This window comes from Primulina tabacum, chromosome 4 (genome assembly GCF_025594145.1).
Source record: "Primulina tabacum isolate GXHZ01 chromosome 4, ASM2559414v2, whole genome shotgun sequence".
NCBI lineage: Eukaryota > Viridiplantae > Streptophyta > Magnoliopsida > Lamiales > Gesneriaceae > Primulina > Primulina tabacum.
In genome coordinates, this window is record NC_134553.1 from 36211418 (window position 1) to 36283506 (window position 72089).

Genomic DNA, 72089 nt, shown 5'->3' on the forward strand with positions numbered 1-72089 from the left:
GAAACATTCGGCACAACAAGACGATTATTCACATACAAAATACCATTTTGAACCTGATATTCTGATCGATGTCCAGCTCTGACCATAGCAATCGAATTTTGTACGTTCTGATCACCTTTCTGTGCCTCTTTGATTTTCAATATCAATGCCGGTTCAGCTCGAATCGCACATAATCTCAGAGGCTGACGATCTGTTTCAAAAGCTAATCCAGACAAACAGCAGTCTTCAATCAAATTCGAAACACCCATAGTCGATAAGGATAGAGAACATACCTTTCGACTTAGTGCATCAGCTGCTGCATTGGACTTTCCTGGATAGTATTTAATCTCACAATCAAAGTCCTTCAATAAATCCAGCCATCTTCGCTGTCTCATATTCAACTCTGATTGTGAAAACAAATACTTCAAGCTCTTGTGATCAGAATATATCTCAAATTTCTCACCGTACAGATAATGTCGCCATATCTTTAATGCAAAGACGATGACTACCAATTCAAGATCATGAATTGGATAACGAGATTCATGGGGTTTCAGCTGTCTCGAGGCATAAGCAATCACATGCCCCCGCTGCATCAAAACACAACCCAATCCACGGTGAGATGCATCACAATAAACAACAAAATCACCAGTACCTGACGGGATAGTCAACACCGGAGCACTGGTCAACCTCTTCTTCAGCTCTACAAAGCTGGACTCACACTCCTCAGACCAAACAAATGAAGCATTCTTCTGAGTCAAATGTGTAATCAGTTTGGCAATACTCGAAAAATCTTTGATAAATCGACGATAATATCCTGCCAAACCCATAAAACTACGAATCTCTGGTACAGATGTCGGTCTCGGCCAAGAAATCACTGCCTCAACCTTACTGGGATCAACGGATATCCCGTCTCCGGATATAATATGTCCCAGAAATACCACCTGTTTCAACCAGAACTCGCATTTCGACAGTTTAGCATACAGTTTCTCCGCCCTCAAAGTTCTTAACACAGTTCTTAAATTCTCAGCATGCTCCATCACATTCTTTGAATAGATCAAAATATCATTGATGAAAATAATCACAAAATCATCGAGATATTTCTGAAAGACACGGTTCATTAATCCCATAAATACCGCTGGTGCATTCGTCAAACCAAATGGCACGACAATAAATTCATAGTGTCCATACCTGGTTCTGAATGCTGTCTTTGAGATATCAGAATCCTTAACTCTGAGTTGATGGTATCCAGATCTCAAATCGATCTTGGAATACACCGAAGAACCCTGCAACTGATCAAACAGATCATCAATGCGAGGCAATGGGTATTTATTCTTTACCGTTGCCTTGTTCGGTTGCCGGTAGTCGATACAGAGCCTCATTGAACCGTCTTTCTTTCTCACGAACAATACTGGAGTGCCCCAAGGAGAAACACTCGGTCTGATATATCCCTTGGTCAGTAAATCCTCCAGCTGTTCTTTCAATTCTCTCAATTCGATCGGTGCCATCCTGTACGGAGCCCTCGAAATCGGAACTGTTCCTGGCATCAACTCAATGCTGAAGTCTATCTCTCGAATCGGAGGCAATCCAGGAATCTCATCTGGAAAGACATCAGCAAAGTCACACACCACTGGCAAGTCTGCCAATGATGGGCTCGACTTCAGTAAATCAACTGAATATACCAGGAATCCATCCGCTCCTTTCTGCAATAATCGAGTCATATTTATCGCAGATATCAAAGGAATTCTAGCTCGAGAACCCTTACCGTAAAATTTCCACTCCTCAGCCATCTCAGGTCTGAATCTCACTATCTTGTGGAAAAAATCAATTGTAGCTCGGTACTTGGTCAACGTATCGATACCGATAATACAATCAAAATCAGATAAACCAAGCACAATACAGTCTAACTCAATCGTATGCCCATCGTACTGCAGTATACAAGATTTCACAGTCTTCACCGATATCAAACTTGTCCCTAACGGGGAAGAGACGGACACTACCGCAGACAATGACTCAATGCAAACCTATCAGATATAAATGTATGTGATGCACCAGTATCTATCAATACATATGCAGGATAACCAGAAATAAAACAGTTACCTGCAACTACATCGTCAAGTGCATCCTGTGCCTGCTCCTCAGTCAATGCAAACACTCGGGCCTGCTGTCTCGGAGGCTGGCTCACTGTCTGGCTTCCTCCCGGCCTCTGCTGTGACTGAGTAGGCGGTGCTGGTTGAAAAGAATGAACAGCAGATGGTCGTCTCCCTGTCTGAGCTACTGATCTAGATGACTCTGCTGCCTGTGATCCCTGGGCACTTCTCTGTGGACACACTCGAGCAAAGTGTCCCTGTTGTTTGCAGATACGGCAGCTGCCAAACACTCCTCGGCACTGCTCAGTGGGATGCTTCCCTCCACAAGTATTGCAAATAGGTCTAGTATAGCTCTGGCTCTGTCGAGGACTCCCAGAGCTAGAAGAACTGCTTCCGGATTTCTTGAACTGCTTCCCTCTAGCCTTCAAGAAATCCTTCTTCTTGCTACTGCTGCTGCCACCTTCAAATCGAGGAGGTGGTTGTTGTGATCCCGGTGCTGGAAGCACAAACGAAGCTCCTCTCTGTCTCATCAGACCGGCTTCGGCTCCTTTGGCTCTGTTCAAGGCGTCGGTAAAGTTATTCGGTCTCCCAGTGTTTACCAACGTAAATATTTCCGGATTCAGGCCGTTAATAAATTGGTCAGCAACGGCCTCATCATGTTCAGCCACGTGTGGAGCAAACCGCAACAGTGAAGAGAACTTGGCCACATATTCCTCAATGTTTAGCTGGCCCTGTCTCAAGTTTGCGAACTCGGCTCCCTTGTCCTTCCTATAAGACACTGGAAAGAACCTCTGATAAAATTCAGTTCTAAACACATTCCAGGTAATGGTCGTACCTCGGTGTTCCAATGCCCTCTTCGTTGTGATCCACCAGTTCTTAGCAACGTCGTGTAACTGGTGTCCTATCAATTTCACTCTCCTCTCATCCGTATATTCCAAGGATTCGAACATCATCTCAATATCATCCAGCCAACTCTCACACTCCACGGAATTTTCCGTACCCTTCAAAGTCGGTGGATGAAATGACTGAAACATTTTCAGCAACGTCTCCATTGGAGTGGCTGTAACGTCCATTGGAGGATTTGAAGTACTACCCTGTTCAGGTACTCTTCTCGGAGGCATATCAGATAATTAAATGGATTAGTAACCCAAGTACAACAGATCAGTTTCAATCTTCTTCGGATCATCTTACAGCTGATCCATTCCAGATAATACACAATACCATATCAAAATCAGATATTTCAGGTAAACATGTATTATAAAGCAGTAAATCATGCTAGCAATCAAAAGCAGGAAAGAAAACTCAATCTACCCCGCTCACTAGCTTCTATCTCATTCTAAAGGATCTATCGCTCTGATACCACCTGTTGTGGGGACCCGGACGCTAATCAATTCTTAATCGTCATCAGGATCAATTTACTAATCAAGTAATTAGGGTCATAAATTTTTTTTTTTCTTTTTAATGCGGAATATAGTGAAATCAAACTAATATACAACTCAGTATAAAATAAAGTACAAGTCCTGTACCATCTACACAGCAGTAAAAACTAAGGTTCAACATCTAAATATCAAGTGTCACAACCCTATATACATCAAAGTCCGAAGTCTCCACTCTATCACGATCTCTCCTCATCTTCTGGACCCTGATCCTGTCCCACCTGTTGTCATGTACACATACAAACAAGACAACAGCCGGATAACTCCAATGAGAATAAAATCCCATTATAAATCAACGAACATGCAATCATATAAACGGTATAAAAACATGTAACAAATATCAGTAATATGTATCAAAATCAGAAACATAATCAATATCAAACTGTCGACAATGCTCGTGACTCCACGACTCATACTAGACTCAATCCTAGTCTAGGGATCCCGGTTTCCAGATGTGGTATTCCTATATCGACCAACAGTAATAGAAAAGACTCCAGTTCTATCCACGTCGATATAGCCAAACATCTAGTGTCCTGACCTAACCGTCATGGACTGTGGCTCTATCGCCAATATCCTATCTTGTGACATCGTGCAATGTGCCCGTGGCGATCCCACCACTATCAGGCACTTCTGTCACAAGATTACTCGTCTAATACCTGCTATCTATAATTCAAGAGAACAAGTATATCAATCAAATCAATGCAAATATCAATGCAATAAAATAAAGTATGTGCTTTAGGGAAACTCAAGTCTAAACCGACTCAAGTCGATCTCCCAATACCACATTGAATTATACCTTTCGTTTGTGGTCCCGGTCTGACGCAATCTCAGTTCTGAACTCAAGACTATCTCTGTAAATCTGAAACGACATGTCGAGAATCATAATATCAATATTCTATTCTCAATTCAACACTGAATCTGATTAATCTGGATTTAATTCAAATCATCGGCATAACAGTACAATCCCGATATCCCGGTTAATACAACATCACCAGATAATAATTCCCTCAATTCATAATCAATACCAATACAATCTGATATCATATCTCAGTCCATTAACTTCAGAAAATCACAACAATTCCATAATCAGTCCGTTTCTTAATCTGACTTCGATTCTATGATGTCTAACATGTCAAGAACATCATATATGAATTCCATTCAATTCTGACAATATCATAATTTCAAGACATGTCAAAACGTAGTAAAACTTACGTCCAGTTGTAGCATGCGTTGATAGGAACACTGTATCGAAGTCAAATTCAAAATCTTACGGACGGATCGAAATATAAAGGCGTAAGGATTTTCTGTGAACTTTCTCGAGCTTCTTTCTTTCTTTCTTTATCATGAATTCTGAAGGATTTGTATATATATATATCCAATTGCATGTAATGATACGTGTCATCATTTTCCACAACTTTCAGGCGGCGCTCGGGCGGTCGAGAATTACCGCTCGGGCGCTTGCTCGGCGCTTGGGCGGTTAAAACTTACCGCCCGGGCGCGGGAGGTTCTGTCCTCCACAATCATCACTGGCGCTCGAGGCGGTCAAAAACTAACGCCCGGGCGCCACATCTTCCGTCCGCAGCATATTTTGTTGAACATTGGCGCTCGAGCGGTCAAAAACTACCGCTCGGGCGCCAGACACTCTGTCCACAAGTTGTGTAATTCATATTCTTGGCCCAATTTGGTCTCGTAATGGCCCGGCTATAATCACATTAGTTCATAATCAATAATCTCAGATTAATAGAATCAAAATCTCGGGCATTACAGCCTGTCAATCTAGTGCGGAAAATAAAGTCCATCGGTAGTGTACTTGTAACATCTCGCTCATTTTTAAAAGTGCGGAATATTTTTTTTTAAAGCTCGCGCTTTTCGAAAGAACATTTAAAATAATCGTAATTATCTGACCGTAAAAATAATACAGTTTAAATTAACCATACTCGTCCCAAAATCATGCGTAAACATAAACGAGTATAAATCTTAAAATCATCGACGTATGAAAATATTATCTCCTCTCAATCTCATAAATCGTAATCCAGAAAACATGTGGTCCTCGGGTCGTGTCGCCGCACCAGGTCTGCCTACTCAGAGTTCGGCACCTCCAGTCTCCTCATCATTAATCTCACCTGCATCACATACGCCTAGTGAGTCTAAAGACTCAACACACCTGCACCGTTAATAACAAGTACATATACATAGCACACAGCAGTGAAAAATATCATACTCAACATATCTTTCATGAACTTAAAAGCATAATGTAAACGTGTTGTGTAAAATCATGTCGTATGCGTAACTGTGACCTGTCAAAACATGGTAATAGCATGTATCATCGTATCAGCATATACATGTTAAAATCTTAATTTGAATTCCGTTCATTAGCTGTGACTTTCGTATCATCATATCATCATGTCAGTCGATGGATCCATCTACGTGTAACCACAGTACTGGGCGGCGGGGACACCAGCGACACTCTCACCCGTCAACTGGGCCTTGGCCTACCATATCATCATATCATGTCAATGGAAATACGATCGTCGGGCTCCCTCTGGGGCCTTCTCCCGTAAACGGGCTCCCTCTTGGGCCTTCTTCCGTAAACGGGCTCCCTCTTGGGCATTTTCCCTCACGATATCTCCAATCATATCATCATGTCATCGTGTCATCGTATTAGTCACAACTAAATCACTTCCTTCAAAACGTGTCATCATATTCATCACTTAATAAAATCATGCATATACGTAATTTTTCCTTTAAACCAAGCATGCACCGTATTTATTATAATTGCGTAAAAATCGTAAACATGATGCATAAACATTTAAAACATGATAAAATGTGCTCAGGGCGCTGCCAGGACCAACATCTCACCCCGGGTGCAAAATGACCATTTTGCCCCTGTAAACCCAAAAATTACCGTTTTCTCCCTAGACGTAAAATTTCACGTTTTTGATATTTTCTTAATTCCATTTACTATAACATGTCTCAAATAATTATTTAAGCCTACATGAATTTTTCCATATTTTTATTTGGCTTAAATCGACGACTTTTAAATTAATCTTTAACTATAACCTAGCTATTAATGCGTTTTAATCTCGAATTAAACCAAACCTTAGCATACAATTCCCAAATTAAAAACTTAGACTTCTAATAATAATTTGAGCTTAAATATAATTTTCCATAATTTTATTAAGCTTAAATCTAGGCATTTCAATTAATTCTTTAATTTAACGTTTCGTGCGGCGATTAAATCCCGGATAAAAACAAAACTCATTATTTTGATCCGAAACTTACCAAACTCCTTAAAACATCCCAAAACATATTTATAATCATTCCTAGACATAAACTCGAGCTCATTTCATTACTTAAGTGAATTGTTCTAAAACTTGGACCGGGTTCTTTTTTTTTTTTTTAACCCGAATCGTCTCGAAACTTAACCGAATTAATCGCAACTTTTTACCACACTTACCAAACATCTAAAAGACCTTAAATTCAATAAGACTCGACTTCTAAACCCCTTGGCCATATCCAGAAAGTTGCTGGAACAAATTTCTTTTTATTATTTTTTTTTTCCTTGCCTTTCCCCACCAAGGCCCTACGTGCAACCACTCCCATAATTTAGCTTCTAGCCTACCACTGAAGGGATAAACTGCTGATATATCTCCCTTAAATCACCCGAAGACCCATTTCTGAACCTCTTAAACCCACTCACTCGGCCCCATGCACGAAGCATCTCTCCCTCGATCGGGAATCACCATTAACGCACACCACGCTCCATCGGCCACAAGTCTCGTTTCAGCAATGGTCTGGCCTTACTAGGCCGTGGATCAGACCCACCAGGGTCTGGTCCATGGCTTGGTTCGGCCTTAGCACAGCCGGTTCGATCACAGCCGCCGATCTCCTTGCCAACAATCCAAAGCATCAAGGAATTCACTCTTCTCCCTCCCAACGCAACAAGGTCACGACTCCAGCTTAAAACCTTTCTTTTTCTGTGCTAACAGCCCCTCATCACATATTACAGCAGTCCCCTTGCAACATTTCAGAGAAAACATGAGTAGTGAACAAAAGATGCATGTGTTTGGACAAAAACCGAGGGATCTCCATGATATGCTTTGGATCGTGAATTCCACAATCAAATAAACATAATACAGCATGTATATAACGTGTATGATGCAGCAATAAAAGTACATGGCGTGCCTGGTAATTATTTCGCAAGGAAACCGAAGAACGGGCGTCGGGAATTAAGCCGGAGAATTTTATTTTGCAAGAACAAGTGCTAGCCGAGACCTTGCTGGAGAAAGAAGCTGAAAACGAGAGGATACTAATGGGGGAATGAGGTGTGTCGGCTGGTTCAATTATTTGGGTATAGGGTAGGTGTAGGTTTCGTTTAGGGTATTAATTAAATAATAGATAATGAGTCTTAAATTATCGATTAAAGTTTTAAAAAGCTAATTAAATTCAATAAACTTAAAATTAGGCCCATTAAATCCAAACACACTCCCGAAAAATATTTCGTGTTGGAAAGTTTTTGAAAATATTAGGCGAGTCCTCAAAAAGTCCTCCGATTCGATAAAATTTACGCATCGTTAAAAATTAAAATCATGCGGGTAAAAATACTCAATAAATCCCAATTCTTGAAAAATATATTTAAAACCACCTTATAATAATTAATAAAAATTAATCGTGTAATAAAAATAATTTTCTTTAAAATTTCCCGGTCTCCGTTCCTCGTTCGAGAGCGAAATGCAACTTAAAAACCTTAATGCATGAACTTATAAAATGTATGGAATAAATTCTACCATGCATGAATTATGCATAAAATGCATAAAAATAATTAAACACAATCTAATAAAATAAAAATATATTTTATGCTTTAAAAGAATTTAATAATTTGCATGCATGTGGTTCACGTGGACTTTCCGATTTTGGGACGTTACATTACTGCTCGACTCGATCCACTCAAGCGAGAGCGCCTCCATCAATATAATCATCACTTGCAACATTCAAACCTAGCGAGTCTAATTACTCAGCACGTTCTAAATGTGAATAACAAGTAATACATACAGACATATGTATTAAAATCATACTTTTATTTAAAATAATTTTTGAACATAAATGAACCATTTAAAATAATTTTCAGCATAAATAAATCATAAAACATAAAATCGTAAAATTGTAAAACTTTGCATCATTTATCATTTTGGGTGAAGTTTGATCCTTGAAAGTGACTAGCTTTTATCCTCTGGTCGACTGATCAGTCTTCAGCTCCACATGGCCCATGGGGGCGGGCACTAGGCTCTGCCGTGGAAATACGATCGTCAGGCTCCCTTTGGGGCCTTTTCCCGTAAACAGGCTCCCTCTGGGCCTTTTCCCTCACGACATCCCCACAAAATTGTATGTTCACCGTTCCTTCTTAAAACAGATCTCTCACATATCCTCGATCTTTTGTTACAGTCAATTCACATCCCTCAAAATATTTTTTCTTTTCTTTTAAAAGCATAAAATATCACAACTTATAAAAATAAAATTTTTACAGTAAAAATTGCACAGCTTTACCTTAAATCATAAAATATCATATTTTCATCAAATCATCATTTTAAACATTTAACATGCGTTATGACCCTTCGGGACGCTACCAAGCTTTTACGTATTACCCAAGTGTAAAATGACTGTTTTGCCCCTAACGTAAAATTTATCGGTTTTGAATTTTTCTTATTTTTTATGACATGGGCTTCTCCCAAATGATTATTTAAGCTTAAATTTAATTTTCCATAATTTTATTCAGCTAAAATTTGAGGCTTTTCATTTAATTCTTTAATTACTAATTAGTGAGACATTTAATTCCCGAATAAATTCAACCTTTAATATTTTCTTCCCAAACTTTAAACATAGACTTTTTATTACCTAAACTACCCTTGTGAGCCCTGAACAACCCCCGTGGACCCATGGTTCGAATTTATTCATTAATGTTCGCAATATTTACTCTTAACCAAGACCACCGAGCCATCTCCCTATTTTGTCGAGCCACAGTCGAGCCAGACCCTAGCCAACCCATCCAGGTACCCTACTGACCAGCCCTGACCCTTGGACCCAGCCCCTAACTCACGCAAACCCTCTTGGAAAAAGACCCGAAGCTGCACTCTTTCCATTCTACATGCCTAGGACTCCTAGTCACTCTAGGACCCTCCTGCTCGAGCCACCATCAATCCCACCTGACCCTCACCAACCCTGGACCACGCTCAGACCCAACCAAACCCAGACCAAGCCCTGAACCAGCGCCACGAGCCACCTGCACAAGAAACAGCAGCCACGCGCATCTTGTTGCTCCCTCACGCTGTGGTCGAGCCATCAGCGAACCCCCCTGCACCAACCCATGACCCGACCCTTGACCATCCTCCCTAGACCTTAGTGGACCAACCCGGAGCTGCCCAGCCCCATTCATGAGTCCCTGCAGTCGAGTGAGCCCCCTACGTGATCCAAGGAAGTGTCCTAGCCTTACGGGACTCTTCCTTGGTTGCTACCCAAGAGTCTGCTAGGACTCTTCCTAACCCTGACCCACGTCCAACACAAGCCCCAACCCAAGCCTTGGCCAAGCCGCGAGCCACCATGTACAAAGCCGAGCCACTTTCCCAAGTAAATTGCTAGGAAAACCCAAGGTCCCTCTCCTTGCTTTCCCTTCGATTTCCAGCCCTCATTTTATTACTTTTACGACTCTTTTCCGTCCCTTAAACACATATTATTTGCAGCGTGTCTGTTGGATTCATAACATTTTTCATATAAGCATAAAATAGTCAAAATTTTGAAAATAATCTTCTACCGTAAAAATAGTCAAACACCTATATTTTTCATGCATAAACCATTAAATCATGCATATTATGATTTGAGTGTTGCGAAAAAGGGTTTAGAAAATGTGACTTTGCGTTTAAAACGCTCGAATAAACCATCGCCAGCGTGGGGCGCGAAGAAGAACGAATGGGCGACAAGGAATCCTTGATTTTCTTTCTTCCAAATTCTAGAAATTATGTTTTGTGCTAGCGTGTGAAATTCGGCTGATTATCATGCTTGGGAAGCCTATGTAACATATTTATAGATTTTATTTTGCATGATAATGGGCTTTGGTTTTGGGTCTCCAAGTATAAGAGTAATTGGATCTACTCAATTTAATTAAATCGTGCTCAATAACTCTTATTTAATTGAAACATATATTTTTATAAAATTTTGTTCCAAAAATAATATTTTTGATTTTTTAAAAACTCTTTGCTTGCCCAAAACCGGCTTCCCGGATAAAATCGAGCTCGACTCGTAAAATAATTCGAACTCTACTATTTTTAGAAAAAATTAAATCATTTTTAATCATATTAAGTAGTCTTGAAAAAATTTAGTGAAAAATAAATATTCTTGTCTCGGTCGTCTCTGATCTTCTTTCCACAGCCTATTATCGAATATTCGGGTATAATCCTTCAATTTCATGAAATCATGTCATATAATCATTTAATGATGCTATCCGACCTTTAATCATTTAATAAATATCATGCAAGCATTTAAAATTAATTAAATAAAACAATTAATCAAATTAAATAATTTGCATGCATGTGATTTACGTAGGTTTGATTTTTCGGACGTTACATTTTGTATACTCGGCGACATGGGGAACAACTTTATTTTTATACTCAAGTCCAAAAATAATGCGCGAGTGAGAAGCTAAAGTTTCAACATTAACCATTTTCATAAAAAAAACCAAAGGTTTTTTATTTTAATTCTCTCCAAAAATTCTCAAACTTGTAAAATAAGTCAGGAATCACCCCAAAAATGTCTGGCCACTGGAAATTTTCAATTCCAATTGATCCAGTTGGCGCATGTAGTACACACACCAGTTTATCAGCACGTGGCCGAGCTCTAGACACTGGCGCGGTCGGAATTTTTATTGGAGGTGTGTCTTGACGACTTCTACATATTTTTTGCACAAAATTTTTCCTAAATCACAAACGATTTCCCCCAAATCACGTGTTTTTGAAATGGTTTTCAAGTGTTTTTGTCGATGCTAAATACTTCTTCTGGTGTCTGTTTGGGTGATTGGCCGACATGAATGTGGAGTAGACAACACTGTCATCCATTTGTGTATAGACTTTCAATATAAAACTGTTGTAAAAATATGAAATATAAAGAGTTGAACATGCTACTTTTTGTTGATTTTTTAGGCTATTTCTATTAGGTGTTCTTCAACTTTGTTGAATTTTTCTGCGAATTTGGGTTTTGATTTTTAGACACTTCCTTACAGAATGTTTTCTGGGTATGAAAGGAGTGGTAAGTTTTTTTTTACAAGGATTGAGGTTTCTCATGAATTCTCTTATATATTTCTCCAAATCTCCCTCTTCCAAGTTAACTTTTTCATACTCCTAACACGAATGATGACTTTGGAGTGTACAAATATGTTAGGATCGGTTAATATAGATGATGTGTTTAGAAGGGGGTTGAATAAACACTTCGGTTTTTTAAATTTTTTCAGATATGAATCAGTTCTTTAAGGAACTGGTTCTGAAATCTTGTGTGTCAATATCGATCAGTTAACTAATAGTAGTTGTGCGGAAACAAAGTGAAGGATGGATTGAATATTTTGGCTAAGTGTTGGAATTTATGAGTTTTAAAGTTTGACAAACAAATTCGTAAAAGAACTGAAGAACCAAACTGAACAGACGCAACTGAGAGATAGTAACTGAAAGAACCTTATTGGACTTAAATGGATTAAGAACTGAAGTCACTAGACTAAAGTTCTTATAAGAATAAATAAGTCTTAAAACTGATTATTCGAAGATCATTAACCAATTGAAGATCAAAACTGAAGACTTCGAAAAAACTGAACTGAAATAACCTATCTCAACTGAAGTGTTCAAACTGAGAAGACATCAGTTAGAACTGATGTAGTCTTGCTGAACTAATCAGTCGACCAGTTTGACTCATGATCAGTTAGCACGTCATCAGCTGCATTTTGAAATACTCACCAGACAAACTGATAATCCGTACCAAAGCAGAATAGATGAAACATAACAGTCTGATACATCGTACCTGTGTCAGAATAAAGTCGTCTACATGGACTAGAAGGCGATTCAACGGATATTAATCAGTAAATGCATTCAATGTGGCCATTGGAATAAAAAACTATTTATAGCTGATGCGTTCAGTTTAAGAAAGGTTACGAGAAGAAACGAAATACCAACAGAACAACTATCAGTTATCTGTGATTTACCTTCAATTTTATTCAGTTTACAAATCGCACGATTTATCTCTTATTTCATTGTTGCATTCGTAGCACTCAGGCTACTTATTAGAGCTATTCAGTTATCAAACTGATAAGTAAACAGATAAACTAAGAGTTTTAGTTTGGTATTTAATAAGTTCAACTGAAGTGGGTTATTACAAATCTTTGTGTTCAATCAAAGTCTTTTAGTGAAATCTTATTCTTGAGAAAGAAGGGGTGATGTAGGAGTAGTTGAAAACTCCGAACATCCATAAAATTCTTTGTGTTCATCATTTTATTCATTATGTTTCCAATATCTTATCCCAACATATTCAATCTATTGTTCAGTTTATTTCCGCGCTACAATCATTATTCAACTAATTGATATAACCACACAAGATTTCTGAATCAGTTCCTTAAATAACTGATTTATATTCGAAAAAGATTACATAAATCGAAGTGTTTATTCAACCCCCTTTTAAACACATCATTAACCTTAACCGATCATAACAAGCGATATCAGAGTGGATAAAATCTTGTCTTGAATATTCCATATGCCCAAACTGATAACCATGTCTTCATTCAACAAAATCCTTATGTTTTTCGGAGAGGAGTTTGATGATTGGAAAATCAGAAAGCATGCTCATTTAGTTGCACATGACGATGATATGAAAATTATGAAAGTAAACATAGCTGTTGCTTTAACTGACGGAGCACCTCATTATATCAAAAAACCACGCAATAGGACCACAGAAGATAAAAGAAAGGCAAACTTAGACAATGTTGCCAATGACATTCTATACAAGACGTTGGATAAAAACACTTTCAGCAAGATCAAAATGTGTAAATCAGCTCAAGAAATTTGGGAGAAGCTGATTCAATTGTGTGAAAGTAACGAGCAGACTAAGGAGAACAAACTTTTAGTTGCCATTCAGAAGTTCGATAACATCAAGATGAAAGTTGGAGAATCAATGAATGAATTCGTTGAAAGAGTGAGCTACATCGTAAATGAACTGAATGAACAAGGAAATGTGTATTCAAACAATGAGATTGCTCTAAAATTAATGTGTGACCTTCCCAAAGAATGAGATATCAAAACTATGGTCATGAGAGAATCAAAAGAACTTAACAAGCAGATTTAAAAGCCTATGAATTCGAGATGCAAACAAGTGAGGGAGAACCAATAGTCCCATCAATTACAACTACAATGAGCACGCTGAAACTGGAGCCAACAGTTTCAATTGAGAAGATAGTTGAACAACTCAGCAATATTTCAATGTCATTGTTCGTAAGGAAAGTCGGAAAATTCATGAGAAATAATCAAGGTTCCTGTCAAAGAAACTATCACAGGAATGAATCAAAAGATGAACCAAATGCGTGCTTTAACTACAAAAAGATTGGTCACTTTATTGCTGATTGTACAAAATCGAAAAAGGACAACAAGAGATCAGTTGAAAAGGGTAAGAAGCCCTTTGAACATAGGAGAAGATCCAAGGATGAGAAAAAAGTCATCCAGAAAAAAGCACTAACCCTGGTAGCTGAAGAGAACAAGTCAAAATGGGCTGAAACACGTGGCCTTCAAGCATCCGAAATACGCCGGGTGACAACAAAGCATCAGAAACCGAGATCTCAAGCAGCTCCAGCAATGAAGACAAGGTGAAATACCTCATGACTAATGATGCAGAGTTGGAATCTAGCAGTGATCAGGTATTTGACTTTAACTCTAATAATTTTACATGAGAAGAACCCATTTTCATACTGCACGATATGGTCAATAAGTACCTCAAGCTGGCTATCTCCTTTGAGGAAGCTTAGGCTAGAAAATTGATCCTTCAAATGACATAACTTATAGTTTAAAATCAGTTGAAAGTTTAAATATCAAAGAGGAGATTGCTAAGATAATAGCTGAAAAGGATGAAAGTCAATCTTTGATTCAGAAGTTGAGATCAGAAAACTCTAGACTGATTGAAGTGATTCAAGCTTGGAATAAGTCATAGTCAAGTTGACTGAAATTCAAGTGTCACATAAACCAGTTGGGGACAAAACTGGTTTGGTCAATAGCCAAGATGAACCCTCAACTTGCGGTACCATACCAAAGCTGAATATGAGCAAAGGGAAGCATATTCACTTTGTTAAATTAGTCATGGTACATAAACAACCTGGGTTCAGTAAGCCGGTTGAGCAGCCAACTGAAAAAATATGAACAAGACAAAACAGAACCGGTTATAGCCCTAAAATTTCAAGTGATTCAAGCAACTGGTCGTCCAAGCAGTCCAGTTATAGCAAACAAAACTCAGTGAAAGGCTATTACAATTGCAAGACTGTTCAAAAATGCTACCGGCTAAACAACAAGGTTAACAGAGCACAAACACGTTGTATCATCTTCACACCAGACACCTTTCACACACAAGTTAGGTAAAGTTATCTGGAACACAGCAACTGGTAGATCAGTTCGACTGATCCAAGTCTTGATTCCCAAAAGACTAATTAGTTCATGACCCAAATAGATTTGGGTACCAAATTTATTTATTATTTGTGATTGCATAGTACATGTAAACTGACCAAAGATTCGGTCTAGTACTTGGACAGTGGATGTTCAAGAGACATGACTGGAGATGTGGATTTAATATCACAACTGGTCAAGTATTCAGGTCCCAAAATCAGTTTTGGAGACGCTTAACAAAGTAGAACCGTGGGTAAGGGTAAGCTTATCCATGGTAACTTTATTATTGATGATGTTCTACTTGTTAATAATTTGAAATATAACCTGATTGGCATCAGTCAATTATAAGTATTCAGTTGAATTCAATAGACATACATGCACTTTCAAAAATGCAACTGGTGATATCATAATGACATGATATAGATGTGGTAACACATATCAAGTGAGTTAGAGCAATCAACCAAATGAACCAGTTTGCTTTGTCGCTTCAAATCAAACCATCCAAGAACTGGTTATGACATAAAAGGTTGAAACACTTAAATTTCAAAGTCATTGTGCAACTGAGAAAACACGAACTAGTAATTGGTTTGCCGAAGATTGAGTTTTTAAAAGATAAAATTTGTTCAGCTTGGGAAGCAAGTGAGATCATTTTTCAAAAACAAATGAAGTAAATCTTCTACCTGATGCATATGGACTTGTTTGGTCCAATATCAGTCATGAGCTTAGGAGGAATGAAATACACCTTAGTGATTGTTGATGACTTCTCAATATTTACTTGGATAATTTTTTTCAAATCAAAAGATCAAACTACTTCACAACTGATAAAACATTTCAAAATTCTTTTAAATGAGAAGTCAGTTGGGATTGACAAAATAAGATCCAATCACGGAACTGAATTTGTCAATCAAACCTTATCTCAGTTTCTTGAAAATTTGGGAATAAGACATGAGTTCTCAGCTGCAAGAACACCACAACAAAATGTTGCAACTGAATGCAGAAATCGAACTCTTAAGGATGCAACTAGAACTATGCTTGTTGATTCTGGGATTTCTCAAAGGTTTTGGGTAGAAGCAGTTAACACAATGTGTTACACTTAGAACAGATCGATTGTAAACAATTGGCATATGTCTTATCAATTAACTCATTAAAATTTAACATTCCCTCTAAATTAAGCATTAAGATAAATCAATAAGCCCTAAAATATTTCTAAATTAAGAAAACTTAGTCTTAGGTAGAGGCTTAGTGAAAATGTTCGCTGCATACTGTTCAGTTGATATGTGCTCTTGTCGAATGTCTTTTCTTAGAGCATGAACTCTCATGAAGTGATGTCTGAAATCAATATGCTTGGTTCTGGAATGAAGAACTGGATTATATATAATCAAAATTGAGATGGTGTTATCACAAAATATTGGTTATTCTTTGGCAATAACTCCACAATCTTTCAGTTATTGCTGAATCCAAGGCAGTTCAACACATCAACTTCCATCGGCTAGATAATTCAGCTTCAACTGTGGAAGTCGCAATGGATTTTTGATTCTTGCTAAACCGCGAGATCAGTCTGTCTCCTAGAAACTGACATGATCCACATTGTACTTTTGCGATCTAGCTTACATCTTGCATAATCTGTATCTGAATATCCAACTAAATTGAGAGAAGAATCTTTAACATACCATAAGCCCACATTTTGTGTGCCTTTAAGTAGTTCAATATGCGTGTGGCAGCTAAGAAATGCGATTGTTTAGGGTTAGCTTGAAACCAAGCACATAACATACAGCAAACATAATATTATGACGCCTAGCAGTTGCAATGCACTTCGGTAAGAAAAAATTAAAATTGTCCAGAATTGATACCTATAAAAATAAAATTCAATTTTAATAATATATTTTACAAAAATACATTAGAAAAAGAAAAAAATTGGTTTTAAATCCCAAACCCAAACTTATATTTATCATAACTCTCTACATCTAAAAAACTTTGCCCAAACTCCCTAAAAAGTTTAAAGTTCACAAAAATACCCTTACATATTTTAATGTTCGATTTTCCTGAGGAAAATGGTATCAGAGCCATGGTAAAATTATTTCAAACATACAAATTTATTATTATAAAGTAACTAATCGTTTGAGGAGGAGAAAATTTTCTCAAATAACATGAATCCGAACCCAGGTTCGAGATTAATTATTTACAGGATTTATTGAAGAACTCTGGAATATTTGAAATAGGAAGATCTAACCAAAGTTAGATATCAAGAAGGAACTTATCAGAGTCCTAAGGTAAACTTATGATTCAAAATAACAGGTTCCTAGAAATAGTACCAGATTCCTCTAAACTCTCCGGAGATCTTAGAGAAATTCAAAAGACTGTACAAAATTATGGCAATATATTGTATTATATACCACAAAATGTGGAGAAAATTCTTGAAAACCAGGAAGAAATTCTTGGAATATTAAAGGATATTCGAACAAGAATTCAAATTCTAGAACAACAACCAAGTTCTAGTAAAAAAAACTTCAGAAGGAAGGTTACCACTATCTTTTGGTACTGAACCCTTGTTACATCAACAAGGAAAGGCCAAAGTAGTGGCGAAACCTTTGACTGAAGAAGAAAAGATGATCAATCTAATCAAAACAGTCTCAGAAAAGAAATTAATCTGATAACAACTTTAGAAAAGATTGGTTTAGAGGATCTACAAGAGCTTGCAGAATCTTTTGCAAATATCAAGGTTGTAGATTTGAAGATGAACACAACAGGAGGTGAACCACCCTCCATAACCTAGTCTTCTTTCAGGAACCACCAAGGAAAATTGTGGGATCTCAGAATATAAATATGAGAGAATCTCAAAACGATTTTCATACTGGTGGAGAATCACACCCAGCGGGAACAAGGACAAGGAGAAATCAAATTCCCTTACACCAAACACCCTATGAGAAAAAATTGGTTTAGACCTTTACATCCTTATGGGGTTATGCTTAACCTTGATGTACTAGATTTCAAAAACAGAGAAGATCTCATAGATGACTGGACATCTGCTATGAGAATCGCTGCAGGAACACTTGATCTCAACAGAGAATGATTCATTAAACTTCTAGAAATGAGTCTTATGGGATCAGTTAAAATTTCTTGGGACATGACTTTATTAGAAACCAAAAAATCAGTCCTAGCTGGAGAATCTCTTAGTAAGATAGCTGGAAAAATGGCTACCCTATTTAAAGCACAATTTATAGGGGTAGACTATTTTAACAGTCAAGATACAGAGAAGAGGAAGAAATATATTCAAGCTCTGTATAGCCTTGAATTACATGACATATGCTTAGTGGATGAATATATAATGTTATTCACTAAATATAGATGGAATTCAGGGGTCGAATAAAATATAGCTACGCAGCTTTTCTTCGCCAAAATGCCAAGTCCCTGGAGAGAAATGCTCATAAGGGAATATGTCCCTGGCAATCCAGATACGTTGGCACGAAGAGCTTCTTTTCTCAAAGGAAAATTTACAGAATGGTGTCATATGGCAACATTACAAAAGAATTACAAATGTTTAAGGAGTATCAATAAAAGAACTCATTTGTGTTGTAAAGAAAATGATCTTCCAACAATTATTGGAAGTAAACTACAAAGGTAGAAAAGGAAGAATTTTAGATCTTATCCTTACGCCAGAAGTGGAAGAAGTTCTTGGAAATAAAGAACAGTATGGTTCAGACAGAAAGCCAGATCTTACAAATCTGGACAAATAAGTTGACCATCGAGAAGTAGGATATAATCCCAAGCATCGAATACATCTCGAAGTACAGGAAGAACACCTACAAAGAAAACTTTCAGAAGAGCTCATACTCGAGCTAGTGAAAGTTTTAAAGATTGTAATTGCTGGACATGTGGAGCAAAAGGTCATATCTCAACCAATTGTCTAGAAAATGAAAAAAGAAGAATAAAATGCTTTGATCCAACCCCGGATATAGAAGAAGCAGTTTATTACAATGATCTTATTCAGATAAACCAGTTTGAGGATTTTGCCTCAGACGAAAGTATATATGAAGAAGAGGAGATTTTAAGTCAGGAAGAATCTGATGGAACATAATCGGAATCTGACTGAAGACGAGGTCTTTCGACACGAAACACATGAAGATTTGTCTGGTTTCTTTAGTCAGACAACAGTATCTCATAACATGGTCCAGAGGATCATAAGAGAAAATCCTAGTCTTCAGATATATCAAGGATTCTCTGTAAGACAGGTAGAGAAGTTCTTAGAAAGTCTTGGCCTAAGAAACAGAAAGCATCATCGAATTTATAAAGTTTTCAGGAGGGAAATGACAATTTCTATGGAACTTACAAGAAACAGAATGGAGATGCAATTAATTCTTTCCGAAGAGATTAAGGAGGAATTACAAAAACTCAAGATAGAAGTAGCACGAACCATGTCCTGGTTCATATTGGAGCAATCCAGATTATGATAAAAGCTACTTTCAAAGAAGTAATAGATTCACCTACGATAAAAGATTGGGGAACCTTCAATATTCAGTACTGGGAACTATCTCAGGGAATATTTGCGCAGGAAAAATTGTAGGAGTAATCTATCCAAGAATAGCCTACAACCTGACAGATCAAGATTTCAGCCGAGCTTTGACATTACATCAGAATTTCAAAGAAAAAAGTCTGATGAAAGAAGGTAATAGACCATATTCTATTACCTATCAGATTTCATATGCTCTATCTAATACACATCATTCAGAATTGTTTATTAGAAATGTGTTCATTGAAATACCTGATATATTTGGAAAAGTTGCTCAGGTAATTTATCCAAAAAGAATTGAGTTTCCTTAATATAGGAAACATATATCCAAATACAAGACAAACCGATTCTACAAAGGAATCAAAGTCTTAGATTGGAATCAAGGAAACTATCTTTTCAGGGAGATATAATTACAAGTTACAAGTGGGGAAAAGCACCTCTCCAAGAAACCCAACATGAGCTAAAAAGCTTTTCCACAATAAGCAAGTTTAGATGCCCAGAAGGGTGGAAGGAAGTAGAAATAGTATTTGATATTACGAAACAGAGGAATCAATTTCCTTGTAATACCATATACTATTTAGAACAACTTATGATAGAAACTTACCAAGGAATTATCAATATCGAGGAATTGGAAGTTCATATCAAAGGAATTCCAGGGAAAGAACCAGATCGACTAGTTCTTGGACTAGAGTTTCTAGAGGAATATAAACCTTGGAAACGACTAAAATATGGAATGGAGTTTATGGCAGATGATAGGATGTGGAAAATCCAATGACCACAAGTCCATTTTCGATATACATTCCAGTGGGGATGTTACATGAACAATATAAAGCAGAATACTTTGCTGCTTATATTGATTCAAATGCTGGAATATGTACAGCAAAACGAGGAGTTTTTCCAAATAATTTGCAAGAAGAATTACCACAGATTGTTGGAAAAGATTTCTCCAGAAGAATCTTAATCTTATGTAAGGGGATTAAGATGACTGAAATCATGATCGTAGGTGCTAGAAAAAACACCTTGGTATAAGGTAAAAACACCACCGATTTATTTTCATGATACAAGTGCTGACATTTTGCTATGAAACAATTTTATACAAATTTTTAAGTCATATACGCAAGAAAATGAGACTAGACGATTAGTGTTCACAACACCTTGTGATCACAAAATAATACTCCAGAGACTCAAAGAGGCATTTTACAGAAAATTGTGAATCCAGTTTCGCAGCAAGCGTGGTGATGAAAGAAAATTTTTGAACCCAAAAATGAAGGATTCTAGACGGTTTGGAGAAACAATGCTCCAACTAAGAGCATATAAATAGCTCTAACAAGAAGATATAGAATGCCTTAAGATAGCTCTACATAAGAATGAGGTAGAGTTAGAATCTAAGGTATCATTGGAAGATGTCAAGAAAATGATCAAAGAAAATTACAATGAAGATCCATTGGCATGGTGGGACAAAAATCAACTCAAAGCTTGCTTTAAAATTAAGGAAGTCAAAGAGTATGAATTTGTCCGATGCAAACCTATCCCAATGAACATAATTAATCAAAGGGATATGCAGATTATAATCAATGAACATTTGGACCTTGGTTTGATCAAAGCAGAAATTTCACCATAAAACAGTCCAGGATTTCTTGTAAGAAATCATGGTGAAATGAATAGGAACAAACCCAGATTAGTTATTAATTATCAAGAAATTAATAAGATTTTGGAGTTTGATAGGTACTTCATACCTAGCAGAGAACATCTAATCAATTGCATACACAATGCAAATATATTCTCTAAATTCGATTGTAAGTCTGTATTTTATCAGATTAGGATGTACGAAGAAAGCAAGAAATTTACAGCTTTCTCCACTCCACAAGGACACTATATCTGGGAAGTATTACCAATGTGATTGGCTAATTCATCTCAAATATTTAAAAGGAAAATGTATAATCTCTTTAAAGATTATTTTAAATTTATGTTTGTCTATATTGATGATGTTTTAATTGCATCTAAAAATATGGAGGAACATATCAAGCATTTAGAAATCTTTTTCTAATGTTTGCAAAAAAGAAGGACTGGTTCTATCAGAAAAAAAAGCAGTTATTGCCAGAAGAAAGATTGAATTTCTCGGAATAGAAATCGATGAGTCGGGAATAATTTTGCAGGAACATATAGTAGAGAAAGTGCAAAATTTTTCAAACGAGTTAAAAGAAAAGAAACAACTTCAAAGTTTTCTAGGAGTTGTTAATTTTGATGGGTTGTTTATTAAAAATCTAGCAAAACACAGGAAAGTGTTTAGTCCATTACTGAAAAAAATGCAAAATTTATATGGACAAAAGAACACACACAGGGACTTAGTCAACGAAAGGAGATTTATAAAAATCTTCCGAAAATGGCTATTCCTCAAGATGAAGATGATCTAGTATTATATACAGATGCCAGTGACCATTGGTGGGCAGCAGTATTAACCAAGCTCACACCATTGGATCACGATCAGATACTATGGTTATTGGCACAACATGCAATCTTACTATATGATCAATGTACAGTTTTGCCATTTTCAAATAAGTACAAGTACGATCATACGGAATAGGATGGGCTGATTTAGACAATCTATCATTAATCACCCAAATCGCATCACAACCACGATTAGAACGAGGTAGATGTGTCACAAAATCCATAGCAATGTGCTCCCAGTTCCACTGCGGCACTTCAAGAATATGCAACATTCCACCAGGTCTCATTCTCTCGGCTTTAACTTGTTGAAACGTTAAACATTTAGCCACAAAATGAGAAATATATTTCTTCGTACCTTCCCACCAATAATGAACTCTCAAGGTATGATACATCTTTCGAATTCCTGGGTGAATACTGTGTCGACTACAATGTGCTTCCCGTAGTATATTTTCTTTCAAATCTATCAAATTAGGAATCACAAGTCTACCATTAAAGCGCAGACTACCATCTGAAGCAACACTAAACTTTTCTGTCTGATCTGTTCGGGACAATTCTTTTAATCTATGGATATGCGGATCGGTCTTCTGTGCTGCTTTGATGCTGGATAAAATCTGTGGCTCAACTTGAATAGATGACACTATAAAGTAGTCTCCACTGATCTGGTAAGTCCATCCTGAAGTTCCCTAGTGTTCATGAACTTTAGAGATAGTCAAAGATGTCAGCATAGCATTCTAAACTTTCCTGCTGAGAGCATATGCAACAAGATTCATTCGACATGGTTGATACTGAATCTCACAATCAAAGTCTTTAAGTAACTCCATCCATTGACGTTGTCTCATGTTCAAGTCAGGCTGTGAGAAAAGATATTTAAGACTCTTGTGATCCGAATAAATCACAAACTGCTCACCGTACATATAATGATGCCATAACTTCAATGCAAACACAATGGCAGCCAACTCTAAGTCATGAACTGGATATCGGGTCTCATGTGGCTTCAACTGACGAGAAGCATATGCAATCACTCGCCCATTTTGCATTAGAACACAACCAAGTCCATTTAGAGATGCATCTGAACAAACAACATATCCACCTGAGCCTGATGGCAAAGCCAGCACTGGAGCTGTTGTCAACTTTTCCTTCAAAGTCTGAAAACTTGACTCACATTCATCAGTCCACACAAAACGTCGATCTTTTTGCGTTAATTGGGTCATAGGCTTTGCTATATTAGAAAATCCTTCAATAAAACGCCTATAATATCCTGTCAAACCCAAGAAACTGCGAATATCGGAAATATTCGTGGGTGTTGGCCAATTGATAACAGCTTCCACTTTACTAGGATCCACTGATACTCCTTGAGCTGATATAACATGACCCAGAAATACTACTCTGTCCAGCCAGAATTCACATTTAGAAAATTTTTCATACAATTGCACTGCTCTGAGTGTCTGGAGGACCAACCTTAAATGTTCTCGATGCTCCTTTTTTTTTTGAATAAATCAGAATGTCATCTATGAAGACAAAAACAAATCTGTCTATAAATTCTCGAAAAACACGATTCATCAAATCCATAAAAACCGCTGGAGCATTAGTCATAATGCCCATAACGTGTTCGAAATGCTGTCATCGGAACATCTTCCTCTCGAACTCTATGCTGATGGTAGCTAGAACGAAGATCGATAATTGAATACACTGATGTACCCTGCAACTGATCAAACAAATCATCGATACGCGGCAAAGGATACTTGTTCTTCACAGTAGCTTTGTTCAACTGCCTGTAATCAATGCACATTCTCATCGTTCCGTCTTTATTCTTTACAAACAATACTGGAGCTCCCCAAGGTGACATACTTGGTCTAATATAGCCTTTTTTCAGTAAGTCCTGTAATTGCTCTTTGAGTTCTTTCAATTCCGCTGGAGCCAACCGGTATGGTGCTCTAGAAATAGAATTTGTCCCAGACACCAACTCAATGCTAAAATCAATCTCCCTCTGGGGTGGAAATCCAGGAATTTCATCGGGAAATACATCAGGAAATTCCTTGACAACATGAATATCTAAAACTTCAAATCTTTTTTCCTGTGTCGCATCAATTGCATAGATCATGAATCCTTCATTTCCTGTCGACAAGATTCTAAACATTTCCATTGCTGACATTAATGGAATTAGTGATTGCGAATTACTACCGTAAAAATTCCATTTACTGTCATAATATGGCCTGAATCTGACAACTCCATGGAAAAAATCAACGGTAGCTCGATAATTTGATAGAGTATCCATTCCCAGAATACTGTCGAAGTCAGACATATCTAGCTTGATCAGATTAGTTATCATAATATTATCATCGAATCTAATCACACAATTCAAAATTATCTCATGAAACATCAAACACACACCGGCAGGTGTAGAGACTGACACAGTATCTATCAACGGAGTAGTAGCAATCTCATGCTCATCAACAAATACAACAGATACAAATGAATGAGATGCTCCTATGTCTATCAGTATACGAGCATGATGATTAAAAATAAGGCAGATACCTGAAATAACTCCACCTGGTGCGTCTTGAACCTGATCCTGAGTTAATGCATGAACTCAAGCCTGTTGTGGCCCTGGAAAACGCTGTTGAACAGAACCTCTAGGCTGAGGATAGCTAGACTGCTGAAAGACTGAGTCGGAACAAAAGGTCTAGTTGCTTGTCCTCTAAAACCCTGACCAAACTGAGGTTGTTGAAATTGTTGTCTTACTGCATTCGGACATACTCTAGCATAATGTCCAACTTGCCCACAGATATTACAAGATCCATGAACTCCCGTACACCGAGTATTGAAATGCTTACCACCACAACGATCACAAAATACTCCACCTGGTGACCCAACTGAACTTCCACGCTGATTGCTAGAACTAGAAGAACTACTACGAGTCTGTTTCTTGAACTGTTTTCCTTTGGCCTTAAAGTCTTGCTGCTTTGGTTGTTGATAAGACTGCGAAGACTGATACGGCAGTAAAGGTCGGTATAGTGGTGCACCCACTGGCATCGGCACATTGCCTCTGAAACTCTGAGGAAAACATGGTTGAACTGATTATGGTTCTGTCAAAAGTAGACTTGCCTCTACATTCTTGGCTTTCTCTACAGTATCGACATAATTAACAGGCGCTCCAACTACTACTAAAGTGCAAATGGTTCGATTCAATCCTTGCATAAAATGAGATAGCTTGTTCCGATCACTTCTAGCAACATGAGGAACATAGGCAAGAAGCGCTGAAAAATGAGAGGCATACTCCACTACAGTCATGTTACCTTGAGTAAATCTATTGAATTCAGCTTCCTTGGCCGAATAATACGAAGGCGGTGAATACTCTCGAGCAAACTGAGCGCAAAATACATCCCAAGTAACTCTTTCACCTGATTCTTTCAGAGCTTCCTCAGTAGTTTCCCACCATAACTGAGCTCGGTCTTTTAATTGAAAAATAACCAACTTAAGTTGCCAATCAGGAGCGTACTCCAACATATTAAACAAACGCTTCATACTTTTTAACCATGCTACAGCTTTCTCACCATCTTCATTCCCAAAGAATCGAGGAGGACGCATGTTCTGAAATCGGGATATCACTAGTTCCATTTCACCCATTCCTCTAGTCAACTGATCTACTTCATGCTCAACGTTAACATTTCGTGCTTCACCACGAGGACGACGACCTCGTCTTCCCCATTCAGTCTTGTTAAGTCCCCTTACATTAGAAGCTTCAGATTCCTGAACAACCTCCTTTCATTTTCAACCCTTACGTCCAGGTGCCATCTACAAGACACAAGTATTTAATCAACAGGCAGAAAACAAAATAATCGGTTGATTATAAGAGCATAAACTTAACTAATATGCAATTTCTAAATTAAATGTCAAAACTTAATCAACTATACGCTCTAGTCATGCTAATACAATTAATTCAAAACATATAAACAAGTAAGAGCAAATAATCAAACACATGCACAATCATTTTATTTGTGTCTAAACTCGAGTGTCCTAGACTCTAATTCGAGCGTATCCCAGTTACGCTCTGATACCAAAATGCCAGGTCCCGTGCACTTATTTAATATTTAATTACCAAACAACAAGAATTAATTGGTGTAAACAGCGAAAACAAGTTTAAAACGTTCATTTGGGCCTACAGAAATTTCGGCATGACCTCCCCGTAAGTAGGACATCCCAAAAATCTCAAAACACAACAACATCAATATACGCTCGAAAATAACAAGAAGTTCACAATCAACCAAACAAATATCCTACAGCCGCACTGGCCAGGACTAGACACAACATTCCAAAAATAAAATCCAAACAACATTAAAACATAACCATACAACTACACAGGACATCTCCCTGGCAAATGTATCAAACCAACATAATATATATAAATATCTGGGAATTCTGACACAAACCGACTGACTACTGGGTACCACTCGCTGACGCTCCACCAGACCCGTCAAATCCCCTGGAATGACCTGCTATGGCATCAAAAACAACCACAACATAAAAGGAAAACAGGGGTCGGACCCCAGTATGACAAACCAGTAAAATCACGAAGTATATAAAAGACATGTAATAATACCAAGTAAATGTTATGATATGCAATGCATGAATGGTAACAATGGAATAACGGATACCAAATAGAGTCCAAACGAATAGCATCATCAACAGTAATAGTGGCCACCCGTGCCATGAATGCAACATCAAATCGCCGCTCGTCCATGCACGTAGCATCGGGAATGCAAGTAGATAAGTCGCTCGTCCCTAGCTGTCATCTGGGAATATGGCTAATCCTAACCCACTCGTCCCTCTGATGACTCAATATATCTCAACAGAATCAACATAAATCGCCGTCAAAGGAGTCAAGGCTCAATATGTTATGCCAACACAATTAATGCATGAATGCAACAGAATAAACATTTAAGGCAAATAAAATAATAGCAAACAACATTCACCGGATATTCTTACACACCAATATAAGAGTCATAATGATATAGGTTTGAGCGTACCTCAACTTCAACTTACAATACCACGGTAATTTCTTAAGGACTATCGAATGAACTCGTCCAACGATATAACCTACAATATAAATTCGCTATATACTTCAATATAATGCATTTTAACTGACTAAAACAATTTAAATCGGCTCGGTTAAAACTCAAATTCCAGGCAGCCTATATAACCTGATCAAAATATGGAATTTCAAGATTAATACCTCAAGAAACGAAGCTTAAACACACAAAGGTGATCTCGCAAAGATGGCTCGCTGGAAATGTCACCGGAAACACTGTTCACGATCTGAAAAACGAGCTGGAAATTAGGGGAAAAGCTTAATACTTCACTAAAACAAACTATACACCAAGAACAACCAAGAATCAAAGCTAAAACCTTACCTAGAACCGAATCGAAGCTCACGCACAGTGCTGGAAAACAGGACCGATCGAGCTTACAACCTTCCGATTCAAGGCAGGAAAAAGTTCTAAAGCTGAAAGAAGAAGAAGATTGCTAAGCTGCTGCACTATTCTCCGACCACCGGTGGCGCTGCGTGACTGAAGTAGAAAGTGGAGAGAAGCGACGGGTTGCAAGGCTGGGGAAGAGCTTTCTGGATTTAACGCTTCTGCTATCCTTTTATTTTCTCAAATGGGTTGGGTTTATATAATGGAAATGGGCTGGGCCTATTATAGTTATTGGGCCTCACAGCAGGGGATTCAAATACCCTAAGCACAAGTGTTAAGTCAGGATCATCTCCAGATGAGTCGGCTGAAATAAAAATTGAGACTCGAGATCCTTATCTCGAGTCCTCAAGTCAACCCTTCACCTCGGGGATTAAAGAGGGAAAGATCAACCTTATACCAAATATTGACAAGGATAAATCTAATGTTGGTACTAATGAAGCTACAATTTCTCCATTACATATGTTCCAACAAAATTGGGAGAAATTGAAAACAAGAGTAGGCATTAACCTAGCTACTATCAGGGTTGATGTTGCAGGAAAATATTGTAGGGTACGGATGAAATTAAATTCATATCAAAAGAAGGTCAAAGCTTGGTATGAATTCGGGGCTCTTGCCTCAGTTTATACCACATCACCCAGCTTCTCAGAAATTTCAGGTCTACCAAAATGGATCCAGGAAGCTGTTCATGAAACTTGCGCAAATAACGATTATTTGTCCAGAAGAGATATTCTGGAGCTATACTTTTTCAGTACAGCACCAGAACCAGCAGGAAAAGGCTCTCACGAAGCCTTTCAATTTATCAAGTTAAGGAGGCCAAATACAAATGTTCAGAAATTTATCAAGGATCCTCCGTCATAAGAAACACCCCTTGTTGCTTCAATTACTGAAGACGATATTTCTACCAGAAGAGCATGGGGTTTATGGGTCTGTCTAACTGAGATGGACAAAGTCAAGTTTCCGTTTAAATTTTATCATAATTCGGTAAATGGATCATAAATGTTAAATACTATGACAGGAAAAACCACAAGTTTTGCAGAAGATTTATTCGAAAAGAAAAAAAATCTTATGTGGAATAGAAATCTGCCGGGGAGTAAGGAAACTCGTCGGAAATTCTGCAATATGGATCATGTGGGAAGATGGTCAGAACAAATCTGGCCAAAATGCCCGAACAAAAAGAGCCAGAATTTGGCAAGAGCTTCAGACCTCGATCAGACAGGAAGCATCTTGCAGAAACAGGACCAAGTGGTGAAGGAACACAACCACGTTTTCCCCGGGGACATCAAAAGTTTAAGATTCCTCGATAAAAATAAGTGGACATGTGAACCTAATCCTTGGGGATAACAAAAGCTAAAGTTTCCCCGACAAAAGACAGTGGGCATATGACTGCCCCACTAAATAAAAAAAGAAAATTGAACCAATTTCAACTATAAATAAGGAGTAAATAAGAACATTAAAAATACACCAGACCTAAACCTAAGTTGGGAACAAGATTTATTTCACATATCTCAAAGTTTCCAGAAGAAGGATTAAGGAAACAAGAAAGCAGCTGATGAATTTCAAAGCTTATCATAAAAGGCTAAAGGAATTAGGAAACAAAATCTCAGCTGAAATGATACAAACACATATCGACTGGTTATGTCAGGAGATAAAAGCACAAGAACAAGCTGTTTCTAGACTAATAATCTAGAAAAAGACAAGTCAGGAAAAGAAGAGGGACCACTCAACCACTCCCTCAAACCCACTCAAAAGGATAATGCCAACCACAACTGGAAGGCATTAAAGAAAAATTATGGCAAGAGTTTGAAGTCCGCAACACAAATCCCTCGGGGACTTCTATAAATAATCAGGCAGAAGAAAGATGAAGACAACCTCTTCGTTTTTCTTCAAATAATTTGTAATATTTTCTCTTTTAAGTTTATGTGTGCTGTAAGTCCGGCTACTATAAGTAGCTAAACAATTTTCTCATCCTCTACAGGAGGTTATTATGTAATAATAAATAGTTATGTTTGAATAAAAGAACCAAAGCTTTTGCTCCTTTCATGTATTAGTTTCAAATTGAACTACTTTACTATACACCATGAGGTAAGAAACGAAACAAGATTGTGTTAAGTGCTGTTGAAGGAATCTGCGTCGGGAACCATCTGTTGCGACTGCGTGGTTAGGCTGTGAGGATCAGTCTGTAAAACCCGGTGGATATAACCTGACGGCATGCTGGTCAAAGAGGTAAATTGTTCAATTTATTATACGGAAGCATGATGGGCCATTTATATAAAAAAACGATCATTTGAGATTGATATATAGGCTGGAAACTTTGCGTAGCTGTATGTCTTGGGGCTATATGCTTTCAAGAACATGCTCGATTGGTATAACAATGCCACGTACCGAAATCATAAGAATTAATGTTTTTGAAAATTTTGGGAAAATGAGGAGTTAAAACAAATATTTAGAAGGACACTGAGTAAGAAGAAAGTTGAATTTGAAAAGGGGACTAATTTTAAATTTCCTCGAAAAAGAATTGCAATTGTATTTGATAAGAAATCGTATATCAAATTAACGGTAAAATGAGAAAAAAAATATATTCAAAAACATGTTCTCTACAAACCTTTTCGACTCTTCTGCGGCGGCGCCATTACTGAGAGCGTAAAACCAAAGCTCTCGCGAATCAAACCCTGAAATGATCTTCTCCAAGTCTGTCCGGCATCTCCATTTCCGCGCTCTTCTCAAGATCCAAAATTCATCCAGTCTCCCCCAAAACCCTCTGCTAAACCATCACTTTTTGACATCTTCGATTCCTCACGAGTTTGGGATTTTCCATCCAATTTTATGTGTGCCCTTTTCCGTTGCGGCCCACATTAAGCCCCGGGGATCAGAACCTCCAAAAGAGAAGAGCCAAGAATCTGTGAAGCCATTGAGCGTTTACTTCAAAGAATGCGTAGGGATGTCGGAACCTACTGAAATTAGCGGGAGCGAGTCCCAATGTGAAGCTGAGAAGGCAGAGGTAGTGGGAAAGCTGAAAACTTTAGAGGAGGAGGTGAAGAGTTTGAACAGGGAAAAAGGACGAGGCGATGAGGATGCTTTGAAGCTGAATCTTGAAAAAGGCGACGGTAAGCCAATTCCTTTGTGGGCTCTTTTTGCTGATGCGAGTGTGAAAAAGGAGATAAATTTGGTTGAGCAAGTCGACGACTCGAGAAATCACAGAGGGCTTTCCCTTGACATGCAAAGATTGGCGCATCATTTGCACAACGAAGGGTATTTAAAGGATGCGAATTTCATGCACAATCATACTTTTGATGTGGCTCTATTTGAGGATGGTTATGGTCGTGGTTTCTTGAGGTTTGCAGCGTTAAAGTTTGCAAAAGATCACCACGAGATTGCCAAGTGAGAATTCGTTTACTATGTCTCGTTTATTTTTGTAATGGGTTTCTTGAATGAGTTGTACTTACTGCCTGTGCCTCATGGGCATGGCGAAGAACTTTCAATTTGATTTTGGTGAAACGTAACTTCTTGCAAGTTAGTGATGGAGTGAGTCTTCTAGTGTATTCGGAAACATACATGATCATCCGTCTTTTTATTAGGGATATTTGCAATCTCTGCACCAGCCTTGGTCCGCCAAAGAAACTTTGAATATCGATGTTAGGTTTGTTTGTCCGTGTGTTTGGAGTTTGTATCCAATTTCCCCAGTAATTTCTGCTAAACTTTTGTAGCATTGTTAAAAATATGTTAGACGATCGAAATCTTGTGCTTGTGTGAGTTCTCTAAGTGCAGTACGTATATGTGCTGCAAAGAATAGATGTTTTGTTGAGGAATAATGAAAGATCATAGTAACACTCATTGCTGCCTGAAAATTCGTGTTTGCGGACTTGTGTTATGTTGTCTGCGATCGGATTATTTTCTCAAATATGGGAGGAAATGTAAATGACTAATGCCTTAATGTTAAACTCCCTTGATTTTCTTGCCATAATTCCATCATCTTGAGCAATAGCAGGATAGGAATTTCAATGGGGTGGAGGGGAGGGGAAGGGGGACGAAATTATATATTCAGTACATAAAAATACTTGAACATATAGAAGAATTTAAGATGGGACGGTGCCCTGCCAGCCCACCACTAGCTCCACCACTGATCTTGCAAGTCTATATGCCAGATGGTTGTCCGCCAGTGATCTCAAAGAGTTGGCTCTTTTTGGGTGTCCATGTCTTGAGAGCAAGACTGTCTTTGCTGCTAAGGCATTGCGAAAGTTCTTCGAAATTCCAGAACATGAGGTGACTGTCCTAACTTTGTTATGGTTTTTTTGTGTACTGTCTGTTGTTTGTTATCGAGTATGATCGTTAAGTGTCCTGCTCCTCTTAGGTTTGCCAAAAGTGTACAATTAGAAAGTCGTGCAAGCACAAAAGTCAGATTTGCCGAAAACATATTGACAACTTACATCTGCATGTTGTGATGAGGGTCCTCATTGCGTATGCCATGGAGTTAAGTCCCCAAGACTTGGTTGTGCCTGAGAAAATCAAGAACTGCGCCACTCGATTATTGAAGGAAACGATTAGTCTTAGTAGAATTGTATCCTGAGGCCTCTGTATTACGTATTCATTTGAAGTATGTACGTTTAGTTACATGAGGGAAAATGGTTGCATTGGCTAATTGTTACGGATTCAATTGTCTCTTTTTTTAATGAAAGTGAGACATTAAAAAGGTTTTGAATTGTAAGTTATTTGATTAAACGTACTGTATAACAATATATTTGTCTGGCAATCATGTGTTGCCAGGTACAACAATCAACCAATGAATGCCAAATGATGCATGCCTCACCCGTTCACTGGTCCTGCATACTAGTATGCGGTATAATTTCGTTGCTCCGATGATCATTTTGAAAAACGGATATTTGATTTGAAGAATGTTTCAAGTATTTGTGTGTCATATGTATTGTTGAAGACTGGAAATTGTTACGAATAACCTCTTGAATCTCTTATTGGGAGGAAGGTTCAGTTTGTGATATTTTGGGTTCAGTTAGCAGCGACATGAGCTTAATAAGCCAAGACCAAGAAACTCTATGACCTCGCCATGAAGATATAATGAGATACTCGTCCATGAATTGCTATGGCTCTGATACCAATTTTGATAGGCATATCGAAATCGAACTTACAGAATTAGGCAATATATATTTAGTAAATGATGCAAATAAACTTGTTACTATTTTATTCTGATTCTTTGGTGGATTCTTCTATGAGTGTTTCAGGTTACATACGCACACGTGAAATAACTGTAATTCTTGTAATAAATTTTCTAGGATACGACTAATTTTGAAAATCACAAATTATTTTAACAGGACTTCAATATAAAGCTCTATATAGAATTCATGTATACTCTATTTATATTACATAATCCAATAACTTGAACCATATTGGGGATTGGTTGGTGTTTTTTAGGGGAAAAAAAGGATTGTGCTGAAAAAATGTATAGCAAATGATATATATTATTTAAAAATTTTAAAATATTTTTTTAATGATTTGCATTCTAATTACATTAGTAGTAAATAAAATAAAAATATTTAAACATACAAGCACTTTTGGGATCCAAGAAATAAAAATATGTCCTTTTTTTTTCCCGAAAATCTTGTGTACCAATATGATTATAAAATTATGCTTTCGCTTATTGAAAATTTTATATACCGATGCATTTATATGGGTTGCTCGAGACAGTAAAAATCACAGGGTGATATCTAAAAGAGTTAGTAAACCAGGACCAAGTTTCATAGCACTGAAGTTAGATAGCATTTGGTATCAAGTCGAAAAAAGGCATGTAAGAATGGGACCATTTAGTCAAGTACTCGGAGAGTAATATCTCAGTTTCGAGAAAAGGGATAACTCATAAAGTTTTCATCTCAACGGGGATCACTGCACTTCAGGGTTGGGGAAGTTCTGGCCTCACAGGCGTCTTTGAAGGACTGACCCTGAAAGATGATTAGATTTCGTGAAAATCTGTCCACCTGAATAGGAAGTAGCGATAACATTATGTACTTACCGAATACGTTTGGATCCAAGAATTTCACCGCAACAGTCGAGGGCCAAAATTGCACTGTCAGCCTGCAAAATTGTGGAAAGCATCGATTTTGTTAGACCTGTAAACTCCATTCATGTACGTGTTTACAGATGCATTTTACACTCTTGCCTGGAAAAATCTTAATATCAAACGGATGGTTTACTGTGGCAGAACATACATCTTACATGAATAAACCAAAAAAGAAAGGAAAATAAATTACTTTCTTGAAAGTACAAAGAGGGACTGTCTTTTTGTTAAAGAATAGAAGAACCACATAGAGTCTAAAAAAGGTTGGATCGTAATATGAATATTCCACTGGAAATTCCCGAAATAATCCTCATGCGAGTCAATTAGTCAAGTCAAGATGATTTTCCAATTGCTCACAGGAAAAGGACCTAGGTCATGTGCCAGACATGCTCTGTCCAACTTGATCTCTTATAACAATGTATCAGCCCTTTTTCGTGCTTTCATCTCATGAGTGTCAGAATAATATGAAGAAAGCTCTAACTATTTGTAAATGGGAAGAAGCTATTTCTGACATGATGGGAGCTCTTTAGAAGGGCCTTGGGAGAATGTTGATCTATCAGAACCAAAAGTTATTGGCCATAAATCAGCATTCACCATGGAATATGACTGATTGGTCCTTGAAAGATGCAATGCTTGACCGGTTGCTAGCTATACACAAACTTGTGGAGTGGTTTATTCTGAGACTTTTTCTCCGGTGCCAAAACTAAACATGATTCATGTTCTCTTGTTAATTGCTGCAAAACTTGACTGGTCTTTGACTTTGAATCTGTTAAGATGTAAAGAATGCTTTCCTCAGTGGAAATCTTGAAGAGGAAGTCTACATAACGGGACCGCCTGGTCTTTCTCACAAGTGTGGATCCAAGGTATGTTAACAAAAACGATCACTCTATGGTGTTGAACAGTCACCTAGAGAAACACCAGTCACCTAGAGCCTCGTTTGAGAGGTTTACAAAGTAAGTGAAGAGTCAAGGATACTGACATACCGTCAATGGCAGGCCGATTACACTCTATTTACATAGGTCTATAACAAGGACAAGATCTCAACCTTGATCAATTAGTTAGAAGATATACTTCTAACAGGAGATGATACTGAGGAAATAAACCGATTGAAGCAAAGTTTATCCAAGGAGTTTGAGATCAAGGATGAGAGGGATTTAAGATATGTTATATTAAATGGCTGAAAAGAACACAAAAACAGAGCAAGGAAACGAATAATTTTGACTGAAATGTATTTGTATTGAAATGGAAATTGATGACCCACAGTTTCCGTATGTACAAGCAACCCTCAAGAGCCAAAGCTAGTAAAACGTCAGACAAAATATAATGAATGGAATAGCTAATTAATGTCTCACTCTCCACATTTATTTCTCTCCTTCATATAAACCTTCCTTATTCTTACTAGTATAAACATATTTTGATGGTGGGTCTATCTTTTTTGGTTCGGTCCAGCTCTCTTGAATCGGTAAGAAGATATTTTATGGAAATTGAAAAGTCAAGTAGAGATATAGTAATGTCACAACAACAGTACATCTTTGAACTATTAAAAGAAACTAGTACGAGTGGGTGTAAGCCAACTGCCACTCTAATAGAAGCAAATGTAAAACTTGGAGACATGAGATAGAGTTCATGCAGATACTGGTAAGTATCGAAGGCTAGATGTGAAGCTGATTCTTAAATCTTATACTCGACTAGCTATAGCTTTTGTTCTAAGTATGCTAAGTTAGTTTATGCATTCTACCAGTGACGAACACTTTGAAGCCGCAAAGCAACTCCACGGAAAAGGTCTGTTTTTCTAGAATAAGTTTATAATGATGAAGATTGGTCACGTTCAATCATTGATAGGAGATCAACATCCGGATACTACATGTTTGTTTTGGTAACTTAACTAAATTGAGAAGCAAAAAAAATATGGTTGTTAAAAGTAGTGCAGAAGCTGAATTTCGTTCTGTAGCTCAAGGAGTGTGTGAAGTACTTGGTTGACAGGGTTCTAAAAGAGCCTAAATGGTCAATTAGTCTTCTACTCTCCTTATGAGATTGTACTGTGACAAAAAATTGGTTATTAACATAGCACATGATCGCATTTCCATGACCGGACTAAATATGTTTGTGATTGATAACATTTTGTAAAGGAGGGACTAAATATGTTTGTGATTGACAACATTTTGTAAATAAGAAACTTGAAGTAGGGATCATTTGTACTTCTTTCATTCCCACCATGATGCAGGTTGCATATATCTTCCTGTAGAGATTGACGAGACAATCATTTGAGCTTCAAGTTAGCAAGTTGGGTATGATTGATATTTGATATCTTTGCACCATCTTGAGAGGGAGCATTGATAATCAAGGTACTCATTGTTATTTTATGGTGATAATTAAGGGATTGCATTTAGATAAATTAGGAAACTACAATAAATCAGGTTAGTTAGAAAGATTATGCATCGTTTTGTTCTGATTATTGCCTAAATTAGTTGTTGAATTGCTCTTTGCCATTCCTATTTACTTTTATGTGTTGTTATCCTTGAACCAATAAGAAATCCTAGTTCTTTTCTATCTTTTTTCTACACATGCATAATGGCTTAGAGAAGTCCAAAGATACCATGATGAGGTAGATCTTAGAGTACAGGAGTAGTCAAATAAAACGCACATTCTCTCTAGGTTTTTGGGATAAATTAACATTATAATTTAGTGCTGAAGGACAATAACAAACTCTACAAAATAGTAATGTTCACAATGCCAAATAGTACATCTCCTCTATAGCAAAGAATGACAAATGAATCAACAAAACCCAAGTTGATTTTTGAACATTGATAAACGAGGCTGATTCGTATCTAAAAAAAGCTGGAGTTTTTCAGAGTTACGTTTACGTATTTGAGGTAACACATTTAATCTGTCAACTCTCTAAATCACATTCTTTTGAGCTGCACCAAACATCAAGACTTAGGACGTGTTTGTGCCGAAGTAGTTAGGATTTGATGGGCTCAATTTTGAACTAAGATCCTATATTATTAGTATGATAGGATATTTCCCAGATTTAGTTTGATTTTACACTTTTGATCTATATAAAGTGTACTAATCCATACTTTAAAGAATAAGAAATAAGAGAATTATTTACCCTTAAATTGTCTGCCATATTGTTCTATATGGTATCGGCGTATCTACGTTAGAATCGGCCATGAATTTCAAATTAGCCATGGTCGGCACCAGTTCAAGCAGCGACGGCGGAACCAAATCGCATGTCACGCCCTCGGATTCTTCTCTTCAAATAACGATCTACAAATTGAACGGGAAAAATTATTTGGAGTGGGCACAATCAGTCAGACTTGTGATTGATGGAAAAGGAAAGCTAGGACTCGTGAACGGCGAAGTGAAAGTCCCGGGTTCGACTGACTCGAGATACAAGCAATGGCGTTCCGAGAATTCATTGGTCACGGCATGGTTGATCAACTCGATGGAACCAGCAATCGGTAAACCATTCATGTTCTTACCCACGGGTCGCGAGGTTTGGGAGGCTGTCCGAGAAACCTACTTCCATTTTGAAAGCTACTCTCAACTGTACACGATAAATACTCGGGTATGGCAGATACAACAAGGTAAGAAAGACGTCACAACTTACTATAACAAATTGATAATTCTATGGCAGGAATTGGACTTTATCGATGCAAATGAGCGGGAGAGTAGCAAGGACTGTACCCGCTACAAGGAAAAACTAGACCGACACAGGATGTTTGTCTTCCTTTCAGGGTTAAACAAGGATCTAGATGAGTTTCGAGGACATGTATTTGGGCGCAAACTTCTGCCTAACCTTCGAGTGGTGTTTTCCGAGGTCAGACATGAATAAACTCGACGCCAAGTGATGCGGAAACATTCTGAACACACCATGGAGTTTGAAGGCTCAGCCCTTGTGAGTCGAGAGAGGGGTTCTGATGGGAGGCCATTTTGCGAGAAGTGCAAAAAGTCATGGAACACTATAGAAACCTGCTGGAGAATACATGGGAAACCAGCCCATCTTAAGAGAACATTTGGCACCAACAGATTGAATGCTGGTGGTCGAGCTCTTCAAGCAGGTGGTGAAAATTCTGGAATGCCCTCACCCTCCTGAGATTCCCTTCCCTTCCCTTCACCAAGGCTTAGTTAGAGCAACTATTCCAATTGTTTTATTCTAGACGTGATAAATCCAAGCCCTCATGTTCCTTGGCCTAGAAAGGTATTTATCTTTGTGCAAATATTGCTAATTCGACCCTAACAGTGTCTAGATTCTAGATTCCGGAGCAACAGATCATATGACAGGTTTATCGCAAGTGTTCTCCTCATATATCCTGTGTGCAGGAAACCAGAAAGTTAAACTTGTCGATGGCTCTGTTGCGTCTGTTGCAGGTAAATGAACTATTGTTATTTCCTCTTCTTTGAATCTTACGAATGTGTTATATGTTCCTCCTCTATCAACTAATCTATTGTCAATCACCAAACTCATCGTTAATCTTACGTGTTGAGTCATATTTTTTTCCTCTCATTGTGAATTTAGGACCTGGCCTCGGGGACGATGACTGGCAATGCTAAATAGGATGGCAGCCTCTACATCCTTACTGCCAACTCTTTCCTTGGCAGGCGTGATCCAGATAAGTGTCTCAAGTTTGCTTCCAACTCAAGTGTCGATATTTTATTATGGCACGGTCGGTTAGGTCATCCAAACTTTATTTATTTGAAAAAATGTTTCCCAAGTTGTTTATCAATAAAAATATTTCTACTCTGTATTGTGAATATTGTGAGTTAGCCAAACATCATCTCAACCTTATAAAAAGTCCATGCCATTTACAATAATTCATACTGACGTTTGGGACCCTTGCAAAGTAACAACACTTGCTGATAAACGGTAGTTTGTGTCTTTCATTGATAATCATTCATGCCTGACTTGGGTTTTTCTTTTGAAAGATAAGTGTGATGCAGGGGTCACATTTCAAAAATTTTCCAAATGATTCAGACTCAATTCCACACTAGGATCAAAAAAATTCGGAGTGACAATGGGCGGGAATACTTTAACAATATACTTGGCAAGTTTTTTCAAGAGCAAAGGATCATTCACCAAAGCTCCTGTTCCCATATACCTCAACAAAATGGTGTGGCTGAACGAAAAAACAGACATCTCCTTGAAATTGCTCGAGCAATTAGTTTTCAAACTAAAGTGCCTAAGTATCTTTGGGGAAAAGAAGTTCTAACAGCCACTTATTTGACAAATAGACTACCATCTAGGATTTTGAATTTTCAATCCCCGTGAATATTTTCCAAAAAAATTTTCCCAATACATGTCTTCTCACTAAAATCCCTCTAAAAATTTTTGTCAGTCTAGCATTTGTTCATAACTTTGATCCTGGTATCTTGAAACTGGAACCAAAGGCACGAAAATGTATCTTTGTTGGGTATCCAGCAAACCAACGGGGTTACAAGTGTTTTGACACTATTTCCAAATTATTTTTTATTTCCATGGATATAACATTTGTTGAAGGCAAGTCCTTCTACATGCCTCATCTTTAGGGAAAGTCTAAAGATAGTGAAGTTGACCACTTAACCGAGCCTGATTTTAATGTAGAACTAGTACTACGAAATTTCAAACTTTAATCAATCTGACATAACAATAGAGACATGTGAGAAACAATTTTAAGGGTTGGTTTACACAAGGAAGAAGGATGCAAAGAAAGGGGGAGACCCTCTCATTCAACAATGCCATGAGTCAACTCGTGGACTGGATTTTGAAACTCAGAATGATGTCTCGACCACTCCTGAAAACAACAGTGATTTTCTCACTGCCCTGAGAAAAGGTACCCGGTCATGCACAATACACCCAATCTCAAACTTTATCTCTTCTAAAAAACCGGCATCCTCCTATTGTTCGTTGGTCTCTCAGTTAGAAGCCATCAATAATCCTAAGAATGTACAGGAAGCTCTAAGATCACTGAATGGAGAGAGGCAATTTGTGAGGAGAGAGCTCTAGAAAAAACTCTACCTGAGAGACGACTGACCTACCAAGTGGAAAATCTGTTATAGGGTATAAGTGGGTATTTTCCCCGAAATACAACTCTGATGAATCTTTGGAACGGTGTAAAGCACACTTGGTTGCCCAAGGCTTCACCCAAACATATGGAGTTGACTACACAGAAACTTTCTCTCCAGTGGCCAAACTCAATACAGTTCGAGTTATTAACTCTGCTGCAGCTAATCTTGATTGGCCACTAAATCAACTAGACGTGAAGAACGCCTTTCCAAATGTACTCTAGAAGAGGAAATGTACATGGAACCACCACCTAGATTTACTGATCAATTTAGACCAAAGGTGTGCAAGCTAAAGAAATCACTCAAGCACGTTTTTGTGTTGAAGTAGTTAGGATTTGATAGCAATTTTGAACTAGGATCCTAAATTATCGGTATGATAGAATATTTCCTAGATTTAGTGGGATTTGATTTTACTCTTTTGATCTATGTAAAGTGTATTAATCCATGACTTTAAAAAAATAAGAAATAAGAGAATTATTTCTCCTAATATTGTCTGTCATATTGTTCAATAGTTTGGATTGTTGGAGATCCATGGTTTCAAATTTCAATTTGTTTAGAGGAACAAAATCAAATGACTATCAAATCCAATCCATATCAAAATAAGCATTTCCGTTAGTAGTTATAATTGATTTCAAATACACAAAAGATGGGTATCAAAATAAGCATTTCTATATTTAGAGTGATTTAGAGTCATCACCCCAAGGTTGTGGCATAAATGTAGTGCCAGAAGATTGGAGATTTATTGGTGTGAAGTTACCCATGGTAGAGGCTCTGGATATTGGTTTAGAATTTAGATCAAAGTCACTTGGTATTTTCTTTATGAGCAGAAGAAACGAGTTGTAGAAGGATTACATCACCTTCAGACATTCATTACCTTTTGGTCTCCTTATTGTTTTTACCTCATATCTTTACATTACCACGCTCATTAAAACTCGTATATTTTACCAAACTCTGTGTACAAGTAAGTTCTTAAAATTTAGTTTGAGCAGTAGCACATTGTCTGAAACGTTCCAATCTAAATTCTTTGTGTTCTAATCTTATTCGAAAAGCTAATTGCCGAGTATCTAAAACAGACAATAACTTGGAAAAAATCTTTTGAAAATCAATGAAGTTTTTAAAACATTCTTCTCCACTGCCCCTTTATATCGTTTCAATTTGTCAACTTGAACTTTGTCTCATTAAATTCAAGCACTTTTTGGCATTTCAGTTCTCACTGTTACCAACTGATTAGTTCTTAATATCTTAATCTTAGAATGCTAAGGTAAGAGACAAGGAAAAAAATTAAACTACATATCCAGAATAAGGTTCATTAATAAATCATCAACTAGTATATGATTAATGCTAGTGTTCTTGAACACCTGTTAGATGTATTTATATATTTGAATAAATTTTTGTGTTGTTACTTTTTTTAAGTTTACTTTATTCTTCTTTTTGTGGTCTAAATTTTGTTTTCGTCTTTTAGTGACATTGATAATAATATTGTGGTTTGTTCGAGGTATTTTTGGAAAAGAAATCGGTGAACCCTTGACATACCATTACGGTCTCTTGCTTTAGATATATTAGAGTCACTGTAGGACCGAGCGCTTGTCGCTTTACCAAAAGTTATAGCTGGTGGTAATGGTGCAACTCAATATCTTTTAAACCGTACAGTAGCTCAAGCACCACGGTTCGATCGCTCTACCAAGCAGAGACAATTATTGCAACCAACAATCTCCTCCCAATAATTGCACTCCTTGCAATCAATGGGAATCGAACCCGTGACCTTAGCTCTGATAACAATTGTAGAACCGAGCGCTTGCCGCTTTACCAAAAGTTATAGCTGGTGGTAATAGTGAAACTCAAATCTTTTAAACCACACAGCAGCGCAAGCACCACGGTTCGATCGCTCTACCAAGCAGGGACAATTATTGCACCCAAATGTCACGTTGCACGTGTTGCACGCTTGTACAATTCGGTTTTTTATTAATGTTTTTTAGTTGAGTTAATTTTTAGTAAAGAGTTGGTAATTTAACTTTGTATCAATATAAGAGCCAGAACAAACAAAAAAAAGTGAAGGGCGATGTCGTCATTTAATTGAAGACCATACCAACGAAGAAATTGTCAGTCTCCTTTGCTCAACTTTAATATAAGTATAGATATAGATATTTTTAAAAAAATAGAAGTAGGTGTAGTTTTCGAAACAAATAAAAGGTAATTTTTACTAAAATAAGTATTTGACAGTTGATCCTTTTAAAAAATAAAATAAAATTCTGATATCTTAGTTTATTTACGATTCAATGAGTGATAAACAACTAGATTGGATAGAAGAGTCTATGACTAGACTAGAGGCAATAAATAAACTTAATGTATGGTAAAGTTATTTTCCATATTCATAAGCCTATTTATGACCATAAAGAACCTTGGAAAAGACAATGAAATTCCTGAATGGAAACAAGAAGCCTAATAACATAGCCGCACAAAATCAAGCCATGAAAGTAACATACCATGAAGAATTCGACAAAAGCAATTCGAGTTGAATGTGTGTGATCCCCCAAGAGCCTCATTCGAGAAACCTACAGATACAATATTCTTCAAGTCACAGAACACTTCCAATCTGAAAACTTGCAAAACCAACCCAAGCTTAAACTTTCAGCCATACCTCTCCACATCTTGCTTCAAAGAAATTCTTGACATAAAGTTGAGAGACCTGCCCATATGAGTCATATAACAAGAACATTGACATGAAAATTGTTAAAAAATTTAACTTTTAATTATCCACGAGGGGAACAAGATGACAAGGTTTGATTGTTCACAGGTGAGCACTTGAGGATAATCCAGAAAAAAGGCTTAAGAAAATTCACATTGAGATTGGTTAAAGACAAACCTATACAGTACCCACATAGGAGTGTTATCAATTTATTCATCATATGTCACCAAGTACAAAATTGAAGAAATCATGTTGCAGTACGCATACCTTCTTATCAATATTTGTGCAGTACACCGTCCTCATACACATGTCACGTTCATCCTCTGACTACAAATATGTATTGGATAAAATTACAGTTAACATGTCAAATTGATATATGTGTGTGTGTTTGTGTGTGAGTGTGTGTGTGATTAGAGGGAAAATAAATTAAAATACATAAATATGATTGCGTTGCCTCTGAGGAGTTTGAGCCTTTAGCAAAAACAGTTTCATGATTATTCCAAAGCCAAGAGGGCAAAAGTTCAAGATAGCTGGAGCACTAAATCCCATACATTTTCTTAAGTTGGTCTTTGTTGCCTAGTACTACACCAACTTGCATAGATACACCTTATATAATTATTCCAGGAATATATTCTAGCCTCCGTCTTACATGCACGTGGGTGTGTTAAAAGTATAAAACTATTGACTCTGCAGACTCTCGTGAGCTTGAGCATTGGGACAAACGATTTCAATGAGAAATCTATTGAGTGACTTGATCTTACCCTGGGAAGGAATGTTGGGTTCACAGGAAGAATAGCAGTTTTAGAAGGCAAGACCTTCACACGAGAGAAACCTAAGAGTGTTCCGTTGAGATGAAGAGCAGATTTAGCAGAATCTGTTCGCATTAATTCAGGTGCGATCCAATTAGCATAATAGAAATTGACCAAACAAGTAGTGCGAGAAAAAAAAAGACCTACAATCGTTCAAAAATTCCACGAAGGCAAAGCGAAGCCGGGAATGTGGATCACCACAAACTCGGCAATCAACAACCTGCCAAGTCAATAAAACCACATGAAGAAACAATTATCAAAGTCACTAACTTGATAATCAACAACCTGTAGTTGCACTATAGATTCTTCATCTATTACTGTATATTAGCATATATTAGATTGAAGGGTGTCATTAAATTACCTCTCTTCCTTATCACCTTCTAGCTTTCATGTTCGTATACGACTAGATCATGACTATGGTTCACGGTAGGGACTAAAAATTTCCCATATACAGATAAGATTATGAATTCTAGCATAATTTTCAAAAGGTGTAAAATTTAAATGAAATTCGTAAATTGTATGATTTTGTGATTCTGCTACAATGGAAGCCCAAAAACCATCTGAATAAATAATCTAATTTCCCATTCAGATTTTAAGACATAAAAACATGTAGGATTGTATTAATAGGCTTTTTATTAGGATGATTGTTGAACCATTATGTAAATATGTGAATTTAAAAGTTCAGTGACTCATCTAAAATTACATGCACCATATGATACATACATTGCATGTGCTATATACGCTGGTTTGTATTAAGAGTTTAGCGAATTATCCTGTGCAAAGAAAGTTCATTCAAGGTCAAAGAAACTAGACCCATTGCTTCCCATAGCATAAGACGTGCTCCTGATCCACATACCGGCTTGTCAATCATATTATCGACAATTTAAAATCAGGGTGTTTTATAATAAATTGTGGTAGAAAAATAATCATCGCATTCTGCAAAAGAAACTATTTTGAAAACATAAAGATTTCTATAGAGGTCAGGATAAGGAGTTATAAAAATGTAGTGAAGGACACTAAGGTTCATACTACACTTTTTTACATGCTTTTTTATTTCATGGTTTCAAGTGAGGGAGGAATTCGGATCCATCAAATGTGAATGATACAATCCATTTTTAGGAAGATTATGGCTGCAATTGCGTGAAAGTGTTCCACTTGATAAGTCTGAAGAACTGTAACCCAATTCAAGTCATCTTGCTTTCCCAATAGAAAGATACTAATTGGCATATGTGCCTAAAACAAATTATTTATAAGAAAGTGGTCGCTATTTCCTCTTTTGAAGGCAGCCATAACCAAGTGAAGGCATTGTCGGTAGTTTTGATCAGATACAAAAGTAACCACACATGTCAAGAATTAGATGGTACTTGGTAGACAAGCACAAATTCTTAGAAACCGTTAAAATGCATATTTATCTCTATTGTGGAAGTACTAGTAGTAAAGAAGACAGAAAATAATTAACAGGGTATCTCACTCGCTAAAAACTTCCTGTTTGAGGAACCGCTAGATTGCCCCCAACAAAAAATCAGTATTCCTCGTTAATGAGCCTAGATGAATCACGATTCTCCAGTGTCAACCCACTAACTAGTTTAAAACAAGGAATCTCATTTTGTAACAATAAGTGAGTGTTTGTATCTCTGCCTTTTAAATCACAAGAATTCAGAACCAAAAGACTTCAAATATCACGATCTAAGAGAAATGCAATCCTAAAATTGTATGTATAAGGAAGTAATTAGCTAGCTTTCAACTTTACAATTCAAATAAATTATCTCGTGGAAGAGTTACTTACTTGTCCACAACCACTGAATAAGGCAGCAAGCCGCTCCTCGGTTATCTTATTTAAAAAAACGAAAAAAAGGTCCCAATGTCATTTCTAAGTTTATAGAATGGATAGATAACTTTATAATCTTTACTCACATTGTGATCGATGTCCGATACATAGACTGTGCGCCTAATGTTATCTTCCCGTTGAGCTCTAAATGCTCGGCCACTCATCCTCCACCGACTGTGGTTGTGGTAGTTTCTTCTCTGAAAACACAGTACATGGAGTCAATAACTGAGTAAAGCTAAAAGTATGAGAATTCCAACCAAACGGAAGGAATGACATTTGGCATATAAAAACTAAATACTGACGTGTCCAATCAGACCGCATAGCAACGATAGTACGCAAAATCAATGTTGTAAATTGGGGGAGGCGGTGGCGGTGGCGGGGCGGTCACTGTGCCTAGGCGGTTGAATTTTTTTAGCAATTTTTTATAAGTTATATATAATCATGTAATGTAATTATAAATAATCATCATTTTTTATGTAATATATATAATTAAATATTGTTTATGCATAAAAAAATTTCATACAATATAATACGATCTAGATAAGTGCAAATAAATATATGAATGCAAATCAACAAGATAATTAAGGTGGTGGCTGATGGCTGCGGCGGCTAGAGGTGGTCTGAGGCAGGTGGTGGCTGAATATGGAGGATACTTGAAACCAAAAGGAAATACAAAAGAGATTGAGAGGTGTTTTTATTATATTTAGAATTTTTAAAATTGATTAACTTTGACTGGTTTTAAAAATTATTTGACTTTGACAGTTGACTATGATTTTAAAATCATGATCGCCTCGCCCGCCTGCTCGCCCGCCGGATAGCCTCGGACCACCTTAGACAAAGCCATTTAGAACACTGCGCAAAATATAGAAGTTCAAGCCATATTATTCAAGTGTCAAAGTAGGTAACCATGTGAGTGTCGCTAATAGAATTAAATTGTTCGTCATAAGAAGATATAAACATTTGGCAAAGATTCTTCATTCGAAAAGTATTTGGATCTGTTATTAATTCGCATGACGACAAGTTGGTCGTTTGGATTATTCGTTACAAAAAAAAAAACAAAAAACCAGCAAAGGAGTTAACGACGTAAAATAGGCAAACACACAACCGTTAGTAATAATATCGAATTTCTGCGCCAAAACATACTGAACTTAAATGCTATTACGACAAAATGGAATCTGTAATCCATCTAGCAAAGAAACGTCAACAGATCATCTTTGTAAACCGTCAAAATCTTAAAAAAAGAATACTTCTACAACCGAAGTACCGAACTGTTGAAAATCCAATTAACGACAAAAAGCATGGATTGGGATTTAATTCAATATATTTAAGCGATATGACATCAGAATAAATCGTTCAAGCACTTAAACCATTCCAACAGCCAAAAAGGTAAAGCATGGAAAAACATTTTAACATTTATGCAAGGGAAGAGGTGATCAATCCTCAAATTTCGCTTGACAAAACATCAAATTTTACCCATCAACAAAATTTTCGATTTAAACCATTTATTATTATAGAATCATCTCGACTAACCAATTAATTGATAGATACATCAGATCATGAAAATTCCACGTACAAGTGTGGATAAACACATAACAAGACAGAAACATCAGTATAAAAAACAACCATCCTGACAATCAAGGACTAAATGAGGCAAAGATTCCCAATTGAGGTCTTATCACTCTCATCTCACTGTCATAAAAGCCAGCAAGCAAGTCTCCACAGATCTAATATCAACTCCACAAACAATAAAGCCTGAAAAGACTCCAACAAAAAATTGCATTAACAGCCAAAACAGATTATAAATCATCATTGAAACGTCAAATAATTAAACAAAGACCACCATAAAAATCAATTCAACACAGCATTGATTTTTTACCCTTCTATTGTTTGAGGAACCATGATATCCCAAATCATAATCAGATGGCACAACAGAGATAGCCTCCATGGAACCATGATAAAAGTAAGAAGGAAAGAACTCCTCAGCCAAGGGATTCAGCTTCAGTTCCTTCAGCATATCAACTATTTCTTTAATTTCCAGTTCTGATTTCTGATCAGCATTGGCACTCAAAACAGAGTCCTCAACGTTTTCAGTTTCCCCAGACTCCTTGACGTTTGTGTCAGCATTATCTTCAACATTTTTTGCATCATTAGCCATGGTGTTTTTGGGTGATGAAGGCTCAACAACAGCAGAAAGGGAATCCATCTCCACGACTGGAAAATCGAAATGGCCAAAAAAACACACTAAACAAGCCCAAAACTTTGAATAAAAAGAATAGATTAATAGAAAGCACCCGTCTTTTTATGCTATCGTTATCCCTCAATGCAAAAAATCAATCTTTATACCGATACAGAATTAAATTCATAAAACAACAAATGGCCCTCTCTTTCATATTTGGGTAATCTCTATGTACAATCTTTGGTGGGTTCCCGTAATTTACTAGTATGTACGTAATCCCATTTGGTGTAAAACGACAGAAACGAAAGCAAGAGTGAGGCAGAAGGTTAAGAATAAGAATGCAAGAATTTTCAATGGTTTTTCGAACAGAAATACAACACAAGTGGCAGTGATTTCGAGTGTAGGTGCATTGGAGGAGCCAACAGGTGGCTTGGCTTTGGCTTTTCTACCATATGATGTTATTATATAACTGTTCAAAATTTTAAAAATAATATAATATCTAAATTATTTATATATATATATATACATATATATTAACAAAACAGTTTATAAAAATAATTCTTAATTTAAATATTATATTATATTTTAAATTTTTATGAGTTAGACTAAGTTACATGGGGTTCTCCTATCTAGACAAAAACTTGCGTGAAACGGTCTCATTGATCGTATTTTGTAAGACAGATCTCTTATTTGGGTCATCTACGTAAAAGTATTACTTTTTATGCTAAAATTATTACTTTTTATTGTGAATATCGGTAGGATTAACCCGTCTTACAGATAAAATTTCGCTCGACCGTCTCACAAGAGACCTACTCTCCTATCTAATATAGTTAGATCATATGAGTCTCTCATATTTTTATGTAAGTTAATATATATGTTGATAATCTAATGATTAATATTTTGACAACATCATAGGAGGATAAATATTTCAAATGTAACGCAAAATAATCACATATATAAATATATATATATATATATATATATATATGAGTTATATGTGATACTCACCCGAGCATGAGTTTCTTGCTGTGAGGTATATTTAGCAGATATTATTATATAGAATAAGTAGTTTTTATATATTTGTAATATTTCAGTTTTTATTGAAGTTTTTTTTTTGTCTTCGGATTTTCAATATTTATTTGAAAAAATAAATTCGTTATTTATTGTTTAATAAATAATATAATATTGATAGACAGAGTTTTTTAATTATTGAAAGAAATGCTATTAATCGATATATATTTCGATTGTATGAAATACGTGGGAATTTAATTTATACCAGCTACGTGTGCACGCTTTAAGTACATATGTAGTCGGTTTTTTATATAAGTATTATTATAAAAATAAAATTTAAAATAAAATATTTTTTATTTTTAATAATTTTCTATGTTTTTTTAACTTAAATCTAATTTTTCATTTAAAAAATAAGGGGCTAAAAAATAAATAGATATATTTTGGGATTTTAAAAATTATATCAAGACATTATTTTGTCTATATTATCACTCAAAGATAAATATTATATATAGAAAACAGCATTATGAACAAAACCGTTGTGAGTATGAAATAAAAATATATGCGAATCTTAAATGGGTAAATGATATAAATACTTTGAGTGAGAGACGTAGTATCTAACTAAAATTTACGTCTCTCACTAAAATGAAATGACATAAGGTTGTGAGTATGAAATAAAAATATATGCGAATCTTAAATGGGTAAATGATATAAATACCTCTGAGTGAGAGACGTAGTATCTAACTAAAATTTACGTCTCTCACTAAAATGAAATGACATAAGGTTGTGAGTATGAAATAAAAACATATGTGAATTTTAAATGGGTAAATGACATAAATACCTCTGAGTGAGAGAAGTAATATCTAACTAAAATTTACGTCTCTAACTAAAATGAAATGACATAAACATCTTTACTTTAAACCATATTAAGTCTTATAAATATACAAATAAAGAAATCTCTCGCCCGAGCCACCGGCCGCCTTCTAATAGAACAAACATCTGTTGGTGAATTCAACGCATTTTTTATCGACCTCAGTTGAATGCAACAAATCTGTTAAATATGCTTATTTGTAAATAAGAGCAATAATATTAAGAGGGAACAATGAAAACAAATTTAGTATTCATAGATAATTAACCCAATTAAATTTAAAATTAACGTGTGTATATCCAGTGACAGTTGTAAATTGAAACTTCTCAGTGGACTAAAACCAAGTTATATATTATTGTTAGGAACAAAAACATGTTTAGAGAGGGGTGCATATATGCTTTTAAATTTATTTGAAAATCTTTAAAATGTTCTCAACAGATTTCAAACTGTTAAGAGGTATTCTTAAACGACTAGACTTACTAAACAACCTGTTATAAAAATAAGTACAGAAACTGTCTGGTTAGGCTAGTCATAAACACAAAGGTTGACAATTTAACAAGAAACAATCTAAAGATATTAATGAGCAGAGAGGTGAAATTGTGTCGGTAAAGGACACAAAATTTTTTATGGATGATCATAGATAAAACTCCTAGATTACCTCTTCTTCCACTTAAGAATGTTTCCACTAAAATACATTGACTTTACAACGTCTTGTAACATCTCACTTTAGTTATAAATTATCACACTGCCTAGACTGAAACTCTTAGTTATCTCTTTACAAGGCATCAATATTTAATAACTCTCGATTTACTAGACAACACAACGAATAATAATGATGACCCAATAGTCAGCGTTGCGACGACTTAACTTGGTTGAGGTGGAACAGATTGATCCTTGTAAATCTAATATATTCTGATTTGAGTGTGCTTTGGTTGAGCACTCAGAAAATAGAAATCTTAAATGTGCTTAAAAATCTTAAATATGCAAATTCTTATTTTCTTGAGATCTTCAAGGATCTGAAATAGTTTTTGTAGTCTTCTTCTCCGAGATGTACTACATATTTATAGTATAGTGCTTCAACAATCAAAATCTCTTTTTAGCGACCATCTATAGTATTTCCGATAATATAGACATACTCCGTACTTATCATTAAATACTCATTAATGTTCTCTTGATTTTAAGTTCATACATTTGATAAAGCTGACACATCATATCCAAATAGAGTGGCTTTCTGTCATTTCAGAAGTTGGTAGGATTCTGTGTATTCTTTCTATATTGAGCTTTATCTGAGCAACTCGAAATGCACCATCCTTTTAAGAATCATCAATACTTGCCTTTTTGTAGTGCGGTTGGATAACAATGGTTTGAAGTCGTGCACTCCATTCAATATTTTGGATAGGTTATTTGTCAGAAGATGTCTGCAACTGAAGTTCAATAAAGTCCAATGGTTTGATTTCTAAAGCGAACGGCTTGAAATCTTGAAATGGCTTGAAGAAATCCAGCGGTTTGAAAAACCTGTATTACAATAAAATGAGCGTCTGGATTTTGAAACAGGTTGATACTGTTTATTGTGTCAATCACCAAAACTTAAGTGTAACAGAAAATATTCTAATAATTTCTCCCTCTTTTGTGATGACAAAACTAAGCTGTAAAGATGTAAGATCAGTTATAAAATGATGTAGATCAGAAAGATGAATTGTATTTCATTGATTATAGTGAGTAAATTTGAAAAATTATTACAAAAAAATATTCCCTTTATTCTACTAATTGAACCGCCACTGCCACCTCCTTTTCTTTTTCTCTCTTCTTCTTACCGCCTCCTATCTTTTTCAAATTTAGCCATTTCTCTTCGTCTTTTCTGTTCTTCACATTTTTAATAGTCTTCTACTTCACCTTTTTTGGCATCGCCATTTTGCACATATACCAAGATTTCTTGAAACTGGCTGCCAATAGTGGTCTAGATGTGATCTAGCAGGGCCTCTATTTCTTGTTGGGATATGGTGATTTATCCTGACAATGTAAGGTCCAAAGATTCAAACTGACATTTTACAAGAGATAGATCAATTGTGAAAAGTCTGCAGCTCTTTTCTAAACATCCCAGATCACGCATTATGTCTTTCCAAAATTTTCAAATGTCACAGAATGAGCAAACAACTTGATTTCGACATTGTTGACTATTATGGAGAGGTCCTTGCTCCGAGGGTAGACTTGATCGAACAGAAATTTTGAAGAATTGTAGTAAAATTCTGAAAAGATATTCAAATTGAGATCAGAATGAGATTCTTCTTCCAAAATTGGAGACTCCGATTGAAAAGGTAGATGTTGGAAAAGTGTAATGGATGAATGACCAGCATGAGGATTAGCTGTCATGTCAACAACATGAATTTCCAAGTCTTTAGACCTTGGATCAGCCACTTCGTTTGAGCCAGGCTGTCCGAAGAAGATAACAATTTCTTTGCCAGGCAGAAAGTGTGGTTGAAGCATTGATATCTTCAAATGTTTGATCACCGGCTGGAGTTTTTGTGGGAGATTCCAAATGTGGTGCCTTTTCAGATGAGGTTCCTCTCTTGTGGTAGTAAAATATTTAATCATTGGAGAAGAGGGTTCCATTTTGTTTTTATCAAACTCAAATTGTGACAGAGATTGGGAAAATCCATCCACAGATATCAATGGAATCTCTAAGAGATTTGTATGAGTTTGACCAGGAGATGTAAGAGAAACATATGCAGTATTCTCCGTTTTTTTTCAAATATTCATCCGGAACTTGATGTTGAATAATTTTTTCAACATCATTTTGAGCTTCTTAGCTCTCGGCCAGGTTCTACTCAGTCATCTCAGTGTCAGCTTGAGCTTCTTTTGACTGGAATTGCCTCCGTTGTAGCTTGATATTCTTTGACAACTACTTGAACTTCTTAGCAACGGCTATGAGTTCTTCATAAACTTCTGGGATTGTCTCAACGACTGGCTTTTGATTGGTCTGACTTTCTTCTGTCATAGAAAAAAGAAACATTTTTCAGCCTCCAGAAGTTGAAGATCATGTCTCTTAACCTTCACCATCATGGATAGTGATAGTGCATCCATTTCGAGCTGACTTATTACAGATGTGTCATCTTGTGCTGTTGGAAAATTGACAATGAGATTTTCCTTTCTTTTTTGAATTAAGTATCGTAAGATACTTTCCTTAACTTTCAATTCAATGAAATCTCGCCGCTAAAGAGCTTCGGAGATTATGTTTGTTTCTGACCACTTGAGCATCTTCAGCTATAGAACGATCACTTCTTTCAAAGTCTTGGTCTGTCAAATTGTATCGATCAAAACAACGGTGCTCCGTTTCACCCATTGGTCAAAGTTTAGCATTCATTCCTTTGCAATTTAATTTACCCTTTTCCATGGTCAAGTTGATGATAAATTTGGTTCTTTGACCAGAATGTCCTTTCTTTTGGCCTTGGGATCAATGACAGGCAGTCCAAACTATTTGGCGATTATTTCAGGTTCAACCAGCCTAATACACTTCAAGCTAGAAATGGGAACGAGTGGGATTGGTGTTGGTACCAACGGCTCTGAGACATGCTTGATTAGTTTGATCTTCTTTGTTTTTGGATTGTCCGTGGGTTTCTTTGTAAGGCCCGAGATTTTAGCATTTTAATCCGAGATTATTTAATTTACGAATTTTGGAATGATGAATTAGATTCCACGGTTTTTGTAATTAATTAGGATTGAAATTGAATTAAAAAGAGTTGTGAGGATCAAATTGCAATTAGTGAAAAATTCAAGGGCTAAAGTGCAATATTGGATTTGAGTGGACACTTGTCTTTGCCATGTGTTTTGGATGTATATAATTTCATCTCCTTCAGCACTTCCAGGGAAGAAAATCGAGAATCCCATAGAAATTTCCTCAAGGTTCTTAATAGTTTAGATTTTGATTGTGTGAGATCCGGTTATCAGAATTTCAATCCGAGCACAGTTCTGAGATCCTCTCGTCAATAGCCTCAAAAGGACGTAAGTTTTATTGAGTTCTGTTATCATTTGAAATTATGATATTGGAGGAATTATTATTTGATCAATATATGGTGTTCTGGATATGTTAGACATCGTAGAATCGAAGTCAGATCGAAGAACAGATTGATTATGGAATTGTTATGATTTTCTGATTATATTAATTGGAAATTGAACAGATTTGGATTATTGACTGATTCTGGATTGTATCGGATATTGGTTATGATTTGTAATGGATATCTGTTGATATTGTATTGACAGGGATATCGGGATTGTGTCGTTATGCTGTTAATTTTGAATTAGATTCAGATTGATCGGATTTAGTATGAAATTGGGAATGGAATATTGATATTACTATACTCGATATGTCATTTCAGATTGACAGAGACATTCTTGAATTCAGAATTTCCAATTCTTCAGACCGAGACTACGAACGAAAAGTATAAGTCGATGTTAACCGGGAGATTAACTTGAGTCAGATTGGACTCTAGTTTTCCTAAAACCACATACTTTATTTTATTGCTATTGTTTGACATTGATATGATTAATCTATTGATTTATAGAAAGTATAGAATAGCCGATAGCTATTGAGCGAGAGTCATTGACAGAAGGGCCAGACAGTGATAGAGTGGTCATTGGCCCATTGCACATTGGCATAGGATAGCTTTGACGGATATGCCAAGACACTGGATTATTGACTTATATCGATATTGCTTAGGGGCGGATCGACTCCTATCGCTGAGATTCGATATATGTGTTAATGTCCAGGAACCGGGATCCCTAGAGTAGAGATGAGTCGAGTCGGAGATGACAAGTTAGAGAGTGTTATCTATATTCACTAATGTGTCATAAATTATGATTCATGTTCTTAATACATGGTTATGCTTTTGTATATGATTTTATGCATCGCATGTATACATTGCTTATACTGGGATTTTATTCTCACCGGAGTTATCCGGCTGTTGTCGTGTTTGTATGTGTGCATGGCAACAGGTGGGACATGATCAGGGTCGAGGAGATGATGAGAGATTGTGATTAGAGTGGAGACTACGGACTTTGACGTTGCTGTAGATAGGATTCAGCACTTGACATTTAGTTGTTGAACCTTAGTTTGAGTTTGATGTTTGTTGTACAAGACTTGTTCTTTTATACTGATATGTATATTAGATTGAATTACATTATGTTCCGCAATTTAAAAAAAATAAAAAAAATTTAGACCCAGATTGATTAATTGATCCATTTATCCCAATGACGATTAAGAAGATGATTAGCGTCCGGGTCCCCACAACAGGTGGTATCAGAGCGATAGATCCTCTAGATTGAGATAAAAGCTAGTGAGCAGGGTAGATTGAGTTTTCTTTCCTGCTTGTGATTGCTAGCATGTATTACTGCTTTAATACATGTTTACCTGAATTATCTGATTTGATTGGTAATGTGTATTAATTGAGAATGAATCAGAACCAATTCTTGATCAGCAGTAAGATGATCAGAGGAGGACTGAAACATGTTTGTTGCATTTGGTTGCTAACCCTTTTGATAATTAGATATGCCTCCCCGACAAATCCCAGAACAGGGCAGTACTTCGAATCCTCCAATGGATGTGACAGCAACACCAATGGAAACATTGCTGAAGAGATTTCAGTCGTTCCATCCACCGACTCTGAAGGGTACTGAGATTTCAGTTGATTGCGAGAGTTGGCTAGATGACATTGAGATGCTGTTTGACTCATTGGATTATACAGATGAGCGGAGAGTAAAACTGATTGGGCACCAGTTGCATGACGTTGCAAAGAACTGGTGGATTACGACAAAGAGGGCTTTGGAGCATCGAGGTACAACTATTACCTGGAATGTCTTTAAAACTGAGTTTTATCAAAGATTCTTCCCAGTATCGTACAGGAAAAACAAGGGGCAGAATTTGCAAATCTGAGACAGGGTCAGTTGAACATTGATGATTATGTGGCCAAGTTCTCTACATTGTTGCGATTTGCTCCTCATGTGGCTGAGAATGAAGAAGCTGTTGCTGATCAGTTTATCAATAGTCTGAATCCTGACATTTTTACATTGGTGACCACTGGACGACCGAACAACTTTGCTGATGCCTTGAATAGAGCAAAGGGAGCCGAAGTTGGTCTGATTAGACAGAAATGAGCTTCGTATGTCGCACCAGCACCGAGACCACATCAACCATCCTCAGCTCAGTTTCCACAACCTCCTCCCAGATTTGAGAGTGGCAATGGCAGTGGAAGGAAAGATCAGTTGAAAGCTAGAGGGAAACAGTTCAAGAGATCTGGAAGCAGTTCATCCAGTTCTAGTGGCTCGAGACAGACTGGTCAGGGCCAGAATTATACAGGAGCCTACTGCAGCACTTGTGGAGGGAAACATGCAACAGAGCAGTGCCGAGGAGTGTTTGGCAGTTGCCGTATTTGTAGGCAACATGGACATTTTCCCAGAGTCTGCCCACAGAGAGATTCTCAGAGAACACAGGGTGCCGAATCATCTGGATCAGCGGCACAGACTGATAGACGATCAGCTGCTGTTCATTCGTTCCAGCCAGCACCATCTCAGTCATAGCAGAGGCCAGGAGGTAGCCAGACAGTGAGCCAGCCTCCTAGACAGCAGGTCAGAGTATTTGCTTTGACAGAGGAGCAGGCTCAGGAGGCACCTGACGATGTTGTTGCAGGTAACTGTTTTATCACTGGTTATCCTGCTTATGTATTGATTGATACTGGTGCATCACATACATTTATTTATGAGAGATTTGCATTGATGCATGCATTGCCTGTTGAGTCCCTAGCTGCTGTAGTATCTGTCTCTTCTCCTTTGGGGACATGTTTGATATCAGTGACATCTGTTAGATCTTGTATACTGCGGTATGATGAGAATGAGATTGAGTTAGATTGCATTGTACTTGGGTTGTCTGATTTTGATTGTATTATCGGTATCGATATGTTGACCAAGTACAGAGCTACCGTTGATTGTTTCCATAAGATTGTTAGATTCAGACCTGAGATGGCTGAGGAGTGAAAATTTTACGGTAAGGGTTCTAGATCTAGGATTCCTTTGATATCTGCTATGTCTTTGACTCGATTATTGCAGAAAGGAGCGGAGGGATTCCTTTTCTATTCAGTTGATTTACTGAAATCGAGCCATCATTGGCTGATTTGCCAGTGGTATGCGAGTTTGCAGATGTTTTCCCCGACGAGATTCCGGGATTGCCTCCGATTTGAGAAATAGATTTCAGCATTGAATTGATGCCAGGTACAGTTCCGATTTCTAGAGCTCCGTACAGAATGGCACCAATTGAATTGAAAGAATTGAAAGAGCAGTTAGAAGACTTACTGGCCAAGGGTTACATCAGACCGAGTGTTTCTCCTTGGGGTGCTCCAGTGTTGTTTGTGAAGAAGAAAGACGGTTCAATGAGAATTTGCATTGACTACCGGCAACTGAACAAGGCTACGGTAAAGAATAAATATCCATTGTCTCGTATAGATGATTTGTTTGATCAGTTGCAGGGATCATCTGTTTATTCCAAGATCGATCTGAGATCTGGATATCATCAGCTGAAAGTCAGAGATTCTGATATCTCGAAGACAACATTTAGAACCAGGTATAGACATTATGATTTTATTGTCATGTCGTTCGGTTTGACTAATGCTCCAGCTGTGTTTATGGGATTAATGAACCGTGTGTTTGTAGAACCCGTAAATCAGTAGACGTATAAGCCATGCATAATTCTAGATTTTTAAATTTAATTGACTTCATTGCATGATTATTTTAAATGCATTTATTTGAAGTTAATTATTTTATTATTTCAGTTCAGTAGTTTGATTTTTAGCATTTCAGTTATTTCAGTGAGGCCGGACCGGAGTTGGAGTTTTGAGATAGAATTTAAGATTCGAGAAATATTTCCAGAAGTTAATTTAGCTAGCAACCAAGTTCATTTAAGTTAGAAAGGGAGGTTTGAGGATTTAATTTAATTATTTGAGGTGATTAAGAAATGAACTCATTTAAGTTATTTAATTAAGGGGTTAGCTCACTAAAATTATTTAAAGGATTAGTAAGGCTTTCAAGGATTATTAGTTGACTAGATAATCAACATTTCCCTTTATTTTATCATGCATTTTTCGGCCACCCTTAGTGCTAGAAGATTCATTTTCCAACTCATCAACTTTGACCAATTCTTTGCATGTAATTAGTAGGATAATTCTAGGATTTTTGGGAGCACAATTTAATTAATTAATGGACATATCCTAGACTAGAAAATAAGCAAAATTTCGGCCACTACCTCCTAGAAGCATCCACCAACTCATTTGATATCAATTCAAAATTTAAAATTCAAATGCATGAAGACTTGGTCTTGATATGATCCTTATATCTTGCACCATCCTCCTCACCCCTCATAACCACTCCATCACACTCCCTACCCACCGAAATCAGACCCATTTTCAGTAGAAAAAAACGTGAATAACAGCTAGGGAGAAAGGGAGAAAAATCGAGAACTAGAAAGAACAAGAGAAGCGCTCCATCTCCTCCGTGCCGCGTCGTCGTCGTTTCGTTCGTTTTCTTTCGAAACGAAACCAGGCATGTCTAGATTTCTTTTAAACCTCAATCAAGTCATATTATCATTTATTTTTCAGTACATGATCATGTTTATTCAAGTAAAAATCGAGATCCAAGTCAAAACATTTTGAAACCACACATGCAGAATTTTCGATTTCCTTGGCAAGCTTCACGATTTCTTTTGGTTTGTGAGTTTCAGGTATTGGATCGACTCCAGGCTCCCAAGGCGGCTTGTATACATGTAGTAGGATTCATTAGGACCATGTTGGTCCATTCAAACCAGCCCCATGCTTGCTGGAAATTCAGAATGACAGCAAGTCCCCATAGGTGCAGAAATGTTGTTCGAAAAAATTCAGTTTGTTGTCATGGAGGAAGGATCTGATCTTGGCTGCCCCAAGGGCCTATAGCCATGGTTGGATCACTTCCCTAGCATGTCTAAGACATGACTAAGTTTCCCTTTTGGTGGCTTGGTCCATGGCCCCTTGGTTTTTAATCAAAAGAACAAGAACAGCCCCTTTCCCCATTCGGCCCCTTCCATTTTTCAGCATATGGTTTCGTTTCTTTTGTTGCTTGGTATGGATCTTGGTTGGCCTATGGCCCTTAGCCACGGTTCATACCATGCTCCTAGATGTCTAGATCGTGCCATGGTCAATCAAATGGCCACTGGAACGACGCAAGACATCGATCATAGCATAAACACTACACACGCATGCACGTTGCTCTCGGTTGGACCCTTCGGTTGAGTTTTGGTATGATGCGGATTGTGGCTGGCCTAGGGCCCTTATCCATGGTTCAAATCATTCCTTGGGATGTTGGTAAGAGTCTCTGGTCGGTGGTTCACTCCCTTAATGGCCGATAGTCTCGAAACCAACGCAAGTCTTGTAGGTTCGCAGCTGCTGGAAATTACAGCAAGTTGCTGTGTCGTTTAGAAGGCTCGTTTGAGTTCTTGGTTGGCTTTTAGCCCATGGCCTTGGACTGGACAGTGCCTCATTGAGTTGGGAAGGTCATGTTTTCGACCGTTTGTCATTCGGATCATTTTCGAGGTCGTACGAGAATTTACGGTGCAATGTGCCAAATTGACTCTCGAAAGAGCGTTTCGTGTTTTGGCCTCCATTCCACCTAGATTTCGACCCTATCATTTTAGGAACATTATTTTATGATTTTTCAGCGTATTTTAATCATGACTATACGTCGGTTCAGGTTGGCTCGGAGTCATGATTAAATGCGAAGTCATTAGGCGTCATAGTCGCATCTTTTGAACGTAAATTGCATAGTTGGTCATGTTTAAGCTATTGCATATTTTTCATGGCACAGTTAGGTTGCAGCGAGCCTGGGAACGATCCAATCCAATCCAGTTGGTAAAATTACAGGAATTTTCATTACGCCAGTTAATTATTTTACGTGCATTAAATAGAAAATGATTATTTTTGAGATTTATGCGATATGGCTTGTGGTTCATTCACTATGTGGGAGTGTTATTTTATACGGTCGCCAGTGACCGATCAGTTCAGTATGGTACCACCCGGTCGCCAGTGACCGGCCAGCTTAGTTCAGTTTCAGCCTCCCCGGTAGCCAGTTACCGATCAGTTCAGCTTAGTGCAGTGGCCACAGGCATAAAACATAATCTCAACAGAAAATTTTACCAGATATTTCAGTACAGGCTCCATGGAGCAAATATTTTTACAGTGATTTCCAGTTCAGTTATGCACGTATTATAATTGCTCAGTACAGATTATTTTCAGTATGCCTCAGGACAGGATATGTTAACTCATGCATATTTTAAATTCAGATTTTTACTCGTTACCTGCGATTTATGCATGATGAGTCTTTAGGCTCACTAGACTTGATTGTTGTAGGTACTGATGAGGCCAGGGCCGAGGGCGGGGACCAGTGAGCCAGCTTGGGTCGGCATTAGTGGCACCCGAGGACCTCAGTGCAGCAGTTGTTATTTTATTCCGCAAACAATTTTTATCAGTCGTTGGATAAATTTTTTTTAAATTGTTAAGCAAGGAGTTTTAGGCCCTTCACAGTTGGTATCAGAGCGGTGGTTCTGTATAGGGTTTCACTACTACTGACCGCGAGAAGCTCACGAAGCCACGCCTTTGGTCTGTAAGTTTTTCAGTTCAGCATTTTGTTCAGCATTTTAGTTAAAGCATGAATTAGTTTGTCAGCATGCTTCCAGATTTTCAGTATTTCAGAGTTCATTTAAAATAAAGTATGGAATTATGCATGTTAGTTACGTATGGGTTATGTTGGAACAGTATGCCCCCTAGACGCATTTTAGAGCGCAACAGAGAGGTGGAGCCTCGCCGAGAGGACAGAGAGGAACGTAGACCGGAGGGAGACCTACCACCTCCTCCACCGCCACCACCGGACATGAGTGCCCAGATGTTAGCTGGGATGGCACAGTTCTTCGCACAGTTTGCGGGGGGCAATGCCGCAGCCGCAGCCGCAGCCAGGCTGACAGGGCCCGAGGCTGTTTATGAGCGATTCATGAAGATGCGCCCGAAGGAATTCTCTGGGACATCTGACCCCATGGTTGCTGAGGGATGGATCAAATCCCTCGAGGTTATCTTCGATTTTATGGAGCTGGGGGACGCAGACCGAGTCCGATGTGCCACCTACCTGTTCACTGGAGACGCCCGCTTATGGTGGGAAGGAGCTTCGGTAGCCCTGACATTGGCTACACTTTCTTGGACCCGCTTTACGGAGGTTTTCTACTCCAAGTATTTTGCTGAGGAGGTTCGCACCAGGCTGACCGCCGAGTTCATAAGTCTGAGACAGGGGGATATGTCGGTTACGGAGTTTATCCGTAAGTTCAAGAGGGGCTGTCACTTTGTGCCCCTGATAGCGAATGATGCCAGAGCCAAGATGATGCACTTCCTGGTGGGCTTACGGCCGATCTTGCGCCGGGATGTTAGGGTATCTGACCCTGCTACTTATGAGGTTGCCGTCTCCAAGGCCTTAGCCTCAGAGCAGGATCTGCGGGATATCGAGAGGGATCGCCAGGGCAAGCGCCCAGCCCAGGCACCGCACCGCCCTCCTCCTCATCAGCATCAGCAGCAGAATAAGAGGCCTTTTCATGGACCGCCCAGGAACCGAGGCCAGCAGCAGCAGCAGCAGCAGCAGCGGGGACGCCCAGCCCCGAGGACTCAGGAGCACCCAGTTTGTCCCAGGTGCTCACGTCGCCATCCTGGAGCATGTATGGCTGGCTCAGGAAAGTGTTTTAAGTGTGGCAATCCAGACCACATATTGCTGCAGTGCCCTCAGAGGAATCTGCCTACCCAAGGCAGAGTTTTTGCTCTCCATGCCGCGGAAACCAACCCGGAGACTATGTTGTTGACAGGTACCTTTAAACTTTAAGTTATTCTTCGAATTTCAGCATTTTGGGAATCGGGATTTAGATTTTTGAACTTAGAACTGTTATAGGATTGCATGCTCTACTCAGATTTATTTCGGGGAAATTAAGCTAGAGGAACCTTGACCTTTGCATGTCTATAAGTTTAGATCTTGTAGTGGGATTCAACTTAGAGTTCCGATCTTTCAGGGAGAATTTTTATATCTGGTTCCGCTACCAAGGCCTTGATAGATTCAGGGGCCACTCACTCATTTATTTCGGAGGTCTTTGCAAACTTTCTCAAGATCCAGACCATTGGGCTAGATACAGCCTTTTCAGTAGTGTTGTCGTCAGGCGAGGAGATGGCAGCCACCAATGTTATCCGAGATATAGACCTTGAGCTGCACGATAATCTTGTTTATGCGGATCTGATTGTGCTACCGATGCCGGAATTTGACATCATCCTAGGGATGGACTGGCTATTGAGGAACAGAGTGTTGATAGACTTCCAGCGGAGATCCGTTCTTGTCCGACCGCCTGGAATGGAGCAGTTCGTAATTTGAGCCAGACAGGTACTTTCCTTTACCGCGCATTATTCCTTATGTTCAGGCTAGGAAGCTCATGCATAGAGGGTGTCGGGCATTTCTAGCAACCTTTTTATCTGTCCCCGAGGAACCCAGCCAGTCAGCCTCAGATGTTCCGGTTGTCAGAGATTTCTTAGACGTTTTTCCCGAAGACGTCTCAGATATGCCACCAGAGAGAGAGGTGGAGTTTTCCATTGAGCTTATGCCAGGTACGGCTCCGATATCCAAAGCGCCGTACCGACTAGCACCGACAGAGATGGCAGAGCTTAAGAAGCAGATCCAGGAACTTCTCGACAAGGAGTTCATTCGCCCGAGCTTTTCTCCATGGGGCGCGCCAGTCTTATTCGTGAAAAAGAAGGATGGCTCGATGAGGCTTTGCATTGACTACCGGGAGTTGAACAGGGTTACAGTGAAGAATAAATACCCACTGCCGAGGATTGAGGATCTGTTTGACCAGTTGCAGGGAGCTTCGATTTTCTCCAAGATAGATCTGCGTTCTGGTTATCACCAGTTGAGGGTGAGAGATGCTGATGTCTCGAAGACAGCTTTCAGGACTCGTTATGGCCACTACGAGTTCCTAGTGATGCCGTTCGGTCTGACGAATGCGCCAGCGATCTTCATGGATCTAATGAATCGCGTATTTCAGCCGTACCTCGACCAGTTTGTGATAGTGTTCATAGATGACATTCTCGTCTACTCCAAGAGTCGGGAGGAGCACAGCAGGCATCTGACCACAGTGTTGCAGACATTGCAGAAGCACAAATTATTCGCAAAGTTCAGTAAGTGCGAATTCTGGTTAGAGAAGGTGGCGTTCTTGGGCCACATTGTTTCTAGCAGTGGCATTGAGGTAGACCCGGCGAAAGTTGCAGCAGTCAGAGATTGGGTTGTGCCTCAGAATGCATCAGAGATCCGCAGTTTTCTTGGGCTAGCAGGATATTACAGGAAGTTCATTCAAGGATTCTCATCCATTGCCGTTCCACTCACAGCACTGACCAAGAAAAATGTGAAGTTTGTGCGGAGCGAGGAGTGTCAGAAGAGCTTCGATACTTTGAAGCAAGCTCTTATCTCAGCACCCGTTTTGGGTGTACCGTCAGGATCCGGCGAGTTTGTCCTTTATACCGATGCTTCGAAGCTTGGTTTAGGTGCAGTTTTGATGCAGCATGGGAGAGTGATAGCGTATGCTTCTCGACAGCTGAAAATCCACGAGAAGAACTACCCCACCCATGATCTAGAGCTAGCGGCCGTAGTTTTTGCTTTGAAGATTTGGAGGCACTATCTGTATGGAGAGAAGTGCCAGATCTTTACCGACCATAAGAGCCTCAAGTATTTCTTTACGCAGAAGGAGCTGAACATGCGTCAGAGGCGTTGGTTGGAGCTTGTGAAAGACTACGATTGTGACATTAGCTACCACCCGGGTAAAGCTAACGTAGTTGCGGATGCTTTGAGCAGGAAAGTCGCAGTGATGGCTCACTTGACGATTCAGAAACCTCTTCAGATTGAGATGCAGAAGTTCGATCTTGAGACTTATCCGCGAGGTAGAGTTCCTCGTTTATCTACCTTGACCATTCAGTCTTCCCTTTTGGACCGTATTCGCAGTGGTCAGACCGCAGATGAGCAGTTGGCACAGTGGAAGAAGAGAGATGAAGCCAAGGGCAGTGTTTTGTATTCAGTCAGCGACGGTATTGTGAGATACCGAGATAGGATATGGGTTCCCAGCAGTGATTCTATCCGAGCAGACATCTTATCAGAGGCCCATACGTCCCCGTACTCCATTCACCCTGGGAGTACGAAGATGTACAAAGATCTGCAGCTATTGTATTGGTGGCCAGGGATGAAGAAGGACATCAGGCGTTTTGTATCCGAGTGCCTGACTTGCCAGTTAGTGAAGGCCGAGCATCAGAGACCAGCAGGTTTGCTCAAGCCTCTTCCTATTCCCGAGTGGAAGTGGGAGAACATTACCATGGACTTTGTGACCGGATTGCCGAGGTCAGCCAGAGGATCGAATGCTATTTGGGTGATTGTAGATCGTCTTACCAAATCAGCGCACTTCTTGCCTATTAAGATGACTTTCACCATGATTCAGTATGCAGAGCTGTATATCCGAGAGATAGTCCGACTCCATGGTATTCCAGTTTCTATCGTATCCGACAGAGATCCCAGATTCACTTCCTCGTTTTGGAAGAGCTTGCATTCGACTTTGGGTACGAAGTTGCTGTTTAGCACAGCTTTCCATCCGCAGACGGATGGGCAGTCAGAGCGAGTTATTCAGATCTTAGAGGATCTTCTCCGTGCTTGCGTCATTGATTTCTCTGGGAGTTGGGAGTCGAACTTACCATTGGTAGAGTTCACCTATAACAACAGTTTCCAGTCGTCCATAGGTATGGCTCCGTATGAGGCGCTGTATGGCCGCAAGTGTAGATCTCCTGTTCATTGGGATGAAGTAGGAGAGAGAGCAGAGTTGGGTCCAGAGATTGTTCAGCAGGCAGCAGATGTAGTAGTCAAGATCCGTGATAGAATGAGGACTGCTCAGAGCCGACAGAAGAGTTATGCCGATCAGCGGAGAAGAGAGTTAGAGTTTGCAGTGGGCGATCATGTCTTCGTGAAAGTGGCACCTATGAAGGGTGTCATGAGATTTGGCAAGAAAGGGAAGCTCAGTCCGAGATTCATTGGACCGTTTGAGATCCTCGACAGAGTTGGGACGGTAGCGTATCGTGTGGCTCTTCCGCCAAATCTGGCCGGAGTACACAATGTCTTTCACGTCTCCATGCTGAGGAAGTATATGGCAAATCCTTCGCATGTGCTGAATTTCGAGCCGTTGCAGCTTACTCCGAACTTATCTTATGAGGAGAGACCCGTGCAGATCCTAGACAGACAGGAGAAGAAACTTCGGAACAAGTTGGTTAAGCGAGTCAAAGTCAAATGGCTCAACCATTCAGAGGAGGAAGCTACGTGGGAGTCTGAGTCGGAGATGAGAAGTCGATACCCAGAGTTATTCGGTGAGTTCTAATTTCGAGGACGAAATTTCTTTTAAGGGGGGGAGGATTGTAGAACCCGTAAATCAGTAGACGTATAAGCCATGCATAATTCTAGATTTTTAAATTTAATTGACTTCATTGCATGATTATTTTTAATGCATTTATTTGAAGTTAATTATTTTATTATTTCAGTTCAGTAGTTTGATTTTTAGCATTTCAGTTATTTCAGTGAGGTCGGACCGGAGTTGGAGTTTTGAGATAGAATTTAAGATTCGAGAAATATTTCCAGAAGTTAATTTAGCTAGCAACCAAGTTCATTTAAGTTAGAAAGGGAGGTTTGAGGATTTAATTTAATTATTTGAGGTGATTAAGAAATGAACTCATTTAAGTTATTAAATTAAGGGGTTAGCTCACTAAAATTATTTAAAGGATTAGTAAGGCTTTCAAGGATTATTAGTTGACTAGATAATCAAAATTTCCCTTTATTTTATCATGCATTTTTCGGCCACCCTTAGTGCTAGAAGATTCATTTTCCAACTCATCAACTTTGACCAATTCTTTGCATGTAATTAGTAGGATAATTCTAGGATTTTTGGGAGCACAATTTAATTAATTAATGGACATATCCTAGACTAGAAAATAAGCAAAATTTCGGCCACTACCTCCTAGAAGCATCCACCAACTCATTTGATATCAATTCAAAATTTAAAATTCAAATGCATGAAGACTTGGTCTTGATATGATCCTTATATCTTGCACCATCCTCCTCACCCCTCATAACCACTCCATCACACTCCCTACCCACCGAAATCAGACCCATTTTCAGTAGAAAAAAACGTGAATAACAGCTAGGGAGAAAGGGAGAAAAATCGAGAACTAGAAAGAACAAGAGAAGCGCTCCATCTCCTCCGTGCCGCGTCGTCGTCGTTTCGTTCGTTTTCTTTCGAAACGAAACCAGGCATGTCTAGATTTCTTTTAAACCTCAATCAAGTCATATTATCATTTATTTTTCAGTACATGATCATGTTTATTCAAGTAAAAATCGAGATCCAAGTCAAAACATTTTGAAACCACACATGCAGAATTTTCGATTTCCTTGGCAAGCTTCACGATTTCTTTTGGTTTGTGAGTTTCAGGTATTGGATCGACTCCAGGCTCCCAAGGCGGCTTGTATACATGTAGTAGGATGCATTAGGACCATGTTGGTCCATTCAAACCAGCCCCATGCTTGCTGGAAATTCAGAATGACAGCAAGTCCCCATAGGTGCAGAAATGTTGTTCGAAAAAATTCAGTTTGTTGTCATGGAGGAAGGATCTGATCTTGGCTGCCCCAAGGGCCTATAGCCATGGTTGGATCACTTCCCTAGCATGTCTAAGACGTGACTAAGTTTCCCTTTTGGTGGCTTGGTCCATGGCCCCTCGGTTTTTAATCAAAAGAACAAGAACAGCCCCTTTCCCCATTCGGCCCCTTCCATTTTTCAGCATATGGTTTCGTTTCTTTTGTTGCTTGGTATGGATCTTGGTTGGCCTATGGCCCTTAGCCACGGTTCATACCATGCTCCTAGATGTCTAGATCGTGCCATGGTCAATCAAATGGCCACTGGAACGACGCAAGACATCGATCATAGCATAAACACTACACACGCATGCACGTTGCTCTCGGTTGGACCCTTCGGTTGAGTTTTGGTATGATGCGGATTGTGGCTGGCCTAGGGCCCTTAGCCATGGTTCAAATCATTCCTTGGGATGTTGGTAAGAGTCTCTGGTCGGTGGTTCACTCCCTTAATGGCCGATAGTCTCGAAACCAACGCAAGTCTTGTAGTTGCGCAGCTGCTGGAAATTACAGCAAGTTTCTGTGTCGTTTAGAAGGCTCGTTTGAGTTCTTGGTTGGCTTTTAGCCCATGGCCTTGGACTGGACAGTGCCTCATTGAGTTGGGAAGGTCATGTTTTCGACCGTTCGTCATTCGGATCATTTTCGAGGTCGTACGAGAATTTACGGTGCAATGTGCCAAATTGACTCTCGAAAGAGCGTTTCGTGTTTTGGCCTCCATTCCACCTAGATTTCGACCCTATCATTTTAGGAACATTATTTTATGATTTTTCAGCGTATTTTAATCATGACTATACGTCGGTTCAGGTTGGCTCGGAGTCATGATTAAATGCGAAGTCATTAGGCGTCATAGTCGCATCTTTTGAACGTAAATTGCATAGTTGGTCATGTTTAACCTATTGCATATTTTTCATGGCACAGTTAGGTTGCAGCGAGCCTGGGAACGATTCAATCCAATCCAGTTGGTAAAATTACAGGAATTTTCATTACGCCAGTTAATTATTTTACGTGCATTAAATAGAAAATGATTATTTTTGAGATTTATGCGATATGGCTTGTGGTTCATTCACTATGTGGGAGTGTTATTTTATACGGTCGCCAGTGACCGATCAGTTCAGTATGGTACCACCCGGTCGCCAGTGACCGGCCAGCTTAGTTCAGTTTCAGCCTCCCCGGTAGCCAGTTACCGATCAGTTCAGCTTAGTGCAGTGGCCACAGGCGTAAAACATAATCTCAACAGAAAATTTTACCAGATATTTCAGTACAGGCTCCATGGAGCAAATATTTTTACAGTGATTTCCAGTTCAGTTATGCACGTATTATAATTGCTCAGTACAGATTATTTTCAGTATGCCTCAGGACAGGATATGTTAACTCATGCATATTTTAAATTCAGATTTTTACTCGTTACCTGCGATTTATGCATGCTGAGTCTTTAGGCTCACTAGACTTGATTGTTGTAGGTACTGATGAGGCCAGGGCCGAGGGCGGGGACCAGTGAGCCAGCTTGGGTCGGCAGTAGTGGCACCCGAGGACCTCAGTGCAGCAGTTGTTATTTTATTCCGCAAACAATTTTTATCAGTCGTTGGATAAATTTTTTTTAAATTGTTATTGTTGGCAAAACTTTATTTTCTTCCGCTGCTATTATTTTGAAATATTGAACTTGATTCACCAGTGATTTTATGAATGAGGCCACTTAAGTTCTTTTAAAAAGAAAATTTTTAATTTTCCGCAAATTTCAAGCAAGGAGTTTTAGGCCCTTCACAGTGTTTCAGAAGTACCTTGATGAGTTTGTGATTATATTCATTGATGATATTCTGATTTATTCGAAGAATATGATTGATCATGCTGAACATCTGAGAATTGTTTTGAGAACTCTGAGAACCGAGAAATTATATGCCAAACTGTCCAAATGTGAATTTTGGTTGAGGCAGGTTGTATTTCTGGGTCATATCATATCTGGGGATGGGATTTCTGTTGATCCTAGTAAGGTTGAGACTGTGATCAGTTGGTCGAGACCGACATCTGTACCAGAGATACGCAGCCTTATGGGTTTGGCAGGATATTATCGTCGATTTATTAAAGATTTCTCGAGTATGTCCAAGCCAATTACTCAGTTGACTCAGAAGAATGCTCCGTTTGTATGGTCTGAAGAATGTGAGTCCAGTTTTCTTGAGCTGAGGAAAAGACTGACCAGTGCACCGATATTGACTATTCCATCAGGTACTGGTGATTTAGTGGTTTATTGTGATGCATCTCACCGAGGATTGGGTTGTGTTTTGATGCAGCGAGGGCATGTTATTGCTTATGCCTCGAGACAGCTGAAGCCACATGAGACTCGTTACCCAATTCATGATCTTGAATTGGCTGCCATTGTATTTGCTTTGAAGATATGGCGACACTACCTTTATGGTGAAAAGTTTGAAATCTATTCTGATCATAAAAGCTTGAAATATCTGTTTTCACAGTCTGAATTGAATATGAGACAAAGAAGATGGCTTGATTTGCTGAAAGATTTTGATTGTGAAATCAAGTACTATCCGGGAAAGTCCAATGCAGCAGCTGATGCATTGAGTCGTAAGGTATGTTCTTTGTCCTTATCAACAATAGGTGTTTCAAATTTGATAGAAGATTGCTGTTTGTCTGGATTAGCATTTGAAACAGATTGTCAGCCTCTGAGATTGTATGCTATTCAAGTCGAACCAGAGCTGATTTTGAAAATTAAAGCGGCTCAGAAAGTTGATCAGAATGTACAGAACTCAATTGAGATGGTCAGATCAGGTCATCGATCAGAGTATCAGGTACGTGATGATGTACTGTATATGAACAATCGTATTGTTTACCGAATGTTTCAGAATTGAGACAGCGGATACTGGCAGAAGCGCACAGCAGTCGTTTTAGCATTCATCCTGGTGACAGAAAGATGTACAATGATTTGAAAGGACAGTTTTGGTGGAAACAGATGAAGACTGATGTTACAGAATTTGTTTCCAAGTGTCTGAATTGCCAACAGGTGAAAGCGGAAAGAAAGAAACCAGAAGGTCTACTGCACAGTTTATCGATTCCTGAATGGAAATGGGATCACATTTCCATGGACTTCGTGACGCAGTTACCACGTTCCTTCAGAGGTTGTGATGCGATTTGGGTCGTAATTGACAGATTGACCAAATCGACATGCTTCATTCCGTATCAGATGACGTACAGATATGACCAAATGGCAGAAATCTATGTCAGAGAAGTGGTCAGATTGCACGGAGTGCCGAAGTCGATTGTATCAGACCGTGATCCTCGGTTTACTTCGCACTTTTGGCAGAGTTTGCAGCAGGCTCTAGGTACGAAGTTACATTTGAGTACCGCATATCATCCACAGACCGACGGGCAGTCAGAGCGGATTATCCAGACACTGGAAGATATGCTGAGAGCTGTAGTGCTTGATTTTAGCACTAGTTGGCAAGATGCATTGCCACTTTGTGAGTTTTCGTACAATAACAGCTATCAGACGAGTATTGAGATGGCTCCGTTTGAAGCATTGTACGGTAAGAAGTGCAGATCCCCTCTGTATTGGGATGATATCTCTGAGGTACCTGAGTTTGGACCTGATATGATTAGAGATATGACAGAAAAAGTGAAGCTGATTCAGAAGAGAATGAAGACAACTCAAGATAGACAAGCCAAATATGCCAATGTTCGACGTAGACCGTTGGTATTTGAGGCAGGAGACCGAGTATTTTTAATGATTTCACCTTTCAGAGGAGTTGTCAGATTTGGCAAGAAAGGGAAGCTGTCTCCACGATATATTGGGCCGTACGAGATTCTCGAGAAGATAGGAGATCGTGCCTATCGACTCGCATTACCGCCTTCTCTATCTGGAATACATGATGTCTTTCATGTATCTATGCTGCGGAAGTATCTCCCTGATGATTCTCACATTATTCAGCCAGACGAGGCAGAACTTGATGAATCTCTAAATTACATAGAGAAACCAATCCAGATTATTGATCGTAAAGAAAAACAACTCAGAATGAAGATTATTCCTCTTGTGAAAGTCCAATGGACTCGTCATGGCATTGAGGAAGCTACTTGGGAGACTGAATCAGATATGAGACAGAAATTCCCAGAGTTATTTAACTTATGTGAGTCTTTTATTTTAGCTTCTGTTATCTTCTTATCTGATATGATTTGACTGCCTATGATTTCGAGGACGAAATCATGTCTCAGAGGGGGAGAATTGTAAGGCCCGAGATTTTAGCATTTTAATCCGAGATTATTTAATTTACGAATTTTAGAATGATGAATTAGATTCCACGGTTTTTGTAATTAATTAGGATTGAAATTGAATTAAAAAGAGTTGTGAGGACCAAATTGCAATTAGTGAAAAATTCAAGGGCTAAAGTGCAATATTGGATTTGAGTGGACACTTGTCTTTGCCATGTGTTTTGGATGTATATAATTTCATCTCCTTCAGCACTTCCAGGGAAGAAAATCGAGAATCCCATAGAAATTTCCTCAAGGTTCTTAATAGTTTAGATTTTGATTGTGTGAGATCCGGTTATCAGAATTTCAATCCGAGCACAGTTCTGAGATCCTCTCGTCAATAGCTTCAAAAAGACGTAAGTTTTATTGAGTTCTGTTATCATTTAAAATTATGATATTGGAGGAATTATTATTTGATCATTATATGGTGTTCTGGATATGTTAGACATCGTAGAATCGAAGTCAGATCGAAGAACAGATTGATTGTGGAATTGTTATGATTTTCTGATTATATTAATTGGAAATTGAACAGATTTGGATTATTGACTGATTCTGGATTGTATCGGATATTGGTTATGATTTGTAATGGATATCTGTTGATATTGTATTGACGGGGATATCGGGATTGTGTCGTTATGCTGTTAATTTTGAATTAGATTCAGATTGATCGGATTTAGTATGAAATTGGGAATGGAATATTGATATTACTATTCTCGATATGTCATTTCAGATTGACAGAGACATTCTTGAATTCAGAATTTCCAATTCTTCAGACCGAGACTACGAACGAAAAGTATAAGTCGATGTTAACCGGGAGATTAACTTGAGTCAGATTGGACTCTAGTTTTCCTAAAACCACATACTTTATTTTATTGCTATTGTTTGACATTGATATGATTAATCTATTGATTTATAGAAAGTATAGAATAGCCGATAGCTATTGAGCGAGAGTCATTGACAGAAGGGCCAGACAGTGATAGAGTGGTCATTGGCCCATTGCACATTGTCATAGGATAGCTTTGGCGGATATGCCAAGTCTGTGGCGGATATGCCAAAACACTGGATTATTGACTTATATCGATATTGCTTAGGGGCGGATCGACTCCTATCGCTGAGATTCGATATATGTGTTAATGTCCAGGAACCGGGATCCCTAGAGTAGAGATGAGTCGAGTCGGAGATGACGAGTTAGAGAGTGTTATCTATTTCACTAATGTGTCATAAATTATGATTCATGTTCTTAATACATGGTTATGATTTTGTATATGATTTTATGCATCGCATGTATACATTGCTTATACTGGGATTTTATTCTCACCGGAGTTAGTCCGGCTGTTGTCGTGTTTGTATGTGTGCATGGCAACAGATGGGACATGATCAGGATCGAGGAGATGATGAGAGATTGTGATTAGAGTGGAGACTACGGACTTTGACGTTGCTGTAGATAGGATTCAGCACTTGACATTTAGTTGTTGAACCTTAGTTTGAGTTTGATGTTTGTTGTACAATACTTGTACTTTTATACTGATATGTATATTAGATTGAATTACATTACGTTCCGCAATTTAAAAAAAATAAAAAAAATTTAGACCCAGATTGATTAATTGATCCATTTATCCCAATGACGATTAAGAAGATGATTAGCGTCCGGGTCCCCACATTCTTCTGCATAGTATAATTCTGAGGACAACACTAGCTTCCTCTTTGTCTGTTTTGTCATTGTCCTGGCTGGCTTGAAACTTTCTTTTGTTCATCCTGAAGCCTTTCTTTCTTGACCTCCAACAATTCAACTTCAGTGGGTTTGTTCTTCAGAGATATGATTCCACTATAGTACAATCAAACAATTTTTATTGTGGAGCTTCATAGCATCCACGACCTTCACTTTCATCTGCTCCAAGACATAACATAGTGGAATAGCAAATCCTTGGTACTGATCTTCTTCCTTCACCATAGTTGTGAATATGTTGAACAG

The 72089-nt window shown here is 38.1% G+C and overlaps 2 protein-coding genes and 1 long non-coding RNA gene across 3 annotated transcripts; 1 reads left to right on the forward strand and 2 right to left on the reverse strand.

Annotated features, from left to right (window-relative positions):
* Positions 1-26008: 26008 nt before the first annotated feature.
* Positions 26009-27453, reverse strand: LOC142541627 (uncharacterized). The gene is made up of 3 exons (XR_012819426.1): positions 27357-27453; positions 27151-27220; positions 26009-26616 (listed from the first exon to the last, which is right to left on the reverse strand). It is a non-coding gene; the product is annotated as an uncharacterized LOC142541627 (long non-coding RNA).
* A 2712-nt stretch (positions 27454-30165) lies between these two features.
* On the forward strand, positions 30166-32402 carry LOC142543227 (uncharacterized). Its single transcript, XM_075650351.1, has 3 exons — positions 30166-30975; positions 31740-31857; positions 31946-32402. Exons 1-3 carry the CDS (start codon positions 30272-30274, stop codon positions 32159-32161), a joined length of 1038 nt encoding a protein of 345 aa, XP_075506466.1. The 5' UTR covers positions 30166-30271; the 3' UTR covers positions 32162-32402.
* Positions 32403-33320: 918 nt separating this feature from the next.
* On the reverse strand, positions 33321-47626 carry LOC142543228 (polyadenylate-binding protein-interacting protein 9-like). The gene is made up of 10 exons (XM_075650352.1): positions 46903-47626; positions 45113-45223; positions 44985-45029; positions 43346-43418; positions 43151-43263; positions 42657-42716; positions 42342-42389; positions 42187-42255; positions 33614-33675; positions 33321-33542 (listed from the first exon to the last, which is right to left on the reverse strand). Exons 1-10 carry the CDS (start codon positions 47227-47229, stop codon positions 33494-33496), a joined length of 957 nt encoding a protein of 318 aa, XP_075506467.1. The 5' UTR covers positions 47230-47626; the 3' UTR covers positions 33321-33493.
* Between the last annotated feature and the right edge of the window lie 24463 nt (positions 47627-72089).

Excerpts from the sequence above, each read along its gene's own strand:
- LOC142543227 (XM_075650351.1), top strand. The coding sequence starts at position 30,272 with ATGATCTTCTCCAAGTCTGTCCGGCATCTCCATTTCCGCGCTCTTCTC. Across the intron at positions 30,976-31,739 it reads GATCACCACGAGATTGCCAA|ATGGTTGTCCGCCAGTGATC; the intron begins GTGAGAATTCGT and ends TCTATATGCCAG. Across the intron at positions 31,858-31,945 it reads TCGAAATTCCAGAACATGAG|GTTTGCCAAAAGTGTACAAT; the intron begins GTGACTGTCCTA and ends TGCTCCTCTTAG.
- LOC142543228 (XM_075650352.1), bottom strand. The coding sequence starts at position 47,229 with ATGGATTCCCTTTCTGCTGTTGTTGAGCCTTCATCACCCAAAAACACC. Across the intron at positions 42,717-43,150 it reads ACCCAACATTCCTTCCCAGG|TCAGAGGATGAACGTGACAT; the intron begins GTAAGATCAAGT and ends ACATATTTGTAG. Across the intron at positions 42,256-42,341 it reads TTGAAGCAAGATGTGGAGAG|GTTTCTCGAATGAGGCTCTT; the intron begins GTATGGCTGAAA and ends TTGTATCTGTAG.